This window comes from Notamacropus eugenii, chromosome 1 (assembly GCF_028372415.1).
Source record: "Notamacropus eugenii isolate mMacEug1 chromosome 1, mMacEug1.pri_v2, whole genome shotgun sequence".
NCBI lineage: Eukaryota > Metazoa > Chordata > Mammalia > Diprotodontia > Macropodidae > Notamacropus > Notamacropus eugenii.
In genome coordinates this window covers 57,772,773-57,844,861 of record NC_092872.1, presented here as the reverse complement: position 1 = coordinate 57,844,861, position 72,089 = coordinate 57,772,773, and the positions used below count along the sequence as shown (strand labels likewise).

The window sequence follows — 72,089 nt, the reverse complement described above, 5'->3', positions numbered from 1 at the left end:
CTACCCCTCTATGGGGCAGCCAGATGGCACAGTAGACAGAAGATTGGACCTGCTGCCAGGAAGAACTGAGGTCAAATCCAGCTTTAGAAATTTACCAGTTCTATGACCCTAACTTCCTCATCTGTAAAATGTGGGATGTTAACAGAATCTTACCTTCCAGGGTTGTTGTGAGGATCAAATGAGATAATATTTGTACAGTGCTTTGTCAATTTTAAAGTGCTTTATAAATGTTATCTATTATTCTGCCACACTGTTTTCCCTTATTTAAAATTGCATTATTGAGGTTTAGGGGTGCTCGGGACCCCAAAATACCAACATGCCAGATCCTGTCCAAATGAATTGGACTCAAGCCTTCTTTCAGTCAAAGAAAAACAGTTTATTTAAGATCTGCCATATTGGGTAGACTCTTAAGGAATCTGACCATTTGTGACACTTGTATTGACAAGTGGGCCAGACAGAATCTGAGCTAGATAGAATCTGAGCATTTTCATGGAGGCAGGATGGCTCTTATATACAGAAAGATTATAGGACGGATCTAGGGTTGGCCAAGTAGTCAACTAGAGGAGTAACTAGAGGAGGGGTTTAGGGAGGGTCTTAATGGGAACCTAACCCATGGAGGGTTAGGCTAGGTTAGGGGTAACAGATTTGGGCATGAAAAGCCAAGTCAAGTGGGAAGATTCAAGGAGAGTTCAGGGGGGTTCCCAGAGCCTGTACCCCATTAGTATCATTTGAAAATTTTCTCTATTCATAGATTATCAACTCTTAGGAAAAGGCACAGCAAAGTCAGCAATGCCTTGATTAGCTTACTGGTCTTGATTCTGAGTCAAAAAATAAGGTATATCAGGATCAAGGACAAAGAATAAAATATACTCAGCTCATTTTTCCCATTCATTCAGGCAGGGAACAAGCAATGTCTGGGCAAAAGGGCAGGAGACAATCTTCTCTATTCTGTCTCTACAGTCTCTGTCTTTACTTCTACTTGTGCTTTAAGGAAGGATGAGAGTCATTGGTTCACCCTTAGGTGAAGAGGTCATTTCAGGCATCAGGGAACAGTCTGCCCAGTGGTACAGGGGGAATAAAAGGCAGGATCATGTCCAGGAATAGCAAGTCATCTTGTCTGTCTGGAGTATAGTATATGTGAAAGGAAGGCAGGGAGGGGAAACTATGCATTAAGGTATGCTGGAACCGAATTGTAGCTGACTTGAATGCTAGTCTAAGGACTTTCTGTTTTATGTAGCAATCTCTGCAGGGGTTTTGAGCTGAAGAGTGATCTCATTAGGTCTGTATCTTAGGAAGATTACCTACTATGAAGGATAGACTAGAAATGGAAGCAATTAGAGGCAAGGAGACTAGTTAGGAGTCTATCGTAGTAGTCTATGCAAGGAAAAAATGAAAAGTCTGGGAATTAAGGTGCTTTTTGTGATGAGAGTAGGGAAGAGGGAAAGGGTGTGAGAAATATTGCTTAGCTAAAATTAAAACTTGGCACATGGTCAAACATGGGAGATGAGGGAAAAGGAAGAGTCAATGTTAGCTTAGTGTAAGTTTATTATAGGACCATAGAATTAGACTTGGAAATGATCCTAGATATCATCTAATCCAATTCCTTCATTTTATTGATCAGAAAACCAAGGTCTCAAAAATGAAGGTAACTTTTCTAAGGTCACATAGATAGTAGGTGGAATTGCTAGGACTGGAAGCCCTAAAGTCCCCCAATGCCAAATCAAGCACTCTTTCCACTGCATACAATCTTTTTCCAATCTGGCAATTGACTATGCAGCTCTGTGCAATGAAACTTAGCAAAGGTAAATTTAGACAAAGAAAAGAGATATAGTCTCAAGGAGGTCAGACATGAGAAGGGAGCTTTACTCCAGTGGGGTTGCATCATACTCCTGGGACCCTAAGTAGAGAAGCTGCTGAGAGAGAAGCCAAGAGGTGAGTTTCTCACATTTGTGCCTAGGACAGGCCCTGCTGGAGTAGCAAGGGCCATGCTAATAAAGTATGCTATAGAGCAATTCAACTTTTCTATACTTGTAATTACAGGCAAGGCAGAATCCCAAGCTAGTCTTCTCTAAAAGCCTCTGACTTGGGTGCAAAGCATTTAAACTTGGGTCCTTGGGCAGACCCACATCAGGCAGCCAGTTTCCATCCATCTAAAAGGGAGTTAGTAGTTTCTAGGATAGAATTGGTTGAGTTTGGGGTAGGGTGACTAGGAGGGGGGTTGTGTGACTTCCTCACCACAGATGTAACAGCAGGTAGGTTTGACTCCTTGGTTTTTACCTAATAGGAATATCATAAGGACAGCCTCACTGAGGCAAACAGTGTCTCATTGTTGCAATTTTACTTGCATGTCCCACAATAGTGTGACTAGGTGAAGGTGAATCCAAGTGACGACTCCACGGTCTGAGGCTGAACAATGAGTCGATTCTTACTTCTATGCAGATTTGTAGTGGCAGAACTTCCCAAAGGACAGAAAACATTCCTTTTAGCCAGAGAGGACTTAAGGCTTTTGTTCACCCTGAAGTTCAACTAATGAGGGCTCCACAGGTGACCTTTGTTTCTGTTGTCCCCCAGCTTATGACCTGCTTATTCCAAATGATGCTCAACAGTGTCCAAGGTGTCCAATCTTACTCCCTCCGATGGCCCCTCCCCCAGGAGAATACTATAATTCAAATCCTTTTTTCCTTTTGGGCCCAATTAAAGACACATATCCTCTAACAAGTTGTCCATAACAACACCCTTCCAACTTGCTCTATCCCTTTTGTTTGCATTTCCTCAGAATTTCTGTACAGTGTTAACCTGAAAACTTGGTTAAAGAAAAGGCAACAGGCTCATTGCATACATTTTATGATTTAATTAATTAATTAATCAATTCCCTATTAAAGAAAACGGTAACATAATGCATTATGGAGCCAAAAAAATGTTCTGGCTACTGATACAAAGAATTGGGCAGCCTTAAATCTGTTTTAGGACAAAGAAGTGTTCTGTGTCCTTCAGATTTATGGTCTCCATGAGTGATTAACTAGACCATTAGAAAGGAATTTCTTAATTGCATAGGTTGCAAATACAATAAAATTTGACAAAGTTTCAAAAAGAAATTACGACCTAAGATGTTTATATATACTTTAATATTAACATGCCACAACATAGTATATGTCTACTGATAATATTTAATATAAATTTTAGACTTTAATAAGGGCCAAAGTTTGAATTAAGAAGAGTCTGGACCTAATAGTCTCCTTTGTTTAACTTAGAAGATACCTTTTGATGTCAAGCAAACAAGTGGGACTTCCTTACCAGACCCTTCTTCTGGCGTCTTAGTGATAATCAAAGGCCTGATTAGGACAAGATATCTGTTATCTGGGTGATGGGACCTTTTCCTTATCTTAAATCACAGAGATGTGCTACAGAAAGAAGATGCCCATGGCTTGGGATCATAAAACCCAACTGACGCCACTTTGTTTACAATGTGTTTATCTAAGAGAACTCCTTTCTCATGGCAAAATGTACTTAAGACAGTCAATTTCTGTACTAAGTCAGCCAGTTCTGATCCTGGCTCCATAGCGCTATGTAACCGTTTTCTTTATGGGGAATTGATTAATTAATTAAATCATAAAATGTATTCATTTAGCCTGTTGCCTTTTCTCTAACCAAGTTTTCAGGTCAACACTACAAATATTAAGATAATGGAAAACGTCCCATTATTCAAGATAGTGTCTTAGGTTAAAGGTCTCTAAAAGAATGTTAAGTCAGCCTTGGCTGGCTTTGTTGACATAGGAAGAGACATCTCTGAGTTTGCTTCAGAGAGAACAAAGAGATTATTCCAAAATTTTATATTAAACATTATCAACAGTCTATATACTATTAAGTGCTAATTAGTATGTTATCTTGTAATTGTTCTTTGCCTATCTGATGTGTATGTATTTTAACGCCTTCTGGAGACATTTTTTCTCATTAAAAAATTTTTTTGATTAACAGAAATCTATTTTCTCTCCCTCCCCGTAGAAAAACAAATATGTATAGTCAAGCAAAATAAATTCCTTCATTGGTCATGTCCAAAAAATATCTCATTCTGCACCTTGAGTCAATCACTTGTCTGTCAGGAGATGCATGCTTGCTATCGGTTCTCTTAAATGAGACTGTACATTCCTCAAAGATGACGGCTGCATAGATTTGTCCCATAGTATCTACAATAGTGTTATGTACAAAGTTGTGTTTGTCCAAGGACATCAAGATGATGACATGACTTGCAGTTGACTTTGATTTGAGTGAAGGAGGGCTGTGCAAGGTCACCAACCTCACTTTTTTCTCCTGAACCATCTGGATCCAGTGGCCTGATATTCATCAGGATGGCTAGAGATGGCCCAGGAAGCAATATGAGACCCTCGCCCTTTCAGGCTAAGGTCTTATAGCATTCTCACTTTGAGTGAGATATACCCATTCAATGAATAGGCTTCTTTAAGTAGATGCTTTAGGGATGGTCCTTGTAATCAAAAATCAAACTGGGAGGAGAAGACACTCAGGGTTCCTGGGTGTGTGGGGTACAGTAGCCCTCACTCAAATTAAACTCCGAGGCTTCTCTAGGTAGAAGGCAAAAAGGAATTTATTACAATCTCATGAGAAGGGGCACTTCTCACAAGACCATGGGCAGCATCAGCAAAGGAGTGCACCTGAGCAGAGCAGAGTACAATATTAGATAGTCCCTAATGCCCACTAGCCTCTCTTCCCATTGACTGGGAATTCAGGGTTCCAGTCTAAGCGTGAGAATCTACCCCAGAGACAAAGAACACAAAGAGCACGGAAAGGATCTTTGCTCACCAAGGAGGGTTTTTGTTACCAAATATGGAACTTAAGGGAAAAATGCTGATGTGGCATTAAGGGAGTGGTGAAGGGGAAGTGAAGGGGGAGAGGGGTACACCAGGTCATGTGATCGGAACTTTGGTGGGTGTCCTCTATCCTGGAGCATTTTATTTGCATAAGGCAGATACTTAGTTATTTTAGCTTTGGCTGGAAGGATGGAGGTTTTGGGGAATTCATGCCTGAGGGGGCTTCACTTAACCTGATTTCACTCACTGGGCAAAAGAGAAACAATTACTTTTATAGGTTACTGGTTTCATGGTCTCATAGGTGGGGTGATTCTTTACAGGTTATCTAGTCCAACCCATTCCACTTTAGATTATGAAACTCAGTTCCATAGAAGGTAAGTGACTTGCCCAAGGGCACACAGTGGGAGACAGGCACCGCCTGAACTAGAACTCAAGACTACTTGCCTCAAGCCAGCATTCTTTCCGTTGTTATCTTACATTATGTTCTCTGCTAAGGAAGTTAGGCACTATCTTTTACACTTCTCCAGTGATCTCTGCAATCCTTAAAGCAATGCTGAGCTCATACTCTCAGAATATGTGATTTTTGTCACTGTGTGCAAGATCACCCTGCACCCATGTATAACTTAAGAGGTAAATCCTAAAGTGTTGCTTGAAGCATATGGTGGTTAAGTAACTTCTCCAGGGCCACAGTAGGTGCTCAAAGAATGAATATTACCGGATACAACCCCACAAAAGGTCAAAGGTGATATCATTTAAATGAGTGCCTACAGGGAGAGTAGTAAGAAGTGCCTATGACTATTTCCATTGTTATTGAACCTAAAGGTACCTTGAGGACAAAGGTATATCCAGTGGCCTCTTGTATAAAGGAACTGCTGTCTTTTCTGGCTCACAGTCTGAAAGGTGAAAGCTGGTAGTGCTAAGCAAAACTAGCTTGTCCTGATTTTAACTACTTGCCCACAGTCACTATTGCCCTCAGAGCTCACTGACTCTTCCGAGTCATTATGATGCTGGAACCTACTTAGATGGGACTTCCTCATGGACAGAACAACCATATCCAAGAGCAGCTCCTGTGGATAAGGAGAATAAATCACCTCTCCTTGCCACTCTCCATGGAGGCACTATTTCCTTCAGACTCCTTTACGTTGTTTCTTCACATTCCAGGAAATAACCTCACAATTTTGAGGCTGTGTGTACCTTGGGGCTGGGGTGAAGAGAAAAATTTCCGGGCCTTCTTAATGAAATTATTCCACTCTTTCCTTGTCTGTTCTAGTCAGAGCTGTGTGATTATAATCATAGCATCAAATAGCATGCCAGAGCTGGAAGGGACCTTCGAGATCATCTAGTCCTAGGATTCTTCACCTTTTTTGTGTTACTGACTCCTCTGATGAAACCTATGGGTCTCTTTTCAGGATAATTAAACAAAATTTTTTTTAAATGCATACAATGAAACATATAGGATTACAAAGGAAACCAATTATATTGAAAGTTATCAAAATATTTCTTTAAAAGAGTTCATAGATCATAGGTTAAGAAACCCTAATTAGCTCAATTCTTTCATTTATAGATGAAGATGCTGGGGCCCAGAAAATGACATATTAACTTCTGTCATAATTGTATAGTTGTTCAATGTGTTCTGATCTTCCCAATAAAATTGTGAGCTCTTCTAGTACTATTGCTGTTTTTTCTTATCATCCTTATCATCTACGATAATAGGAATGAGCATATAGAGTGAATGTTTACTGACTTAATATGCTGTTGTGCTGCACTGGGAATATGTACCACAGAGATCCTTTTAAGGTTGCTTCTCCTCAGGCTTAGCTTAACTAAGGTACGTAAACATTGCATAATTTTAATCTGTATGAGTTAGTGCCTCTGGTCGTTATATATACCAGTGATACTTAAATCTCTGCCAATCTGTCTAATGTACTAAAACTTTTAGTTCAAGATAGTCTATGGTTTCTGCCAGGCATCTTCTCTGTATGTACTCCCTGTACAGTTAAAGCATCCATCCAAATGCAAATTCTTTGATTTAGCTCTCATACATGAACATTCTAGAGGGAAAATATTTTTTTCTATTAATAAAAAACTTGGGATTTTTTGGGGGGAGGATTATTACCTGAAAGTGTTCCAGTGAAAGTAAATTAAAATGTACCTATGAAAAATCAATTAAATATTTATAATGCGCTGAGCACTGTGCTAAGCACTGGGATACCAAGAAATACCAAAAACGGTCCCTTGTTTAAAATTTATATTCTAAAACAATTTGATTTTCTAAAGCAATGATTTTTATTTACCTGGATATAATTTATATTTTTCACAAGGGACTGTTTCTAGACTTTTGGTTCTATATCTCTGAATGTTACTGAAACCAAGACCTTTTCTGTAGCATATTTCTGAAAATATTTGCACGGGACCAATTATTATACTGATGAGGAATATCCTTGACAATGTCTTGTATCGAGAGTCCCTGAACTATCCAATCACACTGCAGCCTCTAACTAATAAATGACCACAAAACCACACAGTACCTACTACCATTGCTTACCCTATAGCAACCTTAAAGCTAATTAACCTGCCAGCTCTTCCATCTGCCAATCCTAAGCACCCTTGCCCTATAAAAGAACCACTTTCACCCTGGCTAGGGCCCCTCTTGCTTCCCTTAAGGAGAAAAGTTCTCTGGGTGGATTAACCCCAAATAAATTCCCTTGCTTGATTTGGAGAAAGCCTGAGCAAATTCTTTCCAGACAACACCATGACAAAGGTCTTGCACCCCAACACTACCACCAAGCAAGTGGTTTGGATTTAGACTCATCCTTTGACATTCATGGGTTTCACATTCCCAATTTGGACAGTTCAGGGGTTGGTCATCAATAATTAAATGGGAATATTTTGAGAATTGCAGCATACTGCAGAAATTGCAGAAAAAATATGTATATGAAGAATTTTTAAAAAATTAATGTCATAAATGCATAAATATTTTATATTATTAATCTACTTTATCATTTACTGCCATAAATATACACAATAATATTATAAACAGTTAAATTTTGTTAAACGTTTCAGCGCAACGAAGAACTACAGGCTACACGCTCCCTTTGGGAACGACTGCTCTTTGTCTTTGTACCATCCTGACTTAGTCACGTCACTTTCTCCAGCCCTGATCACTGGATCTTAAACTTTTGGTAGGAGAAGGAAATCAGTGAAGCAGCTGCCACAGTTACTGCAATGACTGCCAAGACTCTGCATGGTGTGCAAGATACTAACCTCTCTCATTGAAACCGCAATTTTTTTATGGCTGCCATGTGTTTTATTGGTTTTGTATGTTAAACAAATAAGAGCAGAAAGATTAAAAATACAGGTTTGGCGTGAAGTCTGAAGTTATTTGTGGTTTTTCATATTTGTGGTGGTCCTGCCCCTCTAAGCCCCCCAAATGTCAGGGGATGACTTATATGGTGGAGAAAAATAGCTATATGCATAAAAGTGGTACATTTGTAGTCATTTAACCTTAACTATATTCTGGTCAGGATATAGTGCTAGAGAGGCCAAGGTCGATCGCTATGGTTTTTTTTCTTCTTCTCTTTGGTTCCTTTAGGTCCTAGCTCAAAAGCTGTCTCCTTTCCAAAAGCCCTCCTTCATTCCTTTAGCCAAAACCCATCACTCCTTTCTCAGAAATAAGATAGCACTTTATTCCTTTTACTCCACTTTAGTAAGTTATTCCTTTTCTTAGTTTTCACTGTGTACACACACACGCACACACACACATATGCGCGCACGGCGCGTAATCCTCAACCTTCCTTAAACTGCAAATTCCACAAAGGCAAGCATCATTATTTTTAAAATTCTTTCCCTAGCATGGTATCATGTATACAGGCAGGTAGGTGATGCTGTGGATAGAGCACCAGTACAGGAGTCAGGAGGACCTGAGCTCAAATCTCACCTCAGACACTTGACACTCACTAGCTATGTGACCTTGGGCAAGTCACTTAACCCCAATTGCCTCATCCTGGGTCATCTCCAGTCATCCTGATGAATATCTGGTCACTGGATTCAGATGACTCTGGAGGAGAAGTGAGCCTGGTGACCTGCATAGCCCTCCCTCACTCAAAACAAAGTCAAGTGCAAGTCATGCCATTATTTCTCTGATGGCATGGTCTTCTTTGGCAATGAGGGACAAACACACACATCATGTATACAGTAGGTACTCAATGAATGAATGAACAATTTGTTTAAGGGCCAGTCAGATTTGCAAAGAGAGAAGCTTTTTTCTGGCTTATCATACTCAGTTCTAGGCAGTTTTCTGACAAAATACTTGTTGCCCATAATGGAGACCAGGTGCCAGTGATGGCTCCTCACAACCTATCCTCTTTACTGCAAAAAGTTCAAAGAGCACAATCAACTTCACATGTAGACATTTTTATCTTTAGTTTTAGAAAAAGAACTTATATTAAAATCATTTGGTTTCCCATCCATCTGTGTTAAACTAATGTGAAATCAGTTTCATTTTCCTTCCTTCCTTCTTTCTGGTATGTCATTTAATCCATTGTTTCACTGCTGTGGGTTCTTCCTCTAATGGTACACAGATTGCAACTCACCCATACTTTTTGACTTTCGTCCACATTGTCCAATAAACCTCCCAAATCAATGCGAGGAAGACTTTCTTCTAGATTTGGGACATCATCTCTCATTCTCCTGCCTACCTGCTTTTCCTATCATTTATCTCCTGGATATTTTCCGTGTCACTTCTTGTGAACAAGTAATATCCTATCTTTTACTTATACCCACAATTTGCTCTTCATTGCTTACTGTGAGACCAAACATTTTGATTCTTCAGAGATTGTGGGATCTTTCCTTCAGCTCCTCCCGGATTCCATATAGTACCTTGAAAGTACAGAGAGGACCAGGCCTTGGAGAGACCTTTCACTCTACCAGACACTTTCACACTGGGCTCTGCCTGTCATCTGCTCCTCCTAAACCTTTCTGATAAGTGCCCTTGTCCATCTGGACTTTGATTCCCCATTTGTACCCTTGAAGGAGGGAGCTTGGAGAAAACTCTAACCATTGAGTCTGCTTCCCCCTTCCCAACAATCAGGAGTCCCTCTCATAACACCCCAACTGTGTGCCACTTATACCACTTTAATGAACAAAGAATTACCAACTGCAATCCTTCTAGTAAGAAGGTGGACCAACTGGCATTACTATTGGGTCTTATTGCTTTGAAGATGTATTCTTCACACTTCTAGGTATTGCCCACTGCACTGCCTCTGAGCCTACTGGACAATGGACCCTTAGCATGCGCTCTGTAGCTTCATCCTCTTACATCCCCAATTATACTGTAAGCTAAGTACTTACTATGTACAAGAAGTGTGATAAGAACTGGGAGCACAAGTAGAAGAGCAAGACAGTACTTGCTCTCCAGGAGCTCATGTTCAGTGGGGACATAACACATGTAAGTCAGATGGAAAGGCACCATTGTATTTAGGGTGCAGTAGCAAAGTAGAAGCAATACAGCTTCTTTAATGTAATATAATAGTAAACCATTAATAAACCATCTCAGTTTCTGATTTTGAGCCATGTGACAGTGCCAAGGATTTTAGTGATAGAACTTTGTTTTCTGAGTCTTCAGTAGCAGTGGCTGCTGAGGCAACAGGGGCTATCACCAGTGGGGGGGAAATCAGCTGACTGCACTCCACAAGCATTGCTTCTTTGGACCATGGTCATAGGAGCCAGGCTGAAAGAAGGGGACCAGTATTCTGGGCAGAGGTGCAACTATTCCTCTTGTCTTCCTGTTGGTGTTTGGTGTTGGTGGTATCAGGGAGGTCAGACTGTAATGTTAAGGGAATTTGAAGATCTTCCCCACCCCTTAATAGGCCTATGTGACCTGCTTTGAGCTTTGGCCCAGCCCACAGCCACATGGAGTCTGAGTCACATGGCATGATGGAAGGAGCTTGTTGAATGGGGTACAGCAGGAAGTGAGAGCAAGGCAGAGCTGGGAGAGAGTGAGGCAGAGTTGAAGCAGAGCAGGTAGTGTGAGTGAGAGAGGGAGAAATTTTGCCTAGGGGAGCTTGTTTGTGGGGAGGCCTAACAGGGAGAAGGTTTGGGGATTGCTGGTGTTCTCTAGATTGGTGTTGTGTATAAACTTCTTTCTTACTATGGTAGATTTGGCCTTTGGGTATCTGAATAAATATCTTGGTTTCATCTTTGAGGAAGACAGTTATTTATATTTTTCTAATTTACCCTGGAAATATGCACACATGTTTATGGCAGCTGCTGTGGGTATGGCCTTGGCATTATACAGACCCCTCCCTTCAGTAATGGTTTCAAGGACAAGGTAGGAAGCAGGGCTGGTGGTCCAGGGAGCACTGAGATTCCTGGTGCTCTTAGGCCAAGGTCTGGGCTGCTTCCACAAAGGTCTAAGGGGAGGTAGTGGTAAAGGGAGAAGGGCTATCTCATTTTTCTATTTGTATCCTTAGTGCTCAGCATGGAATAAACACTAAATACATGCTTCCTTTTTCTTTCCTTCTTTCTTCCTTTCTTTCCATGATTCACAGCCACATTAAATCACTGGAAAAATATTTTTGTCTGAGGCTTTACCTGGACTTCTTCCCCTGGGTATCTTTCATACCAAGGTATCTCCTTGTTGTGATTGGATTTCTCCTTGGCCTGCTCATGGAGGGGAAGGGGCCTTGTACTTGAATTAAGCTCCTTAACTGGTTTAAGCAGGGCCTGTCAGGTCCTGAGTATAGTAGGCCACACTAAGCTCCTCCTTTTAAAGGACTTGGGCTCAGCCTCAGGGCTCTAAGACCTTTTCTTGTTGTAGTTACCACCTGGGGTCTTTCCCCTCAGCCGCTGGGGAAAAGGGCTACTCCCATGTTAGGTTCCTACCATAGGCTTCAGGGATTGATCAGGCTGGATTTTGTCTGAGGCCTTTCTTGTGAAGCTTTTCTATGGCTCCTAGGGTGCTACTGGATCCTGCCTAGAATGACCTAAGGTTGCTTTTTCTGTCAGGGCTGAGTTGGGGCCCTGTTGAGACTGGGCAGGCCTCAGCCTCTATTTCTAAGAATCCTGGGTTAGACCCACTGGAGATGCCCCAAGGCTACCCTCAAGAGGTAGACTTAGGTAGTAGTTTTGAAGATGGGCTTGGACATTAGCTTTCTAACAACCATGGACTTAGCCACAAAAGTCAAAAAATTAAAAGTGGAACTTCCTAGGGAACACCATTTCACTCTGATCCAGCTCTGGCTGGCCTGTGGCCTCTGTTCTTCCCTCTGGAACTTTCAGGAGAGCCCTGGATTCAATCTGCCATCTGTTCCCTCTCCATTCACCCTTTTATCAGCCCAGACTCAGCTTCCCTGTGTGTAGCCTCCTTCCCTAATTCTGCTCAGTATACCGTGTCAGCTCCAATCCATGCCTCAGGCCTCTTTCTTTGCCACAAGGCTTTTGCAACATCTCTTATACTTAGGTCCCCTTCTCTCCTCTGACACTGCTATTATGCCAGTGGAAGTCCTTATCACCCCAGGCCTTTATTGCAATAACCTTTTTGGATAAGTTTTCCTGCCTTATCTAGGCACTTATCTCAGTAATAAAAGTGATCATCCTAAAATTCAGGTCTGCCTATGTTACCATCCCTACTCAATAAACTCCAGCACCTCCTTATTACTTTCAGGATCAGATATAAAATCTTCTAGCTTTTATGGTCCTTCATGTCTTTCCTACTCTTCTAGTCTTCTCAAACTTTATTCCCTTCTGCATCCTCCATCATCCAGTGACAGTGGCCTCCACAAGACACTCCATCTCCTGGCTGCATTCTCTCATTCCTGAAATACTCTCCTCACTCCCTGGCTTCAAATTCCAGATAAAATTGCACATTTTGCAAGAAGAAACTTCTCTTGGTATCCCTTAATGCTAACGTCTTCCCTCAGAGATTACCTTTCATCTACTCAAGATACTTGTATAGTTGTTTGAATATTGTTTCCCTCATGAGATTGTAAGCTCCTTAAAGGGACCATTTTTGCCTGTTCTTTGTATCTCCAATACTTAGCACAGTGTGTAGAGCTTTGGTAAGTGCTTAATAATCAACGCTTTTTTTTGAGAGAACAAGAGTAAGACAGTTAAGATAGTTAAAGTAAGCAATTTACACATGATGTAAATGAAAACTGATGAACTTCGATTAATTATAAAAATTAGTATTAGTCCTGAGAAGTGATTAAATATACCTCCTGGCTCTTAGAATGTGACTTGAGTCTAATGCTAAGCTTTCTCTAACCTTGTTCCACCCCTCACCACAAGCACACTTCCCGATGTTTTATGATCTGATATTTGCTTGTAATCTTCCACTGTCTTCCTCTGTAAAGTTTTTTAAACCAGTACTGCCCTTGCTTGCAACATCTCTCTGCTAGGCAAAGAGATCAAATGTTTGCTGGCAAGACAGTTTCTAGACTCTTCATTTTGGATTCTTAATTTTGACAACTGGTTCAATTGAACTTCTCTAGGAAATGGTGATAATCTACATTAGTGTCTTCTTATTATCAGTTAATAAGCATTTATTAAACACCAACTAAGTGCCAGGTACTATATGCTACCTTGTTCCATGATAGATCAGGTTGGAGCTGTTATAATTTCATACCACACCTGATTTGGTTATGGTTTTGAAAGTTACCTTGTTTATTAATCGTCTGACTACCAAGAGACCAAGAGTTAGCATTCTGTTAGATATAATGCTATTAGGATAATCATGAAAAAGCACATTTCATTATGGTGTGTACCCAGGGAATTTATTTTTTTAAGGTAAATGTATTTAATACTCAATGATAAAGGACATAATTTTTATTCTTTAAACTAAAGACTAAAATTTAAACTTATTTTAAAAACTAACAACTACACTATTTAAAAATATAAACTTAATGAGGCACAAAATATGTAAAGTGTTTTGGATATTAGGATGTACCTGGGCACACCAAGCACATGCTGTATGCATGTTTATGGCAGACAAATGATTCAGGAAAAATTCCACATTTGTAAAAATTTTACTGTCCACTAAGGCACAATTTCATACTTTTGGTGATATTCCATTCTTACTGCATCTATTTCCTTCTTTCTTCTTGGAAGAAAATATTCAAGATACACAGGAGTTCAACTTCCCTTATAAGGCTATAAACTTTTGGCCTCTTCTGTTTCTCAAGTCTGAGCTATGTTTTCTAATATTTTAATGATCCTGCCCTGTACCCTTTACATTGACATTACCAAGGGTCAAAGTATATGATGAATTTGTTTCAAGGATTTTGTCAAGTTCTTCTTGAAATTTCTCAACTTTATCTTCTGCAATAGATACTGGTGAGTAAGCTGTAATGAACACCATAGGGATTATTTTGCTTCCTAAGCATTTGAAGGTGAAATGAATGATTATCCAAAAAAATGATATTACTTTTGATATTTGAGACCATGATGAAATTAACCTATCAATTCTTTCTGGGCCTCTAAACTCCCCTTCTACTTAACTGCTAATTTTTTTTTAACCTTTTGACTTCCAGGTAAGAATGCAGGATGGTACAGTGGACAAAGTGGTGAACTTGGTAGTCAGGAGAACCTGGGTTTGAGTACTATGTCTGACACTTCTTAGTTGTGTGACCACATACAAGTCAATTAACCTTTCAGCCTTAGTTTCTTCCTCTAAAGAATGAGTTAGACTGGATGACTGCTCTCTTTCTGTGACACTGCACCAATGTTTCAAGTTCTCTAATAGTACGCTAACTCTTGGGTGGATCTCCTATTTTATGTACCAATTCCTAGAGGCTGGATTAATTCAACTCTGTGCTTATGCAGATATATATAACACCTGAACTGACTCAAGACTAAATTGAACTGTGGGTTAGGAACAGACTTGAAGCAAATATATTGACTTTAAAAAGTGTTTATAAAACAAAACTTATTTACTTCAAACTATTTGTCAGAGAGATCAAAGCAAAGGAATGGCCAATAATGGATAGGGTGAACACTACATATCCTAACTACACCTGACTACTTTTATCAGTTCCACTCTTCCCCTATTCCTTTGCATATAGCTTAAATCACAGTCTACAGGAAGCAGACTGCATTGTAAGTGAAGCAATCCCTTAAGTGCAGGTTTCTTGACTGAGACTTCATGTTACGCTTCCTACACAACTACTGAAATAAGAAAAAGTATAAATTGGATCCTTCACCAAACAGAATAGCATTTTTTCAGATGTATCTAATTCTTTGTGACTCCTTTTGGGGGTTTTCTTGTCAAAGATACTGGAGTGGTTTGCCATTTCTTTCTTCAGTTCATTTTACAGACGAGAAAACAGAGGTAAGCAGAGTTAAGTGACTTACCCAAGGTTACACAGTTAGTAAGTGTCTGAGGGCAGATTTACACTCTGGAAAATGAGTCTTCCTGACTTCAAGCCCAGCACTCTATCCACCGTGGCCCCTAAATACCCCTCCCCTTTTCCTCTATGGACAGTGTAATTAAGAGCATATTAATACTGAATTGTCTAATAATATCTTAAATTTACATGATTCTCTACGGCCTACAAGATACTTCCTACAACAGAATAGTGAATGCAATGTGCAGATCAGGAAATTTTTCAACCCAGAAGGTTCAGAGAAATGAAATGATTTATTTGACCTTGATTTTACAACTATTAAGTAATAGGGCTGGGCACAAACTCAGGTTGCTGGTTCCAAATTCAGTGCTGTTTCTACTACACCACGTGGCATCACAAGCTGCAAAGTTTACTTTGCCTACTGACAGGCCCTCCAGGAAAAAAAAATGATTGTTGGCTCTTGTCAACAGGCTCACTCATTTGGTTGTGCAACTGCAGGTTACTGCGTAGTCTTCACAACTCCAGTGACCTACACGGGGCATACATTGAAAATTTTCCACCATGGCAAACATTCCTACATATCAGTGGACCTTCCTTTGGGCTTACATGGTGGCTATGCTCCTGGGGACCATATTTTCTGAAATAAAAACCAGGACACAGGATTAATCAATCAACAAGCATTTATTAAGTACCTACTAAGTTCCAGGCACTATAAAACCAGAGATATCTCTGAGTATTGGACAAAAAAGAAACAATCTCCACCTTCAAACAGTTTATGAAAGAATGAGAGACAACATGTAAATATACAAAATACGTATGATGTAATTTAAGCGGAAGGCACTAGGAATTAGAGGAAGGGGTATCCAAAAAGGCTTCAGGTAGAAGGTGGCATTTGAACTGCATTTTGAAGGAAATAAGGAAATGGTGAGAAAGAAATGCATTTTAGGCACTGGGAACAGCTAGGGCAAAGGCACTGAGATGAGACTGAATATTTCATGTGAGAAAAAGCAAGGCCAGTTTGGTTGAACTGAGAATATAATAACCACGTCATAAAGGAAGGCTGTAGACCAGAGAATTTATAATAATAATTCTAAACAAAATAGGGAGTCATTTGAGTTTACTGAGTCACTCTTGGTCAGACTTACACTTTAGAATAATCACTTTAGCAGCTGTATGGAGGATGGATTGCGGGTGGGGAGGAAGACCTGAAGTCAATTAAGAGGCTATTGTAATAGTTCAGGTCCAAGGGGATGAAGGCCTGAGTTAGAGTGGTAGATATGTAAACAGAGGAGACAGTTGTAAAAGACAATATTGAGGTAGAAATTACATGACAGCACCTGATTACATATGAAGGGCTAAGGGAGAACTAATAATTTAGGACAATGTTGAGGTGTGAACCTGGGTAACTAAAACAGGCAAATTTGGAAGATGGATGAGTTTGGAGAAAAAGAGAAATGATAATTGAACATGTTGCCTCACTGGAGCTGAAGAGACAGAGGATGAACACAGAGATGTAAAAGTTATGTACATAGTGAAAAGCATTAAGCCTGTGAAAGCTAATGAGGACACTGAGAGAGACAGAGGAATGAGGACCTAGACAGAGCCTCGGGGTACACTGAGAATTAAAGGGCAAGATATAGACGAAGAATCAGTAAAAAAAAAAAAAATAAAGACTGAAGAGCCATCAGACAGTTGAGCGACCAGTATCATGAAAAGTCAGAAAGGAGAGTGTCCAGGAAGACAGTGGTCAAGAGTGTCAAATGCTGCAGAGAGGTCAATAAGGACGAGAACTACGAAAAGGCCATAGATTTGGCAACTGAGAATTGGAAGTGAGAATTTCCACTGTTTTCCCTAATTATGAAGTATACCTTCAAATACAAAACTTGCTTCCCAGCTTCCTAGCTCTACTTATCTGGGCTGTCTAAAGGCAGTTATCCTCTTCTTGGTACCGAAATGAAAATCTTGGTATGGAAAAGGTAGGGCAATGTGAGGGACGCTTCATAAGATGCCTGGTTTGTGATTTCAGACACTGGAGGCATAGAAAGAAATGGAAGCAAATGGCTTTGTGAAACAGTAAGGCATATGTCACTGAGGTCAGAGAAAGTATTTGTGTAGTATTGGGATTGCCAGGCATTGCTCCCCACAAAATGACATTCTGCTTTGCACTGCCCCTTTCATCAGGTGAAATGCAGATGAATCCCCTCTGCCTGGGTGCCCAATCCCTTCTCTCTGGGGTGTGGAATTGCTGCTCTTAGCTCCATAATAAAACTGTCTGTTCCCCCTGACACCTGAATAGGAGAGCAGAAGGTTGTTTTTCTTTTTTTTTTTTTTGGTTAGCAAATTTTTTTTTTTAAATTTAACTTTTAACATTTATTTTCACAAAATTTTGGGTTACAAATTTTCTCCCCTTTTATCCCCTCCCCCCCCCCCCAAACCCAAGCATTCTAGTTGCCCCTGTCAGCAATCTGCTCTCTCTTCTATCCTCCTTCTCTGCCCTTGTCTCCGTCTTCTCTTTTGTCCTGTAGGGCCAGATAGCTTTCTTTACCCCTTAACCTGTATTTCTTATTTCCTAGTGGTAAGAACATTACAGTTGTTCCTAACACTTTGAGTTCTAACTTCTTTACCTCCCTCCCTCTCCACCCCTTCCCTTTGGAAGACAAGCAATTCAATATAGGCCGAATATGTGTAGTTTTGCAAATGATTTCCATACTAGTTGTGTTGTATAGGACTAACTATATTTCCCTCCATCCTATCCTGTCCCCCATTACTTCTATTCTCTTATGATCCTTTCCCTCCCCATGAGTGTCGACCCCGGATTGCATTCTCCTCCCCATGCCCTCCCCTCTATCATCCCCCCCACCCTGCTTGTGCCCTTGTCCCCCACTCTCCTGTATTGTGAGATAGGTTTTCCTATCAAAATGAGTGTGTATTTTATTCTTTCCTTTAGTGGAATGTGATGAGAGTAGACCTCCTGTTTTTCTCTCGCCTCCCCTCTTTATCCCTCCACTAATGAGTCTTTTGCTTCAGAAGGTTGTTTTTCAACAATACACTTCCTAGATGAAAATTACCTGGTAAACTTAAGAGGATGTGGCTAGAGAAGGTGATACTGACAATGCTTAAGATGCCTGGAATGATTTCCAGAGAACAGTACTATAGTTGGTCCTGGATTGGTAAAGGAAAAATGAACGTATGTAGATGAGTATTATGTAAATGGAATATATTTAATGCAACATAAATATATGCATGTAGATATAATTTTTATATCAGGATGTGTTAGCAAAAGAAAAGACTGAGACATCCATAAGGGATGGCAAGTATATAGCTTGTGAACTTAGGACTTTATTTCAGTCATAGCACAATGGAAACAATGGAATTTCTGCTTTGTAGGGGAAGGCCCTTCATTCAACAACTGTTTATACAACATCAGGCACAAAAAGTACCAAAGCCCTCTATGTGTCACTGACTACAGTACCCTTTTCTTAAAGGGAAAAGTCATAAGCAAAACAAGGTCAGATCCTGCAGGATCTGCCAAATTATACAATTTGTTGGAGGTGAGACACGGGTGAGAAGCAAGGTGACAATCAAATTACTAAAAAACAGATCATGTAGAAGGCTGAATTCACATTATTCTAACCATGTGACACTGGTTAGGTTGTTTATACTAAAAGTTTTGTCATCTGGGAATATCCTATTCTCTTTAGACACAAGATTCATTAATAGAATATAAATAGTAGCTTATATTTATAAAGAACATTTATAAATATAAAATGCTATTCTTACAAGCCCATGATGTAGCTACTACATATACATTCCTATTTTTTGTGTGATTTCTATGACCTTTCTTTTTTTTAAAAAAAAATTAATTTTTAGTTTTCAACATTCATTTTTATAAAATTTTGAGTTCTAAATTTTCCCCTCTTCCTTACCTCTCCCCTCCTCAGGACAGTGTGCAATCTGATATAGGCTCTACATGTACAATCATATTGAACATATTTCTGCATTAGTCCACATCCCCATTTTAAATCTGAAGAAACTGAGAATTAGAGAAATGAATTGCCCAGTGCTATGGATAAGTGTCAGAATTGAGACTTGAACCTAAGTCTTATGATTACTGTGCTTTTTTTATTTGGCCATGAATATGATTTTTAAAAAAAATGAAAAATATGATCATGAACAAAACCTCAGAAAATAAAACACGTGTGTGTACATACATATATACATAAACATATATACATGTTTATATACAAATATACACATATACACATGTACATAAATGTATGTATATACAGTGTGTGTGTGTGTGTGTGTGCGTGTGTGTGTATACTAGCAATTCACAGACCCACCCTTCCTCAACCTTGCCAGTAAAAACTTTGGAAGGAAGGAAATAGGAACTAATAAAAATCGAATTTGGGACAATGTCGATTTGCACCCCTGCTGTGTCTGCTGTGTCTATTAGCGCAGAAACATTCAGGGGAAATAGTCAGCTATATATACACTCACATGAAAGTCCAGAACAGTTAAATCCTAAAGAAGAAAGTGCTACAGCTGAAGCAAAGTGTTGCCTGGTGGAATTCAATCATTAATTTTTCAAGCCAAACACCACCCATCTGAAGACGCATGATACTAGTCAGAAAGGAAGATGTTTTAAATAACTTTCTATACACTCTGAAATCTCAACAGTATGCAAAATGGTTTTCTCCCCACTTCCTATCAACAGCTTTTCTAGTGTAGGTAGAGCTGTAGCAGCCGGCAGAGAAATTTTTTCATGTGTCCAGACAGCAATTCCTCTTTGCTTGAGCCCTTAAATATGCCTCCTGCCAAAAACAATAAGAAGGAAATGACTGTAGTTTATAAGCAAATTACAGGCCAGGAATATCTGTTTTCAACTTAAAATCATAAAATTTCAGAGCTTGAAAGGACCTTGGAGATCATCAAATCTAACTCATTTTACATATGGGGAAACAGAGACCTTCTTTCCTAGTAACTGTATAAAACTTTAACTCTCTCTATACTACTTTCCAAAAGAGAAATAGTCAGGAGCACAACTAAGGGACAAAGGATATCTACTTCAAACTGTCCGTTTCCCTGATTTGCTTCTCTGGACCTTAAGAGTAGTATCACTGAGATTTCTGACATGAGACAGTCATTTGAATATTAATCATTTCCATTTGTACACTGCTCAATATCTGTCAAAGACTTCCACTCATTTAACAATCCCTCTAGTGCAGCTGGATGTTAAATTGGAAAGAGCCCTGGAGTTAGGAAACTTGAGTCGGAGTCTGCACTTGGACATAATATTCTTATAACTTCTCTGAGCCTCAGTTTTTAGTGCTGTAAAATGGGGATAGTACTTCATCATCACAAAGGAGAGTCATAATGAAAGTATCTTGTAAAATATTATATAATATCTATCTATTAGTTCCCACACTGATTTCTGCTTCTGGTGGTCACAGAAAATCCAGTTATCATGGCTTCTTAAATTAGTGTTTAAAATCTGGGTAATCACAGGTGCTTATAACTTTAGATATCGAAAAGACCTTAAATGCCATCTAGTCCAACCCTCTTATTTCAAAATGGGGAAAAAGAGGGGAAATGATTTGCTTAACGTCACACAGTAAGTTGGCTTGGGGATATGTGCTTTAATCAAATTATTTTTTTCTACTTTCCTGCTGAGATAAAATGGTTTCAGCCCACGTAACTGAATAGTGAATTACAGCACAGGCTAAGGAAAATGGCAACCAGGATCATCCTGGAACTTGAGAAGGGTTATTCTAAGCCAGAGGGAAAAATGCCCTAATTATATATTTACTATGTTAATTTTATACCACAGTGAATTGATTTTGCTTCAGCAAAAGGCCAGACTTTTCTTAGTGGGATATGAGGGTTGGGAGAAAAAAACACCTTTTTGATTTCACTGGTAATGAAAATGAAGCTTCCTATTGCCTCTAGTAAAGGAGCTTTTAACTTGGGATCCATGAATTTTTTTTCTTAGTATTGTGATAACTATTTTAACTGGCTTCACTTGTAATCCTATGTATTTTATTTTCATGCATTTAAAATCAATATTACGAGAAGGGACCTACAGGCTTCACTAGCCTACCAAAGAAGTTCATGACAAAAAGGGCTAAGAAACCCTGCTCTAGGATCAAACTGGTTTTGCTCTGGGATCTTTTTAACCTTTAATGCTCCTCATAACCTGGCCCCAGTTTACCTTTTCACTCAGTTATACATGACTCTGCTCTCTTTCCATTACACATTCTACCTTCTAAAGGTGTGTTTGCACCTTTCTAATGACTATTCTCCATGCCTAGAATGCCCTCCCTCTTCCCCTCTGCCTTTCAGAAACCCTCTTTTCTTTCAAACTATGGTTAAGTGATACCTTTTACAGGGATCCTTTCTCGATCTCCCTGGATGTTCGTGTCTTTTCCTCTAAAAATTAATTTCTATTTATCTTGTATATATTTTATATATCACCAGAAATGTGTATGTTGTCTTGGCTGATAGAATGTAAGCTTCCGGAAGGTTGCAAGTTCAATTTTGTGATTGTATCCCTATTGCCTAGCACACAGTAGATGCTTAAGAAATGTTCGATTGCACGCCAGAGACTGATTTCTAAATTATACTGACATATACATAAGGCTTTAAGGTTTGCAAAGCAGTTTATGTATACCATCTCATTTGGACCTCACAAAAACCCTTGAGGGAAGCTTAAATTAGATCCCCCTATGAGGCTCAGAAAGGTCAAGTGACTTGTCCACAGTATCATGGCTAGGATTTGAGCCTACCTGTTTCTGGCCCCAATTCCTGCCTGCTCTCTGATCTTTTTTTTTTTTTTTTAATATACCATTTATTTAATACCTGACCAGCCGGTGCTCAGATCCCATGCTTCCTTTCATAATTTTCTCTTGCTGCTTCAAACTTAGCTAGAATCATAGAATGTTAGAACTAGAAGGGACCTTAGAGATTTTCTAGTCCAACCCTTTCATTTTATAGGTAGGAAAGCTGAGACCCACAAATGTTAAGTGACTTGCCCAGAGTTACAACAGGTAATAAGTGACAGATCTGGATTGTGAACCCAGGTCACCTGCCCCAGGTTCCAAAGGTAGCAGAGTTCTAAATAAGTAGCACAGCTGGCATTTGATTCTAGGACTTCAGATCTAATGCTGCCCACAACCTGTAGAGTAATAGGTAAATACACAGCAGAGCAGCTAGATGGCACAGTGGCTAGAGCATTGGGTCTGGAGCCAGGCTGACCTGAGTTCAAATCTGGTCTCAGACATTTACTAGCTGGGTGACCCTGGGCAAGTCACTTTACCCTGTTTGCTTCAGTTCCTCCTCTGTAAAATAAACTGGAGAAAGAAATGGCAAACCACTCCAGTATCTTTCCCAGGAAAACCCCAAATGGGGTCATAAAGAATATGACTGAAATGACTGAAAACAAAGCAATTTGGGAAGACTCAGGGAGGGAGAGAGAAGAGAAATGGGGATGTGACACCTGAACTGAAAGAATTAGCATGAATGAAGTCTGGAAAAGTAAAATTGTGGAAGATCTTGAATGCCAGCTTGAGAAGTGTGAATTACATCCTAGGGGGGCCATATAAAATCACTCCTCCCTATTTCGGTTTGAGAGTGACCTATGTCTTAGGAAGATCAGTCTAGCCGATGCCTCTGGGGGAGTACAGCGAAAGCAGGGACCTGTTTAAAGGTGCAACAGCCCAAGCAGGGATGGGACCCCAGAGTGGAGAGAAAGGGACAGACTGACAGACAAGAAGTCATAGAGAAAGAATGCCTAAGACTCCACAACTGACTGGAGTGTTAGCAGTAAGAGAAAAAAAAGCAAGGATCTCTCATCAGCTGGGGAACCTGAGTGTCTGGAAGGGCAGCGGGGGCCCTCAGCCGAAACTGGGCTGAACAGCGGAGCTGGGAGGTTCTGCTTCAGACACACTGAGTTTACTGGGCTGACCTCTGGTGGAGACGTCAGACAGACAGCGGGCCACTCGGGACTGAGGGCAGGAGAGAGAAGGGGGTGAAGATGCAGATCTACAAGTCAAAAAGGATAACTCAGAGAAAAGAGGCGAGGGGATGAGAGAGAAGACAGGAGAGGGCAGGGCTATGGAAACACAGCGAAGAGGGGGGCTGTCCGGGAGAGGGGACCCCCCCATAAATACACACTCCTGTCGGGCTCCTTCCTGCCTCTTCTGCTTACCTACCTCACCTGTCTTCCCCGCAGGGTGCTCGGGTCTCTGCGTCCCAGACCGCAGCCTCCTGTCTCCCGACTCTCCATCTCCACCGGCTGCCCCCCGAGGGTTCCCTCCCTCCGGGCTGCCCCCCGAGGGTTCCCTCCCTCCGCGCTGTCCCGAAGTCTCAGCTAAAGTCTCACCTTCCGCAAGCAGCCTTCCCCGGTTTATCTTATCTGCTCTTTGCACGTGTCTCCCCTACGACCCGGCGGGCTCGAGGACGGCGGGGATGGTCCCTTTGCCTGTCTTTGCCTCTCCTGGCACAGCGCCTGGCACAGCGCCTGGCACACAGCCCGCGTTTAAGAAAAGCTTGCGGACCTGACTGGAGGGTGTCGGGCAGGGTCCGTGGCCGCAGGGCCGGACAAAAGGCCTTATCGATAGGAACTCTGGGGCTGGGGGAGGGGGGGTGGAAGAGCGGCCAGCGAGAAAGTGGAGGCGACGAGCGCAAATGACCCCCAAATCCCGGAGAACCTGGAGGAGAAACAAGCAAGCCCTTCGGGGCGCAGAGGCCTCGCATTCCCCGCTAAAGAATCCCGCCCCCTCCCGCGGCCCACTCTGCCTTCTTAACTCGAAATTTAACATTTTTTTTTTTTTTTTTTTATCCAGGAGCTAAAGTCCGTCGGCTAAATTCTGAACCACCGCTCGCCACTGCCCCAGGACTGGGGAGGTTCGCTGTCCGGCCGCCCCGCGGACACTCCCGACAGGCGCGGTGGGAGACCGCCGTCTTCCGGCCCCGCGCGCTTGCGCGAACTTCCCCCGGCAGCGAGGGCGGGGCGGCGCGCCTGCGCAGGAGGGAGTGCGCCTGCGCCTGCGCGGGCGAGGACGCGGCCCTTTGCAGAGGAGGGAGTCTCAGTTGCCGGAGCCCTTGGGGTAGGAGAAGCGGGACGAAGGGGTGGGAAGATTGCGTGGTACGAGTCGCTATCACCCCTTGACCCCGTGACGTGGGGCGCTGGGCCCCTTCCTGCCCCCCGCCAGGCAGGCGGCCAGTCCTTTCTTCCCCCTCCTCCTCCTCCTGGTGGTCTGGGTGTGTTTGCCCCGCCGCCCCGCCTGCTCTTCGCTGCTGCCCCCCGGCTACGCGGCGGGGCCCCGGGTAGGCTTGGGGGACAGGGCGGTGGAGAGTAGGGGACCATGCTGCGAAGCTCCGCCCTCGGAAAATGCCACCCGGGGCGACCCCGGAATGTGGCCTGTCCGCCGGCCCTAGCCCGGGGCCCTGGTGCTGTCACCGCCCCCGGAGGTGCCCTGCTGTTCCCGGTGTCAGGGGGCTGGTGAGGGGTTTGGGCCGGGTCAGAGACGGACTGGCCGGCGCTGGTCCCAGGGAGCCCGAGGCCGACGTGCCCACGGTTAGGGTGCTGATGCCTTCCGCTGCCCCGGATTTTAGTTACTGTACGTGATGCTTTGTGCAGTAGAGGCATGGATCTTGGCAGCGCTGGGCCGAGTGCCCCTTCTCCGGTCCTTTCCTTTCTTCCACGTGTGTCTGGTCTTAAATTTGGTCATTCGTTTGACAGATGGGCCCCTGTACATCAGTGAGGAGCCCCGAGAGGGTAACCAGGGTCCCTGCCCAGGGAGCTCACTGTACAGTGATGGGTAGCTGAGGAGTGGGATGACAAGTGTGCCATGAGCCGGGGACTGAATTCGATAAGGACCGTGGGGTCTAAGAGACCGGAGGGAGGTCAGGAAAGTTATCTTGAATGGGTAGAATTTCAACAAAGCTATGGGCAATTTATATTCAAGGACTGTGTCTTCTCTCCCACCAGTCTTTTTCTCATGTTTGTTTGCTGTCTCCCAGTCTTTCATTCCTCTTGTCTCTCCTTTCACTTCTTTTCTATTATGGTCTCTTCTTGATGTGTTCTCAGCCCTAGGGCTGTGGAAGCTTCCGTCATAAGCAGAAGTAAGTTGAACATCCCTTTACTGTTCTCCCAAACCCACAGATGCTTGAGATGTTTGGGCCTGGGCCTTGACTCTCGGGAAGAGGCAGTCTTTGCTAGAAAATTCAGTGTTTCTTTTACTCTCCCTCCTCACATCCTTTTCTTTTTTTTTTTCATGTTGTATCATGAGATTTAAGCTTCATGGGATGGATCCATGTTTCTTGTAATTCCCATAGAATAGCATGGGGCTTTGTATATAGTAGATGCTTAATAAATGCTTGTTGAACTTTCAACTAATAATAAAAATCTTCAGCAAATCACAGTTTAATAGCCTCAAATAGTCAAGTAAGATAGCATGCTGATAGTACAGTAAGTCATACACATTAGTATTTTTCTTTTCCTTGTCAGTCAATAAGCATTTATTTATTAAGGACCTACTGCTATGTGCCAGGCACTGTGCTAAATGCTTGAGATACAAAGAAAAGCAAAAGACTGTCCTTGAGCTTAAAATCTAATGGGGGTACAACATGCAAATAATTATGTAGAAGCAAGCTGTATACAAGATGAATAGGAAATCATCAACAGAGGGAAGAAGGCACTAGAATAAAGAGAGATTGGGAAAGGCATCCTGAAGAAGGTGAGATTTTAGCTGGAATTTGAAGGAAACCACAAAGTCAAGAAGTAAAGATGAGAGGAAAGAATTACAGGCATGGGAGAAAATGAAAATGCCTGAAGTTGAGAGATGGAATGTCTTGTTTATGGAACAACAAGGAGTTCAGTGTCACTGTATTGAAGAGCTGTGTGTGTGTGTGTGTGTGTGTGTGTGTGTGTGTGTGTGTGTGTGTGTGTAGAAGAGCAGTGGATTGTAAAGTGTAAGAAAACAGGAAAGGTATATATTTGAGAGAGGGAGGGGCAATAGGTTATGAAGGGCTTTGATTATCAACAGGCAATTTTATTTTATATTTAATCCAGGAGGTGATAGAGAGCCACTGTAGTTAATTGAGTAAGAGAATGACATAGTCAGGCTTGCTCTTTAGGGAAATCTCTTTAGCAGCTAAAAAGAGGGTAGATTATAATAGGGAGAGACTTGTGGCAGGCCAGCCAACCAGCAGGCTATTGCAGTAGTCCAGGCATAATATATAATGAGAGCCTACATTAGGGTGGCAGTATCAGAAAGAAGGGGTTGTAGTCTAGAGATGTTGCAAATGTGAAATTGATAGGCCTTGGCAATGGATTTAATATGGAGGGAGAAAGATAGTAAAAATGGAAGATGACACCTAGGTTGAGAGCCTAAGGGACTGGAAGGATGGTGGTGCCCTCATGATAATAGGAAAGTTGGAGGTGAGGAGGGTTTAGATGAATTTAATTTTGGGTATGTTGAGTTTAAAGTGTCTGCAGGACATCCAGTTCAAAATGTCTACTAGACACTGGAGATGTGAGCCTGGAGGTCAGGAGAGAAGTTAGGGAGAATCATCAGCATAGATAAGATAATTAAATCCATGGGAGCTGATGAGATCCCCAAGTGAAATGTGTAGGGAAAAGAGAAGATGGCCCAGGACAGAGCTCTGTGAGACACCCATGGTTAATGGTTTTCCATAACTTGGATAAGGATAGAGCAAAAGCGGTTTTGATTGAGGAGAGGTTTGATTGTTAGGAGAACCAGGAGAGAGTGGAATCCTGAAAACCCAGAGAGAAAAGAATATCCAGGAGGAGAGGGTGATCAGCTGTCTCAAAGGCAGCAGAGAAGTCAAGGAGAATAAGGATTGAGAAAAGGTCGTTGGATGTTTTTGAGTCAAGGTTTATTGCTGTATGACAGTATTGATACTGAAGAAAACTTGCTAACTTGATTCAGTCAATTCAGTTTAACAAACAGTAAGAACTTAATACATATCCTCACATTGTTTTGGTTGTTGAGGGGTTTAGGCCGGAGATACAAAGATAAAAAGATAAAAATATCCTAGTTTTCCTTTGAGTTTTGTTTTAAAAGTTGTTTAACAAGGTCAGTTTGTTTTACCTTTAGAGAACTGAATCAGTTTAGTGACTTTAGGTGTTTATTTCCAAACTGCTTTCCAGAATGACAACTCTACTGACAGCATGCTAATGTGCCTTTCCTCTCATATCCTTTCCAACATTTTCCGTTTTCCTCATCTTTGCCGATCTGATGAGTGTGAGGTAGAACTTTCGAGTTGTTTTAATTGACATTTTTCTAATAATTAGTGATTTGTAGCACTTTTTTTCATGTGATTGTTGATTGTTTGCCTTTCTTCTTTTGACAAATGTCTGTTCATATCTTTTGACTATCAGGAATGGCTCTTTTCCATGTATATTTATATTTGTCTCCCTGTATATTATATATCAAATCTTTATCAACAGATATTTTCCTCCAGCTTGTTTCCCTTCCCTATTAAACTGCAGTGATTTTGTTTATACAAAAAAAATTTTCAGTTATATATAGTCATAATTGTTTTGTCTGTTGTGATCCTCTATATCTCTTATTTGATCAAGAACTCTTCCCTTATCTGTAGTTCTGAAAGATATCTTATTCTCTGTCCTTCAACTATTTTATATCAAGGTGTTATAATCCATTTGGAGCTTATTGTGGTATATGGTATGAAATGTTGGTCCAAACCAGATTTTTGCCAACCTGTTTTCCCGCTTAGTTTCATTGTTAGTGCTCATTGTAACATTCCCTTGGCGCAGTACCTCATTGTTTTTGTTTTTTTTTAATTTGATTTTATTTATTTTTTTAATGCACATATTTTTTTTATTTAATTAATTTATTTGACTTTTAACATTCATTTTTCACAAAATTTTAGGTCCAAATTTTCTCCCCATTTGTCCCCTCCCCCACCCCAAAACACCAAGCATTCCAATTGCCCCTATCACCAATCTGCCCTCTCTTCTATCATACCTCCCTTCCCTTGTCCCCATCTTCCCCTTTGTCCTGTAGGGCCAGATAACTTTCTATACCCCCTTACCTGTATTTCTTATCTCCTAGCAGCAAGAACAGTACTCGACAGTTTTCATACCAAAATGAGTGTGCATTTTATTCCTTCCTTTAGTGGAATGTGATGAGAGTAAACTTCATGTTTTTCTCTCACCTCCCCTCTTTTTCCGTTCACTAAAAAGTCTTTTGCTTGCCTGTTTTATAAGAGATAATTTGCCCCATTCCATTTCTCCCTTTTTTCTCCCAATATATTTTATGGGCTGTGGGTTAGGAGCTAGCATATGTGTGTCTTTCTACTCAGCCATCTTGGCTCCTCCCCCAGTACCTCATTGTTTTGAAAGGGATGTTGCTGCTATAAAGACTCAATCTCCCCCTCAACCTCCAGTCCTTGTTTGAAAGGAATGCTATAAGATGATAAAACTTGTCAATTTCATTTAAATATTTTTTGTTTCCTACAGATACTGAAGTAGACTCTACATAATTAACCAAGCTTATTTCACTGCCATGGAGATCTTAGATAATCACCTGAGTTTCAAATAGGTACATAGTCTGCTTTAGAAGTTCATGTTGGAAAATAAGAAATTCTTCCAGAGGGAAACCTAAAAGATTGTGCTTAACTTAATGCCCAGACTGAACAGAAATGTTTTCAACTACTATAGAGAGCAAAGAAATATATTTTGCTCTCGTTAAAACATAAATATACTTACTGTGAAAGTGTTCTGGTGGGGAAAGCAGAGGCACAAAAACGAAGACAAGTCTTGGATTTATGCTCTGTATAAGTAGACATACTTACAATTTAGCTCATATTCTCATCTATGCATGTATATACTGATTCTTCTCTGGATATCAGTCTACATGTGTTAAAAAAAACAACAACCAAACAGTTGATGGATGAGTCGGATGATGATTTTAACGAACTATGCTCCAAACTTCTTCGAAGGGTGAGGAAGAAAGGGGCCAAAGAAGGCCTAGGAGAAGCAAGGACTCAAAAGGAGGCTAGTAGCAATCCAACAAAAAGCAAATTAAAAAGGTCCAAACTTCCTACTAAGACCAAAGTCAGCCATGACTCCCCAGAAAAGAAAACAAAGCTGGTCAAGGGAGGTCCAGCACCACAGAATGAAGGAAAATGTGAAGTCACTTCCCATGAAAGCAGAGTGGCTCCTACTTCAAAAAGAGAGGAAGACATGCTTGCAGCCCCTCAAAAAGAGCTTGTGCCACAGCCAAGTCAGCCAAAAAAATGGACAGGTAACCAAATTAAAATTCCTGTTGTCGTTTTTTCCTCTGATTTCAATATTTAAATTTTCGCAATTACATGCAAAAACAAAGCTTAACATTTATTTTTTTAAAAGTTTGAGTTCCCAAAATTTTGTGGAAATGAATGTCAAAATCTAAAAATAAATAAATAAATACAATTGGAAAAAAAAATTTTGAGTTCCAGGGCAGCTAGGTGGCACAGTGAATAGAGCACTGGCCCTGGAGTCAGGAGGACCTGAGTTCAAGTTCTGCCTCAGACATTTGACACTTACTAGCCGTGTGACCTTGGGCAGGTCATTTAAACCCAATTGCCTTGCCTTTCCCCTTCCAACAAAGCTCAGAAACAACAAAAGAATTTTTTGGATTCCAAATTTTCTCCCTCCTCATTGAGAAGGCAAACGATTTTATACAGGTTTAAATTGCAGTCATTCAAACATATTTTGTTATGTTATAAGAAAAAAGAAAACCTCATGAAAACAAGAAAAGTAAAAAATAATATGCTTCAGTCTAGATTCAGACTCATCACTTGTTCCTCTGGAGGTGGATAGCACTTTTCATCATAATTCTTTCAGAATTATCTTGGATCTTTGTTTTGCTGAGAATAGCTAACTCATTCACAGTTGTTCATTGTACAACATTGCTGTTATTGTGTAAAATGTTCTTCTGGTTCTGCTCATTTCACTTTGCATCAGTTCATGTAAATCTTTCCAAGTTTTTCTGTAGGTATCCTGCTCATCATTTTTAAAAAATATTTTTAAAGTTCTTATTCATTTTGAACTTAAATTAAAAAAGACAAAAAAAGAATATTTCTGGGTATACAGCACAACATAAAAAAAGAAGATTCAATATAAAACTATGAATTTCCATTTCACACTGTTTACTTTTTTTTGAAAAACTACGTAATAAACATTACACATCATTTCCAAAGCTACCCTGCTTTTCTGTGCTTACTTCTAAGTTTTCTTTTGTTCTCTGCTGTGTACTTTTTATTTTTTTCTCTCTCTCAATACTGTCTCTGTGAGGAAAGCTCCAAATCCTTTGTCAATAAAAAACCAAAACCCTAACCCTAAATGTACTTAACAATCAGTCAGTTAAGGCCATATTAAAGTAGACTGCTTTATCTTGTATTTTAGAACAGGATTGTATTACTCTGTGTAAGATGAATAGTTTTTTTTTCCGTCAGTAGGTCTTCCAGGTGACTCTTCTCAGACAACATCACACAGTCAAACTGCTTTGTTACCAAGTGTCTCCAAACCCCGGGCAGCAGAGCTGGTATTGCAAAAAATGCAGCAGTTCAAGAGAACAGATCCAGAAAGGTTGAAACATACCCCTGAAGGTTGTTTAGTGGAGACTGTCTTTAAAGAAAATATCCCAAAATCCAGACAGGAGGAGAATGCACTGAATAATGGTAATGTATCTTCTCAACAAAGTCAAGAGGTTACAACTAGGGAATAGAAGGCAGGATTCCTAGTATTGTTTCTTGATTTCTTTGAGATGGTCTCCATTCTTTCTTACATCCTAAGCAGTATGAATCCACCTCTCTCAAAAGAACACAAAGGAAAAAGGCATGGTATAATCGGCCTCGTATATAGCAGTATTCAGTGTTAATATTGCCTTTGGGGATGGATTTATTGGTCCCGAATTGGAACTCCATTGATGTTTATCAGACACATCATGCAGATGATGTCCTTGGTCTCTAAATGGCAATCATAATTTATCTTTTAAATAAGGGAAGGACTTCAGTATTGGACCAAGTGGATTTAGAGTTCTGTCCTTTGTGACTGAGATGTAAACACTCCATAGTATTAGAGGTTGAGATTCAAGGAAAGAAGATAGATTTGGAGAGAAGTTGCCACCCAGTATTTAATCAGCAACCCAGTGTGTATTCATCCTTCGTTGCTGAAGACAACCATGCCATCAGAGAAATAATGGCATGACTTGCACTTGGGCTTTGTTTTGAGTGAGGGAATCCTGTGCAGGTCACCAGCCTCACTTCTCCTCCAGAGCCTTCTGAATCCAGTGACCAGATATTCATCAGGATGACTGGAGATGACCCAGGATGAGGCAATGGGGTTAAGTGACTTGCCCAAGGTCACACAGTTAGTGAGTGTCAAGTGTCTGAGGTGAGATTTGAACTCAGATCCTCCTGACTCCTGCACTGCTGCTCTAACCACTGCACCATCTAGCTGTTCAGCAACACAGTGTATATGGTATCTGAAGGATTACATTTCAGCCAAAATAGGGAAGATAAAAAGCGAGTGCTTTAGACTTGTCATTCTTGTGTTTTGCCTTGTCTATATCCTTGGCAGGCCTTGGAAAATTGGAGCCTTAGTATTCATTAGCCAAGCTTCCTAGTCACTCAGTTCACTGTATATAGAGTCTTTCCCACTTAGTGGTACTCACTGGCCTGTCTGACAGCTCATGAAGTGAAAAGGAGCCATTGACCATTTTTTCTTATCTTTAATTTTTTTTTACCATTTATCTTTATCTTGCGCACACACTCCTCTCTCTTAATAAATTGCGGTAATCTGTATCTCCATCTTGCATCTTTAATACCATACTTCTTCACTGAGAGGGGAGAGGTGTGTTTCTTCTTCTTTTGTTTGAGACAAAGATTAAGCCATTTATCATTTTGCAGAGTATGTTATCTGGCTCATAAGAAATTTAGTCATTGAACTAATGTTGGATTCTAATGTTCTTTGTTAGACTGGATTGACTGGGTCTGTTTGTCATGGGCCAGCCAAGAAAATCTTCTTTTTCCCCCCCAGGAAAACCTTTTTAAAAACTCTGTAAAATAAAAAGGTTAGAATAAATTATTTCTAAGGTCCCTCTTGCTATTATTATGCCATGTTTTAAAATGTAAATTTCCAGAGAGAAATTTTTCCCTTAAGAAAATTTGTTTTTTCCCCCAGGAAACATGCCAGGGCTTTCTGTGACAGAGAGTGATGCAGCTCTGGCCTTGGCCTTACAGCAGGAATTTGGTCAGGAGACCCCCCAGAATTCAGACAGTCTGGAGCAAGAAGGTTTGTTTTTCTGCCAGATTTGTCAGAAGGATCTGTCAGCCATGAATGCTACTCGAAGGGAACAACATGTTAACAGGTTAGACCGGCTTACATTGTTGCATCTCTAGGTTACCATCTGGTTTAATGGCCACATCAGTGTTGTATGGAATCAAAATGAGTTATTTGCCATGATGTTAATCTTGGAAGCTTTACAGTATTAATACTAATCATACTTTGTTGCTGTAAAGGACACTTGTTAATGGCAACATCATTGACTGAAACTCTGCTTTCCTTTCGCCAGCCTCCTTCTCATGTACTTGATCTATGCTCCTTAATCTAAGGTAGCACTTCTTCAACTCTGAATCAAGACCCCATATGGAGTCTTGTAAATGAATGTGGAGGTTGTAACAGATTTGGCAGCAGTGAAAGGTTTCTGAATATGCAACGACCAAAAATTAATTCAAAATCAAATATGTAATGAATCCAAGGTGTTTCTGGCAGCCCTTGCCTATGTTGCATCCTGCAACATAACAACACAACAGCCTTGGTTCTGAATGCAGCATTGACAATTATAAAATTAAAATATTGATCAACTCTGAAAAACCTTGAAGATGCTCTGTGTCCTGCAGTACCAAATAGTCCGCTAAGATTTGAGTCTTTATGTAAAAATAAATAAGCACATCCATCTCATTAGTATGCAAATTTGCTTTCATTTTTAATAAATGGTAAAATTATATGTATACCAAAGAATTGTTTTAAGATAAATTTTTTTTTATGTTTATTACCAGAAATGTTTTTTGTGATACCTGTTTTATATACCCACATACCTGGGGTTGCATAAAAATTTCTCAGGTACAGAAGTGTCACAAGTAAAAAAGTTTAAGGATTTGTACAGAGATTCTGTAACTGAGCACATAGTTTACATGCTGTTTGTTATGAAATGTTTTCATGACTGATTGACCCACAGCATATCTAAATCTTTGTCATAATGTACTATATTGTAAAGGAATATTTTATTTTGGGTTTTCTTCTGTAGATGCTTAGATGAGTCAGAGAAGTCACTGGAACCTGCCTCTATTACACCTAAGATCCCGGAATGCCCGATCTGTGGCAAGTCATTCACTACTTCAAGGAGCAGAAATAGTCATTTGAAACAGTGTGCAGTCAAGATGGAAGTTTCTCCCCAGCAACTGGTCCAGGCAGTCAGACTGCAGGCAGCTCAGCCCAGCGAATGCTTCCCATCAGCATCAAGGTGAGCCAGAGGAATAGTGAAGAAGTTCAGTAATGCAGTGATGTTGTCCTGTGTAAGTGTGGCTTATTATATTATTTTACAGACTTTTTAACCTTTTTTGAGAAAACAATCAGACATCCAGGGCCACCCAACTTTATTAAAGTATTAAGTTGATACATAATTCCTGCTGAAGAGTAAATTATTTGAGGAAGGAATAAGTCATTCAAAATAAGCAAATTGTATATTATAGATTTTCCTTTTCTCAAGGACTTTAAAATTAGAATAGTCATTTATCTGGAATGACCCTTTCTAAACGTATGATAGTCACTCTCATGAGAACCTCTCTAACCATATAGTTCCTTGCCTCTAAATAGCAAATAATTCATGTGGTTCTGCGGTTTAATCTGTTGAACTATAAAGTTTCCCTTCAACAGAAACAACCCATCTTTCATATCTAATAATACTAGGCAAATTGCCAAAATTGCAGAGCAACCAGATGCATCATTAGCTCTCAAGTTTTAAATAGAATTTTGGAACTATTTAGAAAGATATTTGCATGAATTAAATGCTTTAATGCTAGTGTAGTGCAATTTGGTTACAGTTAGAAAAATAAGTTCTGTTTTCTGGAGTTGGGGCCACCCAAACCTGAGGGCAGGGTGAGCTTTTCTCCCACTGTACCCTGTTTAGCAATAGGTTTCAGTACTTAAAGTGGCTAAATTTCCCAGGCTCAATTTTATTTGAGAATTTGCTGTGAATGCTCAAGCAAAAATCAGGGAGAAATTGGTTGTAGGGGATAAGGGACCAAAGGCAGTTAACTTTTCTTTACCTGGATCACCAGTATACATTGATTGCAGTGATGCCTGGTCCATGCCAGCACCAACAGAGAATGATGGAAGAAACAGGATGGAATGAGCCTACCCGTAGTGGACATTTTGAGGCTTTGTCTAAGCCATCCCTTTGTGTAGTAGGAATATACTTAAACTATCTCACATAGACAAAAATGTCCTATTTTTTTAAATGCAAGAAAGAAAAGCAAATGGGTCTGTGTGAAGTACATCATTATCAATAAAAAATGATAACAATTTTGATGTCCTTGAAGGAACGTTGAACCATTTGTTGTGTACTTCAGTAGGGGTACAGTGGCTATTTGTTGTTGTTTTTCAGTCATTTTAGTCATGTCTGACTCTTTATGACCCTTTTTGGGGTTTTTTCTTGGAAAGGGTACTAGAGTGGTTTGCCATTTCCTTCTCCACTTTTTATTATAGATGAGGAACGGAGGCAAACAAGGTTAGGTGATTTGCCCAGGCTCACTCAGCTGGTTAAGTGTCTGAGGCCAGATTTGAACTCAGGAGAATGAATCTTCCTGACTTAAGGCTCAGCACCTTCCCCTCTGCTCCATCCAGCTATACTTTGGAGGGAGAGTTCCGAGCTATTGATTTGATGTCCTCTTGCCTATAGGTTGTAATTGCTCAGCCCATTCATTTCTTTCTATATATCCCAAGAAGATAATAAAGGACCCTTAAGCAGGCAGGGAGGTTTCAGGTTACCTTGGAAGTTTCTGATTGGCTTGGAGGGTTTTCATTGGGCTTAGGATACACAAAACTTCTCCAGGATCTTTCAAGGTGGTCCAGAGGATTTTGAAAGCCATCCCAGACTCCAGAGCTATAGACCAGAGACTTTCTCACCTACCCCCTCTAGAGGAGCTCAAAAACATTCACATCAGTCATGCAGAATGCCTAAGTCAGTGTAGTGAAAGTAGTATTTGGGGTTGATACCCCAAAGGTAATTCTAAGTGTTGCTGCTTTTTTATTTATTTCTTCTGCCAGTCAGGAGGCGGGGAACCTGCAGTCTGCAGGCCACTTGTGACCTTCAGGGTCCTTGGGTACAGTCTTTTGACTGAGCCCAAGTTTTACAGAACAAATCCTTTTATTAAGGGGATTTATTCTGTGAACTTTGGATTCAGTCAAAGGGCCACACTTCTTGACCTAGAAGGCCACATGTGGCTTGGAGGCCTCATGTTGCGCACCCCTGCATCTAGCCTATTGCTAGTCTTCCATGTCCGTTATAACCTCTTCAGCTAGAAAGTTCCATCAGTTATGCTCCTTCAACCCAAATTATCAAAGAAAACCTGATAGATAAACCAATATACTGACTCAGTTGTATCAGTTGGTAATGTTGCTAACTTTAGGTATAGGGAATACTAGTTTGAAAGCTTTAAATCCATTTATTTAAGTTTATTTTTAAAAATTTCATATTTTATTTTGAAATTAAACACCAAGAAAGAGGATTTCTGTGTACGTATAACATCACATAAAGAGGACTCTATTTTTAGCTGTTAATCTCCATGTCACATCACTTGCTTTAAAAAAAAAATAATATAATTCTACTTGTTACTTTTGAATCTGTCCTAATCATCTGTGCTTCCTTCTAAACTGAGCATTTTTAAAAAATGTTTCAATGACCCTCTTTTTTTGTAGGCATCACTATTGAAAATTCTCCCTTCCCTTGCAGCCCCTCCCTACCATTAGCAAAGAGAAAGAAATGAGGGGAAAAAAATATGTCTTTGCACCTTGTGGTTATTACTTCTTCTTTTGTTTCAGTCAGTTAAGAGTAAGGCTCATGTCCTCTACTCCAGCCCTGCCTCCAATTTGTACATTCTTCTTATCTTACCTCACAATTATGGAAAATAGCACATTCTATCCCCTTGCCTCTCTTTTGTCACTAGTGTATTCCTTCTTTACCCTCCCGTTTTTTTCCCCTCCTCAAATACTTAAAACAGAACCACTCCACCGCTTTATTTTTCTACTTTACTCCCTCAAATATCCTTTGAAGATATTAAGGTCTGGAGAGCTAAATGCTTGTGTCTTATACCCCTATTAGAATATTAGTATTACATCATCATACACCTCCTTCCAATTGTTTGATTAACTTTACCTTTCTTACTTGCTCTGGAGTTTTGTGTTTGTATTTCAAAGTTCCTACTCATCTTTGCTCTTTTCATCAGAATGTGCTTAAAAGACCTCTGTTTCATTAAAGGTCCATTTTTTTCCCCCTTTAAGATTGTACTTGATTTTGCACAGTAAATAATTCTTGATTATAAGGCCAGATCTTTTATCTTTTGGAATTAGTATATTCTGTGATCTCTTCTGGCTCTTAGAAACTGCCTGATCATATGTGATTCTGATTTGGCCCTGATTACTTGAACTTCTTTCTGGATGGAACTCTAAATTTTGTTTTTGTAAGCATTTTGTGGGAACTCTGAATTTTGGTTATCATATTCTTGGGGTTTTTCCTTTTGATGACTCCTTCAGGAGGTCATCTGTGAATTCTTTCTTCACTTTGCCTTCAGGTTCTAATAGATGTAGGCAATTTTGATCTATACTTTTTTGAGATATGATTCCCAGTTTTTTTTTTTTTAAACAATGGTTTTCAAGAAGTCTAATGATTCTTAAATTCTCTTCTTTACCTGTTATCTTAATCTTTTTTTTATATCAGATATCTTGTTTTATTTTATTTTTTTCAATCTTTTAATTTTGTTCTAACATTTCCTTATATTATGGAGTAATTGATTTCTGTTTGGTCTCTTCTGGTTTTTACAGAGTCTTTTTCTGGGGGGAAGAGCCACTTTTTCTCCTAAGCTACTTATTCTCCTTTTAATTCTTTCTTTCAAAGCTTTAATTTTATTTTTTAATCTCCTGCTTTGTTTTTTCTAGTTTTTTCTAGTTATTCAGTTGGGACATCTGTTTTTTCAGTTGTTGGTACATCCATTTTTTTCTTTTGCATCTATGCTTGCAGTTATGATGGATTTACATCCACAATAATTTTTTATACTGTTTGGTGAGGTTTTTGTTTTTTTTAATCAGCACTCTAGCTTTACTTCCTGAATTGGGGCTTTGTGCCAGGGCCAGACTTCAGTCTCTGCTGTACTTCTAGGGGAGTTGATTGCCCCTGCTTAGTCTTGCCCTTTGTCCTCTGGGCTCTTGTGCTTACCTGCATCTCCCTGGATTAAACTCCCTGAATCTTTCAGGTTCCAAGGGCTGGATTTTCATGGCCTTCTTTAGCATCTCTGGACAGACTGTTAGGAAGTTGTGAGCCAAGGAGAAGAGGATGGGCAAATTCACTACCCTGGGACTTTTTGACAGTCCTGGACACTGAGACTTTCTTGGAAACTATCTAATCTCATTGCCTCTGGACACAGAACTGTACAGGCTACACTTGTCTGGTTGATTTGGTGCTTGATTTGCTAGGAGGAAGAGGCACAGACTGATTTTTTGTGAAGTTCTTGAATAAAAGAAATCACATATTTCTTGATTATTATTTGGTCTGGTGAAAAATTCAGGATTTTGGCAGGAAATCTGTAATTCAATTATTTGAAGTAACTTTACTTAGAGCTGGAAGGGTAGAAAGTATATGTGCACGAAGAAAGGGATCCTGTCTTACCTATCCATAAAGGAAATTCTCCAAAAAGGCATTAGAATTTTCTGTAGAAAATGATTGATTGGTTGGGTATAAGGAAAGCAGGGATTGGGCAATTATGGGTGTTTGTAATTCTAAACTTAGTTATAGAATATTTTCACATAGGATCTAAGCAGAACTACCATAAGGCATCTTTAAATGTATTTACTGAAAAGCTAGGCTGATATTCCCCCACTGACAAATGACCAAAGACTGTGAACAGACAGTTTTCAAAATTAAAAAGTCCAGGCTATCAATAGCTAAATAGGAAAAAAATGTTGTAAATCACTATTAATTAGAGAAATGCAAGTTTAAAGCAACCCTGAGGTTCCATTTCACACCTATCAGACTGGCAAACTTGACCAAGAAGGAAAATGACAAATGTTGGAAAGACTGAGAAAAGTCTCACTAATTAATAATTAACTCACTACTGGTGGAGCTGTGAATTAGTCCAGCTGTCTAGAAGGCAATTTGGTACTCTACCCCTCCAAGCTACCAAATTGTGCTTTCTATCCATTTGATCACTGGTCAGTGATACCAGTGGACATCAAACCTCAAAGATATCAAAGAAAAAGGAAAAGGACCCAAATATTTAACAATATTAATAGAACTTCTTTCTGTGGTGGCAAAAATCTAGAAACTCAGGGGGTACCCATTAATTAGGAAATTGCAAAACAAGTTGTGGCATTTGAATGTATCATAATGCTGTTTTTTTTATATAGTTAATTTATTTATTTTTAGTTTTTAACATTCACTTCCATAAGATTTTGAATTTTAAATTTTCTCCTCTTTCTTCTCCCGCCTCTCCAAGATGGTGTGCAATCTGACATTAATGTTAAGCATATTTTCACATTAGTCAGGATGTATAGAAGAATTAGAACTAATGGGAGGAACCACAAGAAAGAAGAAACAAAAAAACAAAAGGAAAGGAGAGCAAACAGTATGCTTCTATCCCAGAGTTCTTTCTCTGGATGTGGATAGCATTTTCCATCGTGAGTCTTTTGGAGTTGTCTTAGATCTTTGCATTGCTAAGAAGAACAAAGTCTGTCGAAGTCAGTCATCAAACAATGTGGCTGTTACTGTGTTTGCTGTTCTCCTGGTTCTGCTCATATCACTCAGCATCAGGTCATATAAGTCTTTCCAGGTTTTTCTGAAGTCTGCCTGCTCATGATTTCTTATAGCACAGTAGTATTCCATTACATTCATATACCACACCTTGTTCAGCCATTCCCCAGTTGATGGACACTTCCCTCGATTTCCAGTTCTTTGCCACCACATAAAGAACTGCTATAAATACTTTGGTACATGTGACTCTTTTTCCTGTTTTTATGATCTCTTTGGGATACAGCCCTAGCAGTGGCATTGCTGAGTCAAAGGATATGCACAGTTTTATAGCCCTTTGGGCATAGTTCCAAATTGCTCCCCAGAATGGATGGATCAGTTCACAGCTCTACCAACAATGAATTAGTGTTTCAATTCTCCCACATCTTCTTCAACATTTATCATTTTCCTGTTTTGTCATGTTAGCCAGTCTGATAGGTGTGATGTGGTACCTCAGAGTTGTTTTAATTTGCATTTCTCTAATCAATAGTGATTTAGAGCATTTTTTCATATGACTATAGATAGCTTTAATTTATTCATCTAGAAACTGCCTGCTCATATCCTTTGACCATTTATCAATTGGGGAATGGCTTGTATTCTTATAAATTTGACTCAGTTCTTTATATATTTTAGAATTGAGGCTTTTATCAGAGACACTGGCTGTAAAAATTGTTTCCCAGCTTTCTGCTTCCCCTCTAATTTTGATTGCATTGGTTTTTTGGTGCAAGACCTTTTCAATTTAATGTAATCAAAATTATCCATTTTGCATTTCATAATGTTTTCAGTCTCTTGTTTGTTCATAAATTCTTCCATTCTCCATAAATCTGACAGGTAAACTATTCCTTTCTCACTTAGTTTGCTTATAGTATCACCCTTTATATTCTAAATTGTGTACGCATTTTGACTTTATCTTTGTATCCAGCGTAAGATGTTGGTCTATGCCTAGTTTCTGCCATACTGTTTTCCAGTTTTCCCAGCAGTTTTTGTTAAATAGTGAGTTCTATTATTTGTTTATTTATTTTTAGATTATGACATTCATTTCCACAAAATTTTGAGTTCCAATTTTTCTCCCCATCTCTCCCCTCCCCCCACCCCATAACACCTTGCATTCTGATTACCCCTTCCCTCAATGTGTCCTCCTTTCTATCACACCCCACCCTTCCCTTCTCCCCATCTTCGCTCTTTTCTTCTAGGGCAAGATAGATTTTTATACCCCATTACCTGTATTTCTTATTTCCCAATTATATGCAATAACAATTCTCAACATTCTTTCTAATACTTTGAATTCCAACTTCACTCTCTTCCTGCCTTCCCACCCATCCCCACTGAGAAAGCAAGCATTTCAATACAGGCTATATATGTGTCATTTTGCAAAAGACTTCCATAGTAGTCATGTTATGTAAGACTAACTATATTCCCCTCCATCCTACCCTGTCCTCCATTTTTTCTATTCTCTCATTTGGCCTTGACCCTCCCCAAAAGTGTTTACTTCTAGTTACTCCCTTCTCCCATTTGCCCTCCCTTCTATCATCCCCCTCACCTCACTTGTTCCCTTCTCCCCTATTTCCTGTAGTGTAAGATAGATTTTCATACCAGATTTAGTGAGCATGTTATTTCCTCTTTAAGCTATAATGTGAAGAGAGTAAGCATCACTTTTCCGCTCTCACCTTCTCCCTTTTCCCCTCCATTGAAAAAGCTTTTTCTTGCCTCTTTTATGAGTGATAATTTGCCCCATTCCATTTCTCCCTTTCTCCTCCCAATATATTCCTCTCTCATCCCTTAATTTTATTTTTTTCTAGATATCATCCCTTCTGATTCAGCTCAACCTGTGCTCTGTGTGTGTGTGTGTGTGTGTGTGTGTGTGTGTGTGTGTGTGTGTGTCTCTAATCTATCCACCTATCCAAATACTGAGAAAAGTCTCAAGAGTTACAAATATTATCTTTCCATATAGGAATGTAAAGTTCAGCTTTAGGAAGTCTTTTATGATTTCTCTTTCCTATTTACCTTTTCATACTTCTCTTGATTCTTGTGTTTGAAAGTCACATTTTCTCTTCAGTTCTGGTCTTTTCATCAAGAATGCTTGAAAGGCCTCTATATCATTGAAAGATCATTTTTTCCCTTGAAGTATTATACTCAGTTTTGCTGTGTAGGTGATTCTTGGTTTTAATCCCATTCCTTTGACTTCTGGAATATCCTATTCCAAGCCCTTCTGTTCCTTAATGTAGAAGCTGCCGGATCCTGTGTTATCCTGATTGTATTTCCACAATACTCGAATTGTTTCTTTCTAGCTGCTTGCAATTTTTTCTCCCTGACCTGGGAACTCTGAAATTCAGCCACAATATTCCTAGGAGTTTCTCTTTTTGGGTCTCTTTCAGGAGGTCATCGATGGATTCTCTCAATATTTATTTTGCCCTCTGATTCTAGAATATCAGCAGTTTTCCTTGATAATATCATGGAAGATAATGTCTAGGCTCTTTTTTTGATCATGGCTTTCAGGTAGTCCCATAATTTTTAAATTTTCTCTCCTGGATCTATTTTCGAGGTCAGCTGTTATTCCAATGAGTTATTTCACATTATCTTCCATTTTTTCATTCTTTTGGTTTTGTTTTGTAATTTTTTGGTTTATCATAAAGTCATTAGCTTCCCTCAGCCCCACTCTCATTTTTAAAGAACTATTTTGTTCAGTGAGCTTTTGAACCTCCTTTTCCATTTGGCTAATTCTGCTTTTTAAAGCATTCTTCTCCTCATTGGCTTTTTGGACCTCTTTTTCCAATTGAGTTAGCCTCTTTTTAAAGGTGTTATTTTCTTCAGGATTTTTTTGGGTCTCCTTTAGCAAGCTGTTGACTCTCTTTGCAAGCTCTTCCATGGCCTGAGCCCATTGCACATTCCCGTAGGATAGACCTTTCCTGTTGGCCTTGCAAGTTACCTTCGGCTGGAAATCTCTTTCACTCTGTCAGTCTGTGGCTTCTGCTGCTCTAGAATTTGTTGAGAGTCATTTTTTACAGGTATTTTATGGGCTGTGGAGGAAGAGCTAGAGTATGTGCATCTTTCTACTCCACCATCTTGGCTCCACCCCTGAATAGTGAGTTCTTATCCCAGGAGCTGGAGTTCTTAGGTTTATCAAGCAGTAAAATTACTAGAGTAATTGACTTTTGTGTCTTGTGTAACTAATCTATTCCACTGACCCACCATGCTATTTCTTAACTAGTACCAAGTAGTTTTGATGATTGCTGCTTTATAATACAATTTAAGATCTGGTACCACTGGACTACCTTCCCTTGAATTTCTTTTCATTAATTCTCTTGATATTCTTGACATTTTGTTTTTCCAGATGAATTTTATTATTTTTTTCTGGTGATGAGGTGATGGACTCAGGTGCAGAATTTTTTTGGATCTGACCAATTTAGATTTACACCTTTGTTGGAAGGTTTGTTTTTGTCTCTGTCTCCCCCAGTTTTATGGAGGGGAAAGGGGAAAAATGGGTTTTTGTTAACTGAAAATAAGAAAATTAAAAAAAGAAAGCCTGGACTGAGATGAGTAGTCCTAAATAAGAAATACTCTATACTAACATAAAATATTTGCTCAGTGTTAAGCAGCATCCTTTTTTATCCTTGAGATTTTAGAATCTTGAACAAAGTGGGAAAATAAAAAAAATTAATTGCACACAGAAACATACTTGAAGTTTTTAGAGTTGAATTGTTTTGTTACTACTTCTTCCTTTTCCCTCTAAGAATAGGCCTTACTGCCTTCTCAGATCTGGATTGTGCTATGTAGTACTATGAAGTACTTCTCTGTTCTCATTCTTATTAGCTCTTTTTTTGTGGCTCTTTGTTTTCAGCAAACCAGCTGGTGAGTCAAAGAGGAAAGGAGCAACAAATGAAAAGAAACCACCGAAAAGGCGGAAGACATCCAAGACAGAGGCCGTGTCAGAGGACCTTCTTGTTGCAATGGCAATGTCCCATTCTCTGATGGAGCAATCTGAGACGGTGACAAATGATAATCTTGGAAATATGTTTCCAAGCAACATAAGGCCAGGAGCAGGTACATGGGAGTCGTGCTACGTTAGCTCATCAGAGATCCTAGGTCCATTTGCATTTCACGTTCATTCAGAACATGTTGCTGTACAGGTTTCAGTGTCAGTAGATTCATTCCATTTATGATCCAAATTGTTTTCTGTTTATCTTTAGAGAAGAAAAGTCGCAAGAGGAAACTTGTTTCCCCACCTCAATTGTTAGTTCAAGATTCAGAGACTTACCTTCAACAGATACAGGATCGAATTGCTGTTCTACTCACAGAGGAATTAGAGTTTTCCAGCACTCCACCTCTTCCATTGAGCAACATTTTGAAAGAAGAGATGGGCAAGGCACATTGGTGTCTGCTGCAACCTGAAGAAAAACAAGGCATTCTGTGGAAGGGCAGCTCTTTGACAGGAGCTTGGCCTCTGGAGTCTTTTTATGCTAAAGGATTAGACCCCCCTATTTTACCCTGGAAACCTCCAAAGGTGAGATTTTCCCATGATCACACCTTCTGGAGGTGTTAGAGTAGAAGTAATAGGTACAGAGTTCTACTGCAGGTTAGGGTACTTTTCCTGGTTCTGCCATAGACTGTGGAAGTTAAAGTAAAGCACTTAACTACTTTAGGAATCAGTTTTTCTATCTATAAAGTGCTTATTTTATAGGGTAAGGATGTATAGGATGAGTCTGACCCTTACTCCTATCCAGATAACTGATATTAACTGGACTTAGAATCTGAAGACCTTACTAAGTCTTGGCTCTGCTCACTAGTTGTGTAACTGTGGGGAAGTCATTTAGCCTCTCTTGAGCCTCAGTTTTCTCATTCGTAAAATAAGAACACTTATGTCCCATAGCTCACAGTGTTGTTGAGAACAAAGCATTTAGTATATTTTAAAAACTCTGTAGAAATGCAGGCTGCTGTTTAGTTCTTGTCACAGGACGTTGTGTAGTACAGTGGAAAAGACACTGAACTTAGGCTCAGAAGAAACTCGAGTTCAAATCTTCCTGATACTTACTAGCTATGAAGTCTCTCCTTTGTAAGTTACTTCCCTACAACTCAGTTTCCTCATCTCTAAAATAGGGATAATACTTACTGTACCTACCTTTTGTACCATGCAGCTGATCATCTAACATCAGTGAATATAATAATGTAATTGGATTTGGTTTTGGTTTATTTTAGAATTCAGAAAAGGGGCCTATGCTGCCATTAATGACATTTAGCCAGTCCAAACCAGATGTGCAAGAACTACCTGCCTTCAGTGATCCCACTTCTGAAGGCTTTAATTTTAAAACTCTAGAAGAGCCTAATTCCAGGAGGCAGTCACTTTCTGGTAGCCAAAAAGACCATCAGGCTCTGCAGGTCCTTGTGGATCTTGCAGGAGAAGGGCTGACTCTGACCCAGTGGAACAGTAGTACTGAAACCCATTCCAGAAGTCTATCAGGTAAGACACTTGTGGTTAGTCCCGTTTTCCACAGCCCTCCAGAAATGTGTTATTCATTTGACTTTGGCTATGACAGTCCATGGAGATTGTTTCTTGGTTAAGGGAATTCTAAACTACCTTGAAATTTCAGGTTTGTTCCACTTGCATGGAGAGCAACTTAGTCTCTGGTAGCTGCTTGCATTTTAGCCACACCGTTAAATGTGAAATGGGCAGTTGTGACTATGCTTACATCCCTCGACCTGGAAAATAAAACAAAACATTTTCCAAGGGCAAGTAAAAGTTTAGAATGGCCTTATTTATTTTTCTGAAAGTACCTGCTTGTTGGGAAGACGGGTTGGCAAAAATGGTTTGTGAGATATTAATTTTTTTTTACTTGTAAGGTAAGGAAATCTTATTCATGAGGAAATGTGGTATAGTGAAGAGAGCACTGGTCTTAGAATCAGATTTCAGTTATGCCATTTGCTAACCTCTGGTCTTGGGCAACTCAAGTAACCTCTGAAAGCTTTAGTTTCCCCTTCAGTAAAATAAGGGAAATCACGTGTGCACTAACAACTTCATACATGGTTGTGATGATTAAATGACACTGTATGTAAAGCAACTTTTTAGAATAAATTTTTATTGATGTCTTTATTATTGTGTCACCTAAAGTTCCCCCTCTATCTCTTCTACTCCCCTCTACTAGAAAGCCATCCCATATAATATAATTTTTTCATTATTGTGATTTTTAAAATCATAACTGAATAAGCAGTCTGATCATTGCAAGCACCCAGCCTTATGTCAGCCTGTGAGAGTTTCTGTGTGTCCTAGTATTTGATTTTGCTATCTTTTCTTGCTTAGAATGTGATTTTTCTTTTCATTTGCACTTCCATAAGGGAAAGATCTGGGGTCCTGTGATCTTCCATTGACTGGATTTGTCTTATCACCCAAAGAGAAGAAATACCAGAGAAGCAGCAATTCAGCAGTAAGGATTTATTTTTTCAAAGTGTTATAATTCTTTTTACTTCTTTTTAATTTTTTAAAATTATGAACTAGAAAATGGTCCAATGAACTGTGTTTGTCCTTCATTTTCAAAGAAGATCATGACATCAGAAAAATGATGACATGACTTGTGTTTGACTTTGTTTTGAGTAAGGGCTGTGTAAGGTCATCAGCCTCACTTTCCCCTCCTGAGCCATCTAGATCCACTGACCAGATATTCATCAGGATGACTAGAGAAGGCCCAGGATGCAATGGGAGACCTTGGCCTATTCACGTACTCACTTAGAGTGAGACAACACCCATTCAGCAAATAGGCCTCTGTAAGAAGTAATCAGGGAATGGCCCTTTTGATGAGCAAAAGAAAAAAGCAGGCTGGGAGGGAAGGAGTGACAGTTACTATTAATAATTACTCTAATCCAGGAGGGTCCCCAAAAGAGCTGGTAAGTGGTGTTTGAACACTTCCATGTACCAAAGAAAGGATTGCATGTGAAACTAAATCTGTTACATACTGCTCCCTTTTAGTGAGTGCCTCAGATGCATATTACCTGTGTGTCCCTGGGCAAACTTAACCACCCTCAGCCTCAGCTCTCCCTTATGTAAAATGGGGATAATAATAGCACCTCCCATAAAGGATTGTTGTAAGGATCAAATGAGAGAGTTTGTCAAGTGCTTTTCAAATCTTAAACCATGTATGATTGTTAGATTTATAATTATTTTTAGCTTAACATTTTCTTTGATTTATCCCAGTTACTGTTAGGTCCATTTGCTTCGTGTGCATGATAAAATGAGCTTACTAAGTTGGTTTATGTCTGTTCTCTTGATGCTACTTAAAGAACAGGTGTTCTTAACCTGTTTTGTGTCATGTATGGCATCTTAGAATAATGTTTTTAAATTCACAGAATAGAATAGATGAGATTTTACAAAGGAAACCAAATATATTGAAATACAGTTATCAAATTTTTTTTTCAAAAAAAGTTCACAGACCCCCGATGAGGAACCCCTGCTATAGAATATTACTTCTCTTCATCTATAGCTGTAACTGTGATATTTTGTGCCCTAAGTCAGGAGAAGGCCAACAAGAATTGTTTCTGTCCTGCCACCTAAAGTATGACCAAAAACATTTGTACTTATTTAATTAACTTTCACTGTGTTTCTCACTAATCTACATAATATGCTTCTTCGTGAAGTATTTGCTCTGTGGATTTTTATGGGAATGACTTCATGACGCCAGCCTAAAGAGCCAAGGAATGGTTGCCATTGCTGTATATTTTCTTTCCGTTTTGGTCAGCAGGGACACCAATTCATCTGTGAACACCTTACAGTTTTTCTTAACTGAAATGGCCAACATATTTATCCTCTGCAGTGTTTATCCTAACTAATTAGATTTGAAATTCGTTAGATTTGAAGCTTCCATTTGTTGTAATGGGTATCATCCCACTATTATGTTGTAGTAAGACTGATCAGAATGGATTAGCCACTTTGTTAGAGAAGTGAATTATGGTAGAAAATGAATTTTTTCCATCCTTTTCATTTTCCAGCTATCACTTAGTTTGCTCTCTGCTGATTTTGGTGCGATGGTCAACAACCCCCACCTGAGTGATGTGCAGTTTCAGATGGACTCTGGAGATGTGCTGTATGCTCATATGTTTGTGCTTTATGCACGATGCCCATGTCTCATCCAGATTGTAAGTACGGTTGGAGATTAAAAGCTTTTTGTAAATGTCATTCCTTTCTTTTCTTTGCATATTCTTTACTCTTCATCTTTTTCTCTTTTTGCTACCTTCTGTTTGTTCCTTTTCCCCCTCTTGACTATTGTTCTCTCCCTCTTTTTTGTATCTTCTATTTTCTACCTTTTTTCTCCTTTTTCCCTTAACCTTATTGCCCTTTCCCATCACACTATCCTTAACCTCTTTCCCTTACAAATCTCAAACATTTTTCTCCTTACTTCCATGTTCTTTCCATTTTGCCCTTATCTTTTAAAAAAATTTCCTTTCTTTATTATGAACTTAATAAATATCAACAAATATGAAAGGAAATTGTGGGAAAATGGGGACTTGTTAGTACATATAAGAGCCCAGGTCCTCTGCAAACATTCCAGTAAAAATTAGAAATGCATCACTCTAAAAATCACAAAGAAATATGAAGAATCACCTGTAGATTTCCTCAACCTGCCTAGGAATCCACAGGGGAACCCCTAGAGTCCTGAGGAGATCCTGAGATAAACATGTGGAATCAAGACCCTAGTGGAAAGTGGAGCCTGAGGAAAGTGCCCAGAGCCACTTGGCACTAGCAGCCTGAGCCTGGCAGTGACCATAGCCTAGCCTGAACTATTCCTGAAGCCCATAGCACAGAGCAGACGTAAGGAGTCCCAGACAGGATCTGTTGTGGCACTGATGACCCAAAACCAGCTTTGGGAGAACAACTTCAGATAGTATCCACCCTGAGTAGGCCCTGAATCTTGTGGAAGGAGCCTAGTCAAGGAATAGTTCCTGAGTGTAAGCACAGAGAGGAAAATGCCAAGCAGAGCTTAAAGTAGGTGGAGGTCCTGGTGTCTGGTGACAAGAGGATGCTTTCAGGCAGAGCCCAGCACTTGAAGAACCCCAAAGTCCCTTGAAGGATGGGCCTAGTCTAGGTTTCCATAATCAGGACCAGGAAAACTGCCCATGCCATTCAGTTGTGGAGACTGACAGAAGTGCAGGTCCCTCACCACAGGTACTAAGACAGATGGTTGAGCAAACCAAGAAAAAGGCTGAATCCCATAAGGAAATACCTTGGTTTGAGAGACACTCAAGGTTAACCCTGGAAAAAATTCTACAACAGGTTCAGAGAAAACCTTGAAGAAAAAAAAATATGCTGGCCAAAGAAACTGTAGGCATATCTAGAAGAAATAAAACCAAAAGATGTAGAATAGACTAGCCAGAGAGAAAAAAAAACAGTAAGAGAAATTGACACTTTAGAATAGATGGTGGAAAATCTCATTCAAGATCTGAATACTCAATATTAGAATGGGAGATACAGAACATATCAGCTCAATAAGGCAATAAGAAATATTGAAACACAATCAAAAGATTGGGGGTGGGGAAAGAAGAAAATGTAAGAATTGATATCTCAAACAAACATCTGACCTAAAAACAGGTCAGAGAGAGATGATCTAACAATTATCAGATTGTCTGAAAAACTTCCTATTGTAAAGTTTGCATACTACATTTCAAGAAATTATATATGAAAATTTCCCAGAACTCTTAGAACCAAAGGGCAGAGTAATAATAGAAGGAATATACTGTTTATCTCTGGGGAAAATCCCACAAGGAAAACTTCCAGGAATATTTTAGCCAAAATACAAAGCTTCTAGGTCAAAGAAAAAATACTCTCAGTGAAAAAAGAATGAATTCAAGTACCAAAGAGACACAGTAAGCATCACATAAGCCTCATCTGCTTCCAGCTTGAAGAGAGGTAATTTGTCATAAGATATTCCAAAAGGTAAGAGATAGAGACTTATAACCAAAGACAACCTGTCCAAGATAACTAAGTACAGTCATACAGGAGGAAAATGGATCTTTTAATGTAACAGAGGATTTCTAAGCAGTCCTTATGAAAAAGGCCAGAACTGAATAGACGTTTTGAAATGAAAACACAGGTGCCAAGAGAAACATAGATGAGTTCACATATTTGTTTAATTGAAAGGAACTACGTAGGAATGAATTTTTTACATTTTAGTAAGGGGATAGATGAGAAACAAATGTCTTCTCAAAACCTAATGTAAGTGTCATTGAGAGAGTATAAGTGACAAGAGGGTCTGTGAGTCTTTTTGTTCTGTTTCCATGGTCTTAGGAAAAGACAAAAATGGGAGGAGGAAGGGACTGTGCTGGGGAAGAAAGAAGGAAGAAAGGAAGTGAAATCACTGTTGCTAAATAGAAGTTTATAAGATAAAGAGTTCATTGCCCTGAAGGAAAGGAGAGGGGGGACAAACATCCATGAACCTCACTTTCAGCTGAATCAGATAAAGGAAGATTGAATACAATTATAGATGCAGATTCAGATTGTGGTAAAAAATACATGAAACTCAAAAGGGAAATAGTAGGTGGCAGGGATAAGAGAAGGACAGAAGGGTCTTAGAGGGAGAGAAAGATAGGAAAGGGAATAGTCAGAAATAAAACAAACTTGAATGTTGAAAGGAGCAGTGTGATTAGAGAAAATTCTTTACCGCCTTATTTTTAAAGAGGAAGGTGGGAGTAAAGAGAAGAAGAAGTATAAGAGGAAAGGATGAGGAAAATACACAATTAACAGTCAAGCATGAATGTGAATGGAATATTTAGGGATGACCTCTTCCATAAAATGGAAGCTGATAGTAGAATGTTTTAGAAAACAAAATCCAAGAATATGGTGTTGGGTTTTTTTGCAAGAAATATGCTCGAAACATGAAGTTTCACATAGAATTAAAATGATTTGGAGCAAAATCTGCAGGGCCTCAGCTGAACTAAAAGCCGGGGTAGCAGACATGTTTCAGATAGAAGGAGAGTGAAAATAGAAAAGTAAAAGAAATTAGTATTGAAATTACATTATGAAAGTATCAATACATGTGCAACTAATAGTATGACATCTCAAAGGGAATTTGAATGAGGAGAAATATAATAAAACTAATCGTGGTGGATTTAATGCACCATCCCTTTCAGACCTAAATACTTAAGTACTGGAATAGAACTTTAGAAAAATTAGAAATGATCGCTCCCTGGTGATTACTAAATGGGAATAGAATTTATATACCTCTTAGCAATATATGACTTCTTTAAAAACTGACTATGTATTGGAGCATAAAGAGCTCACCAAAAATGTGGAAAAACAGAAATACTTATGACATCATTTACTATCACAGTGTGATAAAAATTATATTCAATAAAGGGTCCTTAAAGAAATAATTAAAAAGTGACTGGAGACTAAATAACATAATTCTAAAAAATTGGTAGATCAAAGAACAAATTATGGAAAAAGTAAAAAATATACACAAAGCAGATGACAGTAACGTGGCACGTCAAAGCTTGGGAGTGCAGCTGGTGCAGTTCAGAGCGGAAATGCTGTATTTCTAAACACTTTCATCAGCAAAAGAAAACAGTGCTGAATTGGGAATACAGTTTAGAAAAAAGCTTGAACAAACCAGAAATATCCCAACTAACAAAGTAAAAAATCTGAAAAAAAAAATTAATAAAATTAAAAAGGTCATTGAATTGATAAGTAAAAGTAGGAGCTGAATTTTTTTTTGTGGGGTGGGCCCCGCACAGGGAAGGAATAAAATAAACAGCAAGTCTGATTTTTTAAAATAGAAAGGAGAACCATGTTGTTTATATCAGAAATGAAAAAGGAGAACTTGTAATAATGAAAAGGAAATTATTAGAAACAGTTTTGCCTTAATTATATGCTAATAAAACATTGGTAATTTAGAGGAAATAGATGAATACTTAAAACAAAATACCTACATTAGCAAAAGAAATAGACTATCTAATCCAATATCAGATAAAGAAATTGAACAAATAATAAATACTCAAAGAATGTTGATCCAAAAAGCAAAAAATAATGCAAAAAATTAAAATATTAGGAAGTGGGTTTACAAAAACATGTTAGATAGATTATACACTGTGACCAGATTGGGTTTCTAGATTGGTTAAACATAGGAGAGACTATAAATATAATAAACCTTGTTAATAGAAATTATATAAATCATTATATTGGTACATGCTAAAGACTTTTGATAAAAAATTTCTATTAAAAACTAGAAATCATAGGAACAAGTAGCCTTTTCCTTAAATATAGTAAATAATATCCAAATCGAAGTACAAACATAGATCATGGGAAAAAAGTTCTGTCTGATAAAATCGGAGGTAAAACAGTGATACTGATATCACTTCTTCTGTTTAACATAGTGCCATAGTGCTAGAAATACTAGCTGTAGTAATAAGGTGAGAAAAGGAAGTTGAAGGAATTAGCATTCACAAAGAAGCAACAAAGCTATTGCTTTGCTAAAATATGATAGTGTCCTTAGAGAGCCCCAGGGAATCATCTTAAAAAAAATAACTGAAACAATAACTGGCAGAGTTGCAGGATAAGTCATCAGCATTTCTGTTACCAGCAAAACTTAGCAAGAAGAGAAATAACTACATGGGCTATAAAATATTTGGGAATGGATCTTCCAAGATTCGCTTAGGAACTATATGAATCCAGCTGTAAAATATTGTAGAAATAAGAATAGCCCTAAGTAATTGGAGAAACATTCAACTGCTCATGAGTAGGTCAAGCAAATATAATAAAAATGATAGTACTATTTTACTTACTCAGGACTGTACTGATCAAAGGAATATTTTCATAAAAAATGATGAAATTCATATGGAGGAATAAAAGATCAAGAATTTCATGGGTAATTAAAAATAAAAAGGAAGGGTCTAACAGTATCAGATCTCCAACTATCATACCAAGCAGCAATCATTAAAAGTATTTGGTACTTGTGTTTTTAAAAGATGTCAATCAATGGAACTAGTTAGGTAAGCAAACAAATGCAGTAAGTAGTCTAGTGTTTGATAACCACAGAGACCTCAGTTACTTGGGAAAGGACTCCTTATCTGACAAAAACTTCTAAGAAAAGTAGACAGCAGTTTGGCAGAAATTAAATTTGACTCAATACCACCACATTTGAGATAAGCTCAAAATAAATGCTTTACCTATATATTAAAAAAGTTACATATAAATTAGAAGAGCAAGGAAGAAATTACCTTTCAGATCTATGGATGAGGAAGAGTTCATGACTAAATAACTGATAAGAGTATTTTACAAGGTAAAATCAACAATTTCAATTACATACAATTGAAAAATTATATAAAATTGAGAAATTTTTGCACAAACAAATCTAATATGATTAGAAGGAAAACAGGTAACTAGGAAGAAAATCTTTGTAGCAAGTTTCACTGATAGAAATTCTCACATCCAAGATATATAGAGAACTGGTTCAAATTTATAAGTCTTAGAACCATGTCCCAGTAGGTAAAGGGATATGAGCAGGGAATTTTCAAAGGAAGAAATCCAGGTTAGCAACAACCATATGAAGAAATGCTCTAAATCACTAATAATTAGAAAAATTCAAATTAAAGCAATTTTGAAGTTCTATCTCATATCCCTCAGTATGGCAAAAATGACCAAAAGAGGAGAATTATAAATGTTGGTGAGGCTGTGGGAAAACAGGTTACACTAGCGCACCTTAGGTGGCTCTCTGAATTGGTTCCACCATTCTGGAAAGCAATTTGGAACTATGCCAAAAAAGTAATGGAACTGTCCCCTACCCAGTTATACCACCATCAGGTTTATGCTTCCAAAGAAACAGGAAAAGGATCTATATAATTTTTCTTTCCTTTTCAGTGTGTGGGGGAGGAGGGAAGGAGAGAATCTACAATTGAAAATAAAATATACAAAAATATTATACTGGTTATTTTTGTTGTAGCCAAAAATTGGCACTCAGAATGTGTCCTTTGGGGGAATGATGGAACAAATTGTGGTATGTGAATGTGATAAAATATTATTGTGCAATAAGAATGGCAAAATGGCTAATTTCAGGGGAAATTTGGAAAACTTATTAACTCATGCAGAGGGAATTGAACTGTATCAGAACTATTTATACAATGATAATCACATTATGGAGAAAAATAACTTTGAATACTTTAGAACTCTGGTTGAAATTATGAGCCACAAATCCAAAAGAACGAAGATGAAATAGGTCACTCATCTTCCAGAGAGGTGATTCCTTAAAATTCAAAAAGAGAGATATACATTTTTTGATCTGACCAATATGGAAATTTTTTTTCAATTTATACATGTCTGTGTATTTTTAAGTCTTCACATCTCAATAGAGGGTGAATAGAGGGAGGGGTAGAATAAAAGATTAATTTCTTAATGAGATATAAAAATGTTTTATACACATGAAATTTTTCATATATGAAGTCAATAAGCAACAAGCATTTTTTTTTTTGGTTAAGGAGCTCGTAGTTTAATACGGGAGACAATATCTAAACAATTATTTACAACAAGATATATGTGATTGCCAAAACAGTCTTTTAAAAATTATGCCTTATTTTCACACGTTCTTTTAAAATTTTTGAATTCCCAATTCTTCCCACCTTTTAAGAAAGCAAGTAATATGATATGATTTATACATGTGAAGGCATGCACAGTACATTTCCATATTAGTCATGTTGCAGAAAAGCAAAAATAAAGTCAGTGAAAAAAGTATGTATTAATTTAATTAACACTCAGAGTTCATCAGTTCTTTCTGGAGGTGAATAGCATTTTTCACCATGAGCCTTTGGAATTGTCTAAGTATTTCACAGTTGATTAGGATTGAAATATTGCTCTTGCCATATATGGTGTTCTCTTGGGTCTGCTCCCTTCACTTTGTATCAGTTCATATAAATCTTTCCAAGTTTTTCTGAAACCATCCTGCTCATCATATAGTTGTTTGGGCCTGTTTCAGTTTGTTTCAAATTGTTCTACAGAATGGTTAGAGCAGTTCTCCAACACACCCCCTAGTATTTATCATTTTCTTTTTCTGTCATGTTAGCCATTCTGATAGGTGTGAAGTGATAGCTCAGAGTTGTTTTATTTTCCGTTTCTCTAATCAGTAGTTATTTAGAGCATTTTTATATGACTGTTGATAGCTTTGATTTCTTCTTTTGAAAACTGCTACAACAAACATTTTTTTTTTAAGAATGAAAAAAGAGTACTGCATGTGAAACTGAATCTCCACTATGTATGGCTTGGTTATTTTTTTTTTTTGGTGGAGGGTAATATTTCAGATTTATGTGTTAGTTCCAACAGTGCCCTGGTTTCCTTTGGCATCTCCTGAACTCCCTTTTGCTCTCTCCTGTTTGTTTTTTACACAATTCATTAGTCCTCTCTTCTTTCTTCATCCTTTTAGCATCACTATCAGTACCTTTTTTTCCTGATATGTTGTAATGCTTACTCTTCAGTGGAAAAGAGTGGAACAAAGGGGAAAATATGATAGGGCAGGAAAGCTGTTAGATTAGGACTGGGGGATCTTAGATTTATTGATTTTTTTCCCCCAGAATTGTTTCTTTTCCCCATAATATAATTCTGTCATTACGTTTTTATGTATTTGTGAGAGGAAGAGTAGGTTGAGTTACTGAAGAGCTTGCTGTTAGTCATTCTGCACTTCTGACATTGGACTGACAAGAAATTTTATCTCAGATGTAGCAAAATCCTAGGAAATGACTTTATCTCCCATCACAGCAAATTGCAGAGTACTTCATGTATTGAAGGCACAGGAATATTGGATGATTAGCAAAAGAAAAGAAGACCCTGCTATCCTAGAGATTTGACTGGCAAAATAAATGACCTCTTGCTTTGGGATAATTTATAAGACTAGTTCTAGTATCCATGCAGTCAATATCCAATGTTTCCTTCTCTAGTTAGGTCTTTATTGATAAGACACTTTTAAAATTTGTTTTCTTTCCTTCTCAGGTTCACGATGAAGGTTTCTTTGTAGTAGAAGATGGGAATTTGAGAACACGAAGAGTCCTTTTGAATGAAGTGAGCACTGAGACAGCTCACATGTTTCTACAGTACCTGTACACAGCTGATACTAATATTCCTTGCCATCTGTTCACAGAGTTGCAGTCGCTAGCCATCAGGTTGCTATGCTGCTTTTTGCTTACTTAACAACAATTGAAACTAAATTTCCGAAGTGTATCAGTTTTTTCATGCATATTAAGTTTTGTCATACATTGGAGAGTCAGCGTGGTGTGGTGGAAATACCACTGGATTCAGAGGGAGGAGATACCACGGTTTAAATCTTGACTCTGCCTTTTTGGAGCCATGTACCTATGGGCAAGTTACTCAGCCTTTCTGAGCCTCAGGTTACTCATCTGTAAATGGGGATAGTATCCATAAAGCCTACCTGACTGCATTCTTGAAAAGGTCACATGACAGAAAGTAAAGTGCTTTTCAGACTTTTAAGTGTGCTGTTAGGGCTCCTGAAGCTACTAGGTGACTCAGGAGATGAGGGCTGAGTCCGGAGTCAGGAAAACCCGAGTTCACTTCTAGCCAAAGTTACTTACTAGCTGTGTGACTGTTGGCAAGTTACTTAACCTTTGTTTGCTTCAGTTTCTCAACTGTAAAATGGGAATGATAATATCTACCTTGTAGGATTGTTTCAGGATCTAATCAGATTTTTTGTCGTTCATTGGTTTCAGTTGTGTCCAACTCTCCATGACCTCTTTTTGGGGTTTTCTTGGCAGATACTGGTGTGGTTTACCATTTCCTTCTCCAGTTCATTTTATAAATGAGGAAACTGAGGCAAACAGGGTTAAGTGACTTGCACAGACTCACATAGCTAATAAGTGTCTGAGGGCAGATCTCAGGACTTCCTGATTCCAGGCCCATTTTTCTATTCACTACACCACCTAGCTGTCCCCAAAATATAAAATGGTATTTATAAAAAGTACTTAGCATACACATTATGTAAATGCTTATTCCCTTCCTCCATTCCTCCTTCCTTTTCCCTCCCTTATCTCTTCCTTTCTCTCTATTGATATCAGTTATCATTATTAGCCAGAAGTTTACCTCCAATGATGACACCGTATGAGTCAAATACCTTAGGTGGAATTTGTTAGTCACTTATAGAAACATATTCTCTTATGAATCTCAGGCTGAAGTTTAAGTCTGCAACATGTACCTTGTAGGGCTATGTAGCTTTCAGCTTCCTGTTTAGGTCAAAATATAGATTATAGTCTGCATTACATATATACCCTATAAAGGGTATCTTTTTGAGAAATCTAGGGGCAGTTGAGCCTTCATAGTTTTGAATACTTTACTTATCTGTATTATTTAGACCACATAGGGACAGTAGGTGGTGCGGTGGATAGAGCACCAGTACTGGTGTCAGGAGGACCTGAGTTCAAATCCAGCCTTAGATATTTGATACTTATTAGCTATGTGACCCTGGGCAAGTCACTTAACCCTGATCACCTGGCAGGAAAATAAATAAATAAACCACCTAACTTTGAGATACTTTGAGCAACTGGTTACAAGCCTCTTAGTAGAGACCCTTAATGACCAGTCAAGATTGGACTTGGGGAAGAGTGTTCTTGTTATAGAAGGATGGAAGAAAGGACAACAATATGGTATTTTTGGTAATTTCCTGATTATTCCCATTTCAGCCTTCCTTTCTCCTCACATATGAATTCCAGTTCTGGCTCAGACCTCATCTTTGAATGAGAGAAACATGGCTTCTACAAAAGGAAGATTGATGCTTTTTCTTTTCATTTCTGCAGGTTTGGAGTGAAGGAACTTGCTGATCTATGTGAAAGTGGCCTAGAGGCTACCAATATTAATTCAGACGATGATAAGTTTTTGGTGGGGAAAGAAGAAGAGGATTGTGAAAGTAGAGCAGAAAATTTCCAAGAATTATTGAGGTCAATGTGGGTAGATGAAGATAAGGAATCAGAGCTTTTATTTAAACTAGAAGACCAGCAAGATGACAGAGAGAAAGTAAATGAAGAGGAGATGGAAGAAATTTATGAGTTTGCTGCTACTCAGCGAAAGATGCTCCAAGGGAAGTGTCAGACAAAGGAAGATTCAGTAGCTAGCCAGCCAGGGGAGGAAATTCCAGTATTTGAGTGTCTACCAGCAACTGTCAGATTTAAAAAACAGATGGACGATACATTTAAAATGGACTTTTCTGAGCAAGTGAAAGGTCAAGAACCAAGTGTAAGCAGCAATTTAAATATTAAACATTTCACTCCTGTGCCATGCCAGGAAAAGATTCCAAATGATGAGAGTAGCATAGAGTCTCCTGAAAAGCATCGTTCACCAAAGTCAGCTAAAGCTGTTAGTCACTCTGCTACTTCTGATCTTTTGGTAGAAGGCAAAGGAGATAGTCTAAGAGAAAAACTCACATCTCTGGACTCACTCAATGATTTTGATCTTGATAAGAGCTGCGATCAACTTTTTTCCGCGACTCAAGGAGATAGTGAGCTTTCCCAAATAAACTGCAATGCAAAGAGACAAAAAGGGGCTTTCCCAGGGAAAGAAGTTTCTAGTTCACCCATTCTTTGCCAGACACCTCCATCGCAGCTAAACTTCTCTCCAGCACAAAACCACTGTCAAAGTCCTTCCAGTTCACAAATCTTCCCTCAGTGTAGACATGATTCATCCCCATCAACTCCTCAGTTAAAAAGGAAAATTTCCAAGATTGTCTTTCCTCCAGTTTTAACAGAAAAGGCAAAGGAAAACAATGATATCCACACTTTGTATGAAGACTCAGCTTGTAAGGACAGCCCTGAGTGTGGTTATGTTGCAAGCCATAAAAATACAATAGCCCAGATTTCTCCAGTTAAACCTCCATCCATTGACCTAACTCAACCAAAATCTTGCCAAAGGCTGTTCCAGTCAAACAGCAGATCTCAGAGTTCTCCATCACAAGTAAACAAAGATGATGATATCATCCTTTTATTGGATTCAGATGAAGAAATGGAGCTAGAACAGACCAAAATGAAACCAGTTTCTGATAGTCCCTGTGGAGAAAGAAAAACACCCAGAACCCTTGTAGGTAAAGCTAGTGACATGAAAAATAGTCTCAAAACATCCAAACCTTTTCTAATTGTTGATATTGATAGTGACCAAAGGTATTCTCAAAGCTCAATAACTGCAGAAGTTGGGGTACAAAGAGATAGTGTTACAGATATTCTGACTGACGCGCAGTCACACAAAAAGGGAAATAGCTGTTTGGAGGATGAACCGGATTGTAGACTGATCTCCAACCATGACAGTAGCAAAGAGGAAAGCAGTAGCACAGATACTTCATGGCTGGTTCCAGCCACTCCCCTTACTAACAAAAGCCATGATTATTCATCCCGGATACGAGTCACAAGCATCATCTCTAGACCATGTGTTTCCAGTTTACAGGATAAAGTTTTACAGTGCAAGACTAATGTACTAATAGAAAATAAAGATGCAAATGAAACAAACAAAGTATCTATAAATGTGCCACAGACATCATCTCATCTGGTAACCCTTACTTCAGAAACGAAATCACTCCCACAAACCTCAGGCAGCGAGAGATACTCTTACAAAAGCCCTACCATTCAGCATTCAAAGGTTAATAAAAACCTTTCCACAGTGGTCCCAGTTCAGTTTTCACCTGAGCGTGCTGACTTAATTCGACAGTCTTTGGAAAGCCCATCATCACACCCAAGGCTCTCTTCTGCAAATGACAAACCTGTGCTGATCCAAAATGTGTGTAGTGAAGTGGTAGAAGTTGTGGATAGTGAAGAAGAGCATGACCTTGAACCCTGCCCTTTGAGTAGCAGCTTCCTGCTGAACAGTGACCCCCCAATTCCAGTTGATGATGACTACTGGAATATGGAACCTCTCTCACCAATTCCAATTGATAACGTGAACTTAGAGAGGACTGGCCACCTAAGTACTAGTAGTCCCAACAATAAAGTATGTGAAACTCAGAATAACAGGGAGAGAAACTCCCCTGGAGCCCCAAGTAGAATGGGCAACCCTCCTGTTTATGGAAGTCCTGTTGATAAAAGAAGATCTTTACAATGCAATGAGAAGAGGGCCTTATGTACAGGCTCACCTGGAAACAGTAATCTAAGCTATTTGAATTCAGCTCTGTGGGATGATTGGGATGAAGAACAAAAATCTACAGAAATTCTTCCTTTGGCTAAAAGATTGTCAAATGAAGTAACTCAAGAACTGGAAATGTTAAAGACTCCAAGTAAGTAACCTTTGAGAATTACATTTGTAATTTAACAACTGGAATGAATATTGAGTCCCAGGAATGCTTCCAAACGCTATTGCCTTTAGCTGATCTTTGAACCTCACAGCAATCTCAGAAAGAGTGAGGACAGGATAGAGTTGCCAGCGTGTATCTCCTACTTTGTGGGACATTTGTTCTTACTGATTTCTGTCAAGTAAGAAGATAGTTAAATGTACATTTTTAATCCCTATTTGGCTCCCTGTGGCATTGTACAAACCATAAAATTAGAAGCCTAATTTCTCAGTGGAAAGTGGACAAAAACACTCCTAAGTGAACAAAATCATGATAGAAGCATTGGAGGGATTGTTGAGACATCCAGTCTAACTGCTGCCCTGATGAAGAATTGGGATTTTATTCACAAGTTAGTAGGGAGCCAGTCTTTAAGCAAAGAAGCGACATTATTAGAACTGTCCTGTAGGAAAGTTAACTTGCCACCGTGTACAAAATGGATTGGCAGGGGAAAAGGAAAACTGATTAGGAAAGTTGTTTTTTTTTTTTTGTGCAAGAGTCCAACTTGGGCTCTTGGCAGTATGAAAGACATAAGACATAAGGTGTTGCAGAAGCAGAGTTACCAGACTTAGTGACTGGATGTAAGTAAATGAGGATGAGGAATGAAAGCTGTCAAGATATGGAGCCTAGGCGACTGCCATTAATGAGTAATGGGGGAATACTTCCCTGATACACTAGGAAGGATACAAAGTTCTATTTGAGAAAGTTTAATGTTAAATACTTTCACTGAAGGCTCAGGAGAAATCAGGTTAGAGATGGGACCTGGGGAGAGATGATACTGATTTGGACATCCATTTCAACTCATTAATATTAATAAGAGCCTGTCATGTGCAAAGCATTGTGCTAGACCCTAGAATATAAATTAAAAATACAATCTTTGCCTTCAAGAAACTTATCTTTTTTTAAAGGACTTTGTCATCTAATAGGAAATAACCCCTTTACAAACAAGCATGATTTTATGACTATAGGATCATTGATTGAGAGGTTGAAGGAACCCCAGAAATCAACTAGTCAATTAATCAGTGAATTAAACACCTACCATGTGCCAGGCACTGTGCTAATCATGGTGCTAGGAAATAAAAAGAGGCCAAAGATAGTTCCTGTCCTCAATGAGCTAACAATTTAATGGAGACTACATACAAACAAATATACAAAGTAAAATTTATATAGGATAAATAAGAAATAACCAAAAGAAGGAAAGCACTGGAATTAAGAGGGGTTAGGAAAGGATTTTTGTAGAAGATAGGCCCTCTAATCCCAGAGACTATAGCCTTTCCACTGAACTATGCTACTTTCCTATGCAGGCAGGAGACTTTGGTATGGCTTCTAAGCCATTGACCTATTTTGCTTCTGACTCCTAGATTGAGTTTTCCACCATATTTTTTTACTCTCTTCCCTTAGGCTCACCCTTGCATTGAAGTCACTGAGTAGTAATCAGCACAAGTCTTCGCATAGTTTTCCTACTTCCTCCTTCTCTACAACAGATTCTCTGTAAACTGTAATTATCCTCCTGGTGCTCTTTTTTGCAATTGCTTATTATATGAGTAACACAATATGATTGTATGATATTCATGAAATGATATTCCTTGTTACCTTTGGATGCATGATAAAACCAACTTCAGTACCTTTATCTGCATATATGCAAAGGAGAACCATAAACCTTCCTCCCATTTAGCTTCAGTTTACTTTCCTTTTGTTTTTTGGTTTCATTAGTAGTTAGAGTGTTAATCTAGACTCCTCACCTTACTGTGAGGGAGCTGAAACCCAAAGGGGTGAAATGACTGGCTTAAGGTCACAATGTGTGACTATCACCATTGGAATCTGAATCAAAGTGCTTGTTTTACTACATCATGTGCCTCTTGATGCCTGTGAAGTTCAAAGGAGCAGTCTAGATTGCTGAGAAATTTGAGAAGAGAAATCACCTTCGGCTTGGGCCTCAGAGAAGCTTTATGGAAGAAAGAGAAAGAGAAAGATTTCAATGGGCACAAATGTAGAAGAAAATTGTTATATCCTGACAAGTACATGGTTATGGGAAAGGACAGGATGAGGTCAGAGATCAACCGTTAGCCCTGGAATATAACATACAGAGAGGAATAGGGTAAAGTAAGATAGGAAAGGTAATTTGGAGACTTTGAATGCTAGATTAAGGAGTTTTCATTTTATCCTATTCAAAATGAAGACTTTTTTTTTTTTTGAATACAGGAAACATGAAGGGATAGAATTGAAAGCACAAATATAGAGATTAGCTAGAGGGGCAGTGTGATGTATTGAAAGGCATATGGAACTTATAGGTAGGAAGAGCATTGGTTGAAGCCTCTTAATATTTTATTGACATGGGCGAGTCACCATATGACCCTTGAGCCTTTATTTACTTATCAGCAAAATGGGGATAATATTCACACTCCCAACCACAAAGAATAATTGTGGGGAAAGAGTTTTATAACCTCTAAAATGCTATGTAAATGGGTAGATAAAAATAGGTGGCAAAGCCATCAGCTGAGAAGAGTAAAGAGGTATTAGTGGAGAGAGTTTGAAGTGGCTAGTGTGAAGAAAGTGAGAGGAAGTCAGTGAAAGCTATAAAAGGATGGCTATGTAGAGGTGGGCTATCAGCTGGGTTTAGATAGTGCATGGTTGGTTTTTTACTTCTTCCATCATTGTTCAGTGGCTCAAAAGTAGGAGCTGGGGAGGTAGGGGCAGGTGTTACCCGAAGTGTGGGGATTAACAGGGTAGATTCAAGGATGAAAGACCATCCGTTGTTAAAATGACTGCTTCGTAGGGACAAAGCATGAACAGGATCAAGTAAATCTTAAAGCAGGGATAATGGTATGAGAAAATAGGGAATGATTAAGAGACTAGAGTTAGAAGTGGAAATTTAGAATATGGAAATTTGGAAGTAGATCTCAGGAAAGAAGTTGAGACTAGAAATAGAGGGTTTTTTAAAAAATAGATTTTTATTGATATCTTTTATTTTTATATCACCTAGATTTCCCCTATCTTCCTCTCCCTCTCAGAAAGCCATCCATTATAACAAGGAATTTTTTTAAGAGAGAGAAGAGGGGAAAAAATTCAGTAAAATTGCTCCACAAATCTGGCATACTATGCAGAGTTCCATGACCACGGACCCTGATCTCTCCAGGGAGAAGTCTTCTCACATCTGTTCTTTAGAACCAAGCTTATTTTTTATCATTTTGAAGTATACACTTTGGATTGCTTGTGGTGTTTCCATTTACATCATTGGACTTACCACAAATGTTGCTTTCCTGGCTCAGCTTCCTTTACTTTTAAAGTCATGTAAGTCTTTCCAGACTTTTCTGTTCATCATATTCGTTGTTTCTCAGAGAACAATAATATTTCATTATATTAGTGTGTCACAATTTGTTTGCCATTCCCCAATCAATGAGCATTTATTTAGTTTCTAGTGTTTCCTACTACAAAAAGTGTGATAAATGTTTTGGTATATATGGATCCTTTCTTTTTGCTAATGACCTTCTTGGGGTCTATGACTAGAAGTAGAATTTCTGGGTCAAAAGATATAGACATTTTCGTAACTTTATTTCCATAATCCCTAATTGCTTTCCAGAATGGTTGCACCATTTCATACTCTACCAGTCATGCGTTAGTGTGCCTGTCTCCCTACAACTCCTTTAACAGTAATGATTCCCTTCTTTTGTCATCTTTGCCAGTTTAGTGGGTGTGAGGTAAAACTTTAGAGTTTGATTTACAGTTCTCATATAATTATTTGGAACATTTATGTAATTATTCATACTTTGAAATTCTTTTGAGAATTGTTTACCCATATATTTTGACTGCTTCTCCATAGGTCTTTAGACTCTATAGGTCTATAGACTTTTGGTCTCATATTTCTATTGTCTCTATCTTGGAGAAATACAGATTTGATTCCCATCTCTGTTATGGGCTAGTTGAAGTTATGGGTGTGAGATGATGAAGAGAATGCAGAGAGAAAGGAAGCTTGTAGACAGACTACAATTTTGTGGAATGCTTACATTTAGTGGGTAGGAAGAAAAGGAGCCAGCAAGAGGGAGGAGTAGGAAGAGAGAGGAAAAAGGGGAGAAAGAACCCCCCTCCCCAATATGGTATAGTGTTATGGAAACCAAACAAGAAAATGTTTTTAGTAATCATGTCATGTGTATATAGCATATTAAGTTTACAAAATACCTTTAATAGTGATGCAGTATTGTAAGTATCATTGTCCCCATTTTACAGATGAAAAAACCAAGGTTCAGAGAGGTTAAGTGACTTGCCCATGATCAGTAAGTTAGCAAGGATTGGATCTGGAATAGGATCCCAGGTCTCCTGACTGCAAGCCCAACACTGTTCACTCAGCCATGTTGCTGATAGTGTCACATTCTGTAGAGGGCACAAGCAAGCAGTCTGTCAACAAGCACCTTCTCTGTGCCAGGTTCTGTACTCAGTCCTGAGGCTACAGAGAAAAATGAAACTGTTTCTACCCTTGAGGAACTTGGATGAGAACTAAGGAAAAGACCATTGGGTTTATTGATTGGGTCACTGGTGTCCTTTGAGTTAAAGTTTTCAATAATACCATTTTACAGTATTAGCTAAATGGTTTCCTTTATGCTGAGTGAATGCTTGTTGAAAATAGAGATGTGTAGGATTTAGAATCTTAGAGATAATTTAGTCTAAACCCCTAAACAAAGAGCCAGAGAGACTAAGTGACTTACCCAGAGTCACACAACTAACAGGTAGCAGAGCCAAGTTTAGAACCTAGGTCATCTGACTCCAAATTCAATGTTCTTTCCACTGGTGTGGAAGTTTCATAGGACTGCCACTCCAAATGTGTGTGTGTGTGGAGTGATCTCTCTTTAAAGTTCCTGCTAATCGTTCTACTTTCTCCTTAATATAGTAAATCCTTACTTTGGTTCGAGAGATCCCAGCATTTGTCTGTGATTTTAAGGAGGGTGTTGTCAGTGTGTCAGATCAATATTATATGTACATGATGCCCATAGAGTGTACCTTGTAATACTTTCTAGAAGGAGAGTGGTGGTATAATGGAATTAAACACTGATAGATTGTCACACGCCAAAGAGGCTGGAAATTATTGCTTTAATATAGTAAAATAATGCTTGCATTGTCTTCAGTATGAAGAAAGCTAAGGAAACAGAACTTAGAAACTCATGCCAGTGAAATTAAAAGATGCCAGGTAGTGCCATCACATCAAGTACCCCTTATCCTAACTACTTTACTAATATTTATTTGTTTTATTCTCCCACAGAAGCTGCTGATCAGAAGACTAATAAGCCCCCCAAAGTTCCTATAACTCCAATGCCAAGTTATTCTATCATGGAAACACCAGAACTAAAGAAAGAATTGAATAGGTTGGTGTTTCCGTTTTCCTCGTCTGCTCATGATTTGGGTTTAGCATGATACCTTGGATTCTTCTCAAAAAAGTTCATCGTATTCCTTCTAGTCTTAGAGGAATCTTCTTTGTGGATAGACTCAGACTTCTGACTCTTAGGGGCTGTGTTGAAGACTTGAGGCCTCTTCTCCCACTTCTGGCTGAGCTCTTGATTTTCTTATTGCTAGGGTGGTCCCACAGACTTATCCCAGATATTGCCTGCAGTCCCTGAAAAGTCAGAAAGTCTAGCTCACTTTCTCTAAGAGTAAGAAAGAATCAGCATGAGCATAGGGAATTGCAAGTCTGTGGAAGGGGGCCCATCATGAGTCCTCCCACCCTTAGATCAATGCCTTCATTTTTACATAGCAAATATATCACACCAAAATGACTACTCACTCTGTCTTAGAGACATTTATAATTCGTCAGTTTTAACTGTTTATTTGAATTAAAAATTCTGTAGTTTATTGTAGTTATTTCCTCAAAAGTAAAAGATAATGTGCTTCTGTTTCACACGTATGAGTGACTTGCACACTCTTTTTTAGCAGACTTTCCTTTGGTTACTGTTTTCACAGAATAAAAATTTTTAGCTGAATCCAAGTTTTTAGAATCTTAGAATAATAGAATTTTGGTGAATTGACCTATCAGAGTCAAACTCAGTAACTGAAAAGGTCCTTTGTCTGCATGCCCAAGTAAGTGTTGTTTTCATTCAAAGTGGTTGATTGAATGATTCCAGCGGTGCACTCCACATTTATTTCAGTAGTGCCGCTACTGCTGCAGACTCTATCAGAACTCCTCTTCAAGGTCTGGAACGCTTAAAACTCCATTGCACGACTTAACATTTGTGTCCTGTTTCTAACCCTTAGCATGACTCTTCCAGCTTTATTCATGACACTTAACTTGCTGTGTGTTGGATGTTTCCAGAAGTCAGGTTCATGCTCAGAAGACATGATTTACTGTTATTGCAACGTGGGGATTTTACAGAGTGTACTTAGTCAGACACTAACTTTTGACAGTCAGAACACAAGCATGTTGGCTTTGCCAACAGCCATTAACATTTGCTAATAATTGTGTCTTGTTTGCTGACAAGTAAGCAAAACAGTGTAAAGTATATACAAGCAATCTGGCTGAGGACTAAAAAATCACCTATTTCCCAATTTAGATTTGGAGTCCGTCCTCTTCCCAAACGCCAGATGGTGCTGAAGCTGAAGGAGATTTTCCAGTACACCCACCAGACCCTGCCATCTGACTCTGAGGATGAAATCCAGGCTTTGCAGACCTCCCCTCAGATGATGGCAGAGCCTTGCTGCCTGACTCAGACAACTTCTCAAGTCAAGACTTCAGGAGCAGAGATTGAGTCATTGCCAGCCCTGCCCAGTGTGGACGGTGGTCAGTCAAAAGTTTCCGAGAATTTGTCCAGCATCAGTCACCAAAAGCTGAAGAATCTCACAAAAACCCGAGGCAGAAGGAAGCGGCCACATAAAGCCATCCTAACACTAACACAACCACCAGCTGAAGATGTGTCCTCAGACCCTGCCAGTGATAATCAACTCTCAATGTCTCAGAAATCCATCTCTTCTACAGATGAAAGTGAAAACTCCTTTGGTTCACAGAGGTAATGAATGAAGAATAGGTTTAGTAATGGTGTCCTTTTCACAGTGAACTGGGTAGGAATAACTAGTATAGTTTTTTGTCTGATAAACTCAAAGTCCCTGACTTGAATTCTAAGTTTGAAGTTGTCTGAAACCTGAAGAGATTTTGAGTGGTTGGTAACTCACATAAGCAGAATTTTGGTCCTAGGAGTCAAGAATACCATGTCCTTGTGCAGCATTTCTCAAACTTTTTGGTCTCAGAATCCCTTTACACTCTTAAAAATGATTGAGGATTGCCCAAAGAACCTTTTCTTATATGGGTCATTTCAATCAATATTTATTGTATTAGAAATTAAAACATATTATTATGAATATAGTTCTGACCTCACAAACTCCCTAAAAGGGTCTTGGGGAGCTCCAGGAATTCCCAGACCTCACTTTGAGAACTAAACCTACCAAAGTATTAAAAAAGCTACCTGCAAATGTCTTGCATTTTTATTTCTTAACCCGACCCCTCTCATCTTCTGGGTGTCAGCAGATTTAATTACTGGAACATAAAAGGCCTCCTAGATTGTAGTGATGCCCCTCATCACCCGTGGCTGTGCCTGGCAAGCAGCATCAGTGATCTTCAGTCCTTTGTGATTGGAAGTGACCCTAATCAAGATTTTGTAAATTAATATGAAACCCACATGTGAGGCCCAAAGATGATATGGGGAACACAGAATAAGCATAGAATCATAAACTATTGGAGCTGATTCTAGAGGTCCTCCAGTCCAACTCCTTTATTTGATAGATGAGGAAATCGACACTCACAGATCAAGTGACTCGCTCACAGTCATGTGGCTGTGAATGGCAGAGCTGGAACCTGAATCTCAGTCTCTTGGCCTGTACTGTGCCATGATGCTTTGTGTTATGGAAAAGTAGTAGTTTACAGAACACTTTAGGTGGCCTCAGATGAAATACAGTGGAGATGTTGACACATCAGCCACTGGTGAGGCCTGCTACTTGGGATAAGCCTGCCAAGAGTTTCTCTGCCATTTTCTGGCTCTTATTGTCTCCAGTGAGTGCAGGGGAGAACTCTTCATTTAGATTTGTCTTTTTTTCCTTTCAGTTCTATTGCAAGCGAGTTTGAAACAGTCTTTGAATCTGAAGGGGAAGAAGAGGAGGAGATCACTGCTTCCCAAGCTGCTGCCCAGGATGCCAATAAAGAGGAGGCAGCAAGACGCTACATCAGATCCCACCCAGCCCTTTACCAGAAGATTCTCCGTTACCAGCCCTTTGAGCTGTCTGACTTGCAGGCAGAACTGAGGCAGAATGGCATTAAGTTTGCCATGGGAAAGCTATTAGACTTTCTGGATGCTCACTGCATTACTTTCACCACAGCTGGAGCCAGAAAGGAAAAGTTAAAGAAGAAACTGCAGCCAGGTGGCAAAAAAAGGGGGAAACACTATTGATAGGGGCCACCCCTTTCTCTTCTGCATTTGCCCATCACCAGCCTGGAGCGCTTGTAATCTTCAGGATCTGAGTCTCTTGTCAGAGCTTGCTTGGGAGGTTGCTTCTGTGCCCCAGGTCATGTGCCCACCAACAGTCAAGCAGCAGAAGCCGGACATCCCGCTGTATTTCTAGATTCCTGTGGCTCAAGATTGTTTTGTTCGTGTGAAATTTCTCTAAAAGAATGACAAGCTGTCTGACCTGAATTTTCAGCTCACTTGGAGCCTTATCTAAAAGTGCAGACCAGAAAGTTACATTCAGCATTTTACCACAAGCAATACAAAAAGTACTGCACACTTGGACTTCTGGGCTTATCTCTGATAGATACTTTACTTGAATTCAAGAAGAGCCTTTTATTATTTCCCATGAGTTGTAAGCAGCAATGAGACAAGTCAGAGGTCATCACAGAAGTGAGGAGATTGGACACCCCTCTTTTCCTGTCGTGTCCAGCTTTGATTTCTATGTACAGATCTCCCCTCTCACTCTCCACGCACAGAGGAAGACTGAAGTCTTTGGTCACCAAGAAGCCCCGTGTTTAAAGCCTTCCTTCCAAACTGACTTTTTCTCTAGTCTTGTACTTAGTACCTTCTCTTCTCACTCTTATTTTTCAAAGAAAGTGAACTTTTAGATGCTAGCCTGCTGTGACCATCTGTCTCCTGTGATTTTTGCCTTGTCTCTTGAGGTCTCTATTTTTTCAGCTGTCAGATGTTTTCCCCACTGTTTTGTATAGACTGTCGTAAGTATTTCCACTATAGAAAAGAAATTTTGCACAGTACATTTTTATGACTGGGAAATGAATTTGCTGAAGATGTCTTCAAAATGGCAGAAGCTCAGAGAAACAACCTGAAAGTGGAATTCAGTTCTTGATCTTAGGTCCCACGTTTAGAAAAGAAAGAAAGAAAGATAAAGAAAATAAAAGGAAAAAATAAGGAACCAGCAAGGTTCAGGATGATCTGTTGCTTCTCTTGGGTTTTATCCTTTTCTTTTTCTTCCAGCTCTTACCTTTTGGGTTCTTTGCTGTCCTTTTTACTGAAAACTCTTCTTGTTTTGCAGTAACTTTGTTGTTAGCACTACTGTTTTTACTCAGTCCTCTCTCTTCTTAATCTGTTATCCCATTCGTACATTCATATTTTACCTCCGACTTCTGGACATTTTCTGCATTTAGGAACGGAGTTGCCAGAGATTTGGGTTTAGGACTTTAATCAGCAAAGTCACCCTGGTGTTCCAGACCCAGTCTCTTGCTGTCTTAGGCTTCAGTTCTATCCGCAGTGTTATATAATGATTTGCACTGATCTTAAGAGTCTTATCCCTTCTCATGATGAAGAAAATTATCCCCTTCTCCTTACGTTTTAACAACTTTTTATCCCCAGTTCCTTATTCTTTCCATTCCTGAAGCTCATCCTTGGGTACAAATGCTTCTTTGCTCATGTCTTAAACAGTTCTTTCCTCCTTTCTTCATCCTCCTTCTTCTTCCGTTGTGGGTCATGGCTCAGGGCATCCACATTCTCAGTGGAGATACCCTGTTTCTCATGAGTTTCCTCGGCAGCTATCATTGGAAGTGGCTTGGGATACCTCCTCGCATTACCTTTCCCCAAGTCGTGTGCATAGAAGGACACCATGTTAACGGCAGCCTGGCAGTGCTGAGCAGCTGGCCATTGATGACTCTATGGAATCAACCCAGTGAGAGACCAAATGTTAGGCTTTTTTGTGAGTTGTGGAACAGTGGAGCAAAAGTGTAGTAGAGTAGATTGGAAAAGAAGGAAAGATTTGAAACCTGTGATCAGTATTAATGTTTTTGTCTATTTTGTAAATAGCACAATTTGAATTTTATGTGATATGCTATTAAAAAAGTACTTCATACGAATTGTTCAGATGTTGAACTTCTCACAAACTTGTGGCTTTTCTGCCTTCTGTGGGAGGCTGTTGTTTAGCTTTCCTTCCTGCTTTTGTAATAATGACACCCACCCCCCCGTCCCAGTCTACCCCTTTGGCTTCTCACCTGTTGAAGGTGAGAATATGCATTCCTCATCACCAGTATAGCTATCGTTTTCCCTGTTTTATATGTAAAGGAGGAAGCTGGGACTTCAAAGAATTAAGTGACTTACCAGAATGTCAGTGTTGGAGCCAGGATTCAAACTTGGTTTTCCCAACTCCAACTCCAGTGTTTTTTCTGCTACACAAGACACCTCACTTCACCACAGTTCCATGTACTCTCCCATTAGGGAAAACCTGAAACCAGCATTCCTTTGCAATAGGGTCTCAGAGACTATACAACTGAACATCATAATTAAACATGTGCATCTCAGTTCTGTTATTCAGAAAAGACATCTTCCATTCCCTCTTGGAGCTCTCTTTCACAATGATATAAATACTTCAGAGTGGAACTGTAACATAGAATTAATACATTAGGGGCCAGTGACTGGACTTACACAAGGAACTCCAGATGAGGATACTACCAGGGTAGGCTGACACCTTCTCTGTAACTTAAAATATTCGAGAATTATTAGAACATTGAAAAGTTAAGTGACTTGCCCAGGGTCACATAGCCAACAGATGTCAGAAGTGGTGTAGTACACATTTCAAGAGTTCTTGGGGTTTCAATCTTATTTTCAGTTCAGATTGAGTAAGAAGGTCAGGGAGTAGTACAAAGGAAGGAATGGTATAGAGAATTGGATTATGCTTAGAGAATGCACTTTGCAAAACCATGACCTACAGATATATATATATGTGTGTGTGTGTGTATGTATGTATGTATACATGTGTGTGTATACGTATGCATACGTAAGTATATATAAAATACATATATAAATACATTAATATTAATATATATAAATAGGGGTGTTAGAGAAGCAGATTTCAGCTCATTTATAAGGAAAAACTAATTAAAATTCAAAACTTTCAGGCGGTAGTAAGATCTTCAGATAGAAGCTAGATAATCTTTTTGTCAAAGATGCTTCAAAGGGATTTATTTTCAAGTAGTAATAGTAGATTTTTTTGCTTTTTTTTTTTAGAAGACAGTTGGGGTTAAGTGACTTGCCCTATGGTCACACAGCTAGTGTCAAGTGTCTGAGGCCAGATAGGAACTCAGGTCCTGACTCCAAAGCTGGTGCTCTATCCACTGGGCCACCTAGCTACCCCCTATAATAGTAGATTTTCAAGAAGTCATTGGATGACATGACTTTAAAAGTCTTTTATAACTTTAAAATTTTACTATTAATGGATTAATTTGGAGGAAAGAGAGGTCTTTGGACTTAAGAGTAATAGCTTCCAAAGTGTTTCCATACATTCTTACCTGATCCCCGGAGACACCTTTGTGAGGTAGGTAGCTCACCATTCTATGAGAGTTTAAGGTTTACAACTCTGCAACCTTTTGAGATAGGTCATACACATAGTATCCCCATTTTACAGATGAGAAAACTGAGGCTGAGAAGGATTAGATGTTTGCTGAAATTTGAATTCAGATCTGATTCTAAATCTAGCACAATTTCTACTGCGCTATACATGTTGCTTCCAGAGTGTTGACCTTTACAAGTGGGAAAATTGAGCTTACTCTTAACCCTGAGTTGATCTTTCACCTGGAAACAGGCACGTGAAGAGTACTGTGAAATAACTTTGGCCCCATTGTTTTGCTAATCATTTTTATGGCCTCAGTTTTTTTTTTAATTAAAATTTTTTTCAATTAAGAAATTAAGTTAAACAAATACTTAACCCTGTATCAAGATAACCTCCAAATGGACGTGCAACTTGCACATAAAAGGCCAGGTCAGAAACAAATTAGAAGAGCAAGGAAGAAATTTTCTTTCAAATCTATGAACAGAAGATGAGTACATGACCAAATCAGGGATAGGGAGGATCACAGAAGATAAGGAAAATTTTAATCACATAAAATGAAAAAGCATTTGCACAAAGAAAGCTAATGCAGCTAAGATTAGAAGAGGAACCATTAACTTTGGGGAGGAGAGAATCTTTGCACTAAGTTTCTCTGATGAAGATCTCATTTCTAAGATATATTAGGAACAAATTCAAATGTATAAGAACAAGACCCATTCCCCAACACCTGAATGGTCAAAGGATACAAACAAGTTGTTTTCAAAGGAAGAAATCCAACCTCCTAAC

General features: G+C 39.1%; 1 protein-coding gene, 1 long non-coding RNA gene and 1 pseudogene across 7 annotated transcripts; 1 reads left to right on the top strand and 2 right to left on the bottom strand.

The window, feature by feature from the left end:
• Positions 1–18,482: 18,482 nt before the first annotated feature.
• On the bottom strand, positions 18,483–24,108 carry LOC140500572 (uncharacterized). Its single transcript, XR_011965792.1, has 2 exons — positions 23,544–24,108; positions 18,483–19,977 (listed from the first exon to the last, which is right to left on the bottom strand). It is a non-coding gene; the product is annotated as an uncharacterized lncRNA (long non-coding RNA).
• A 45-nt stretch (positions 24,109–24,153) lies between these two features.
• SLX4 (SLX4 structure-specific endonuclease subunit) lies at positions 24,154–69,837 on the top strand. Of its 6 annotated transcripts, none has more exons than XM_072603187.1 (15): positions 24,154–24,270; positions 28,671–29,457; positions 30,653–30,874; positions 32,379–32,565; positions 33,505–33,720; positions 43,094–43,296; positions 43,443–43,756; positions 44,449–44,710; positions 45,583–45,671; positions 47,227–47,373; positions 55,202–55,371; positions 57,013–59,468; positions 64,771–64,873; positions 66,053–66,505; positions 67,594–69,837. In XM_072603187.1, exons 2-15 carry the CDS (start codon positions 29,028–29,030, stop codon positions 67,934–67,936), a joined length of 5,595 nt encoding a protein of 1,864 aa, XP_072459288.1. In that variant the 5' UTR covers positions 24,154–24,270; positions 28,671–29,027; the 3' UTR covers positions 67,937–69,837. The 6 variants fall into 6 exon arrangements, with proteins under 6 accessions (XP_072459288.1, XP_072459276.1, XP_072459306.1 ...); XM_072603175.1 differs by having other exon boundaries at positions 30,650–30,874; XM_072603205.1 differs by lacking the exon at positions 30,653–30,874.
• Positions 68,016–69,592, bottom strand: LOC140502182 (ran-specific GTPase-activating protein pseudogene; annotated as a pseudogene).
• Positions 69,838–72,089: the final 2,252 nt, after the last annotated feature.

Bases quoted from the DNA above. Each gene is read 5' to 3' on its own strand.
- SLX4 (XM_072603175.1), top strand. From the start codon at position 29,028: ATGCATGTATATACTGATTCTTCTCTGGATATCAGTCTACATGTGTTA. The intron at 30,875-32,378 runs GTAATGTATCTT...TTTTTCCCCCAG, and splicing joins GGAGAATGCACTGAATAATG to GAAACATGCCAGGGCTTTCT. The intron at 32,566-33,504 runs GTTAGACCGGCT...TTTCTTCTGTAG, and splicing joins AGGGAACAACATGTTAACAG to ATGCTTAGATGAGTCAGAGA.